This window comes from Homarus americanus, unplaced genomic scaffold (genome assembly GCF_018991925.1).
Source record: "Homarus americanus isolate GMGI-L3 unplaced genomic scaffold, GMGI_Hamer_2.0 scaffold6317, whole genome shotgun sequence".
NCBI classification, from domain to species: domain Eukaryota; kingdom Metazoa; phylum Arthropoda; class Malacostraca; order Decapoda; family Nephropidae; genus Homarus; species Homarus americanus.
The window spans coordinates 6,080,020-6,152,108 of NW_024730668.1; the positions used below are offsets into that span (position 1 = coordinate 6,080,020).

Sequence of the window (72,089 nt, forward strand, 5' to 3'; positions counted from 1 at the left end):
TTATGCTGGAAAACGATGTCGCTGTATGCTGCCAGCCTTCCATAGGTTGCGCGCTAGCCAAACACGAGGGTTCGAACTTTCACGCTCTGGTAAACTGTACCACCGGACTCGCCACAGGGCACGAAGTGCCCACGATCACTTGTTATTCAAGATGAGTTGCAAACTGCTGTTAAAAAAACGAAAATCTCCAGGTCCAGTCGAAGATGGTGTGATTTAATAAATTTTCAACTGCTTAGTTGGTATGGAAAATAGTCCATTTTTAGATTTATTCAATATGAGCTATAAAGAGGGTAGATTACCAACAGAATGAAAGGAAGCTATACTGTAGTCATTCTTATCCCTAGGTGGATACAGGCCAGTGTCATTAACATCTTGTTTTTCCAAGATGATGGAGAGAGTATTATTAAACAGGCTTCTATATATGGTGGGGGATAATTTAACTTGTAATGTATTTGTTTTTTGGAGGGAAGGGAAAGGTACTTCAGACTGTGTTAAAAAATGTTTATCAAATGATGCAGACAGTTTTTGTGGATTTACAAGGAGCATTTGATAAAGCTCACAGTGAATGAACAGGCTGCACTAGAGGTATCAGGAAAGATGTTAAACTGGATAGGTGACTACTTTGCATGGAAGGAGAACCTGTGTATGGTATCAGGGATGTTTGTCTGAGGAAAGAGCACTTGTTCTAGGCACCCGCCAAGGGGGAGTATTGAATCCAATGTAGCCTCACACAAATATCCTAAAGGAGTTGTAACCATCATTTATGCAGATGACATCTTATTTCAAGGAAGCTCTATCAAAAATTTGCATATCGCTTTAGATATTTTTAGTATTCTTTCTCAAAAGATGGGCCTAGTTATCAATGGAGAAAAAACACGTGTGAATGTAAAGGAAGACGAACTGAATCTCTTTTTCGAAATTGGGAAAATATTAAGAAAGTGCCCAAATATATATATTTAGGATTGTACATTGCTTTACTAGAGAGTAAAGAGGCAGAAATATATCATGTCCTCACTCAATGTAGAGCAAGATTACAGCCCTTGAAGGGTCTAGCAGCTAGACCCTTCAAGGGCTGTGATATGTTACAAGACTCTGAGCAATGATGGAATGCGGCCCTCACGCTTGGAACGCCACTTGAGGACAACACATCCTGCTCTAGCTGACAAGCCCAAGGCATTCTTTGAAACAAAAAGACACTCCTTGAAGCAAGTTAAGTTGGACGGCAGTGGGGCATTTCGGCAACAAACTTCAAAGGTTGTTGAGGCTTCCTATGAGATCGCCATGTTGATTGCAAAGAGCAAGAAGAGCCATAACATCGGAGAGTTTCTCATAAAACCAAGCATACTCCGTGCAGCAGAACTCGTTCTGGGGAAAGATAGTGCAAACAAGCTTTCCCAAATTTCACTATCAAACGATACAGTCAAGGGAAGGATCGATGATTTATCTCAAGACATCAAAGATCAAATTCTCGACCAAGTAAGAGATTCTCCTGTTTTTGCCATCCAGTGTGACGAAACGAATGACATCGCTCAGTGTTCTCAGCTACTGATGTATACTCGTTTCGCGTCAGGCAACAGTGTAAAAGAGGAAATGCTGTTCTGTCACCCCATGGAAAGTTGTACAACAGCAGCAGCTATTTTTCATTATGCATCAAACTTCTTTCAGGAAAACCAACTTTCGCGGGACTCGCTGGTAGGAGTGTGCACTGATGGAGCTCCAGCTATGCTTGGTCTGCAGTCTGGAATCATTACAAAGGTGAAAGAAAAAATCCGTCTCTTGTAGGTACACACTGCACACTTCATCGTGAATCCTTAGTATCCAGAACTTTACCTGTTGAAATGAGGGATATCCTGAACGTGGCTATCAAGGTAGTCAACTTTATCAAAGCTGGAGCCTTTAACAGTCGTCTCTTCAAACTGCTGTGTAAGGATATGGAATCTGAACATGAAACCTTGCTTTTTCACACGAACGTACGATGGCTATCAAAGGGGAACATGCTTGGAATGCTTTATGAACTACGAGAAGAAGTAGCAATATTTCTTGATTCGAAGCAGAAGGCAGATCTCCATGACAAGCTCCAGTCTGAAGGCTTTTAGCTATCTCTAGCTTACCTGGTGGACATCTTCGAAGCGTTGAATGCTCTCATCCTTAAACTACAAGGGAAAAACATCAACATCATCATGCACCAGAAACAGGCTGAACGTTGAAGGGGATTTGCGTTGTGCACTCTCTGGCATTCAACCACGCATTCAAGATCTAATAGCTAAGAAGCAGTGTCAAGTATCTCACTAATTTAAACTCAATAAAAAGACTAAAACAAAATATTTTTCATTTTTCTTTAAAATCTGGGAGGGAATTTTATTCATAGATGCAAGGGGGGCGTGGAGGGAATGACCAATTCCTAGAAGGGGCGTGGTAGTAAAAAGGTTAAGAACCACTGCTCTAGTCTAGCTTGTTGTGGTAAAGGAGCTGGGGTACCCATACTGAGAATGATGTATATTTCTACCATAAGATCACTTATAGACTATGCAGCACCTGTAGGCTCTTGTTCTGGTGAAGGTGAAGGAAGCCTACGGAAGCTTGAGATCAAGCAAAATGAAGCAATGAGAAAAATTTTAAGATGTCAAAAGAATGAAATAAATGAGATAATGAAAATATAACTAGGGTTGCAGAGCATTTCACAGAGGGTCAATGAAATTAATACAGTTGCAGCAGTTCGATTAATGAGAGGGAATAGTGGGGGTAAATTTGTACAAGATATAAATGATGGCTTAATAAATAAAAGGACCATCTGGAGGCAAAAGAAGAGAGGATACTTTAATGGATTAGTAAATATTATTAATAAATGTAATCTGACAAACTGGTGTACAGCTGTTGAGAAAAGTTGTAAGGATCCACCCTGGGAAGAACGAGAGGTAGAGTTAGACATAGTGCCTCTCACAATGAAGAAATCATTACATGAACCAGGACAGTTGAGGGTTTTATATGGGAATTAGATTAATAATTTGCCTAAATAAAACACCTTGATTGTATATTGTGACGCTTCAGTTGTCAAGTGGCAGGTTATGATGTGGGATCCTTAGAAGACAGCAGAACAAGGTACTGAGGACACCAAAATTGGACTCCGGCTGAGCAGTTTTATATCGTCAACACAAGTTGAGTTATATACAATGTTAGAAGGATTGGAAGGTATTGTAAACAGGAATAAAGATGCATATTTTTTTGTTGATAGTAAGGCAGCTTTGAATTCTTTGAGCAGCGGGAGTCTAGTCTTTGAACACATTATTGGTTCATGTAGAAAATTAGTAAATACAATAAGGAAAAAAGGCCATAGTGTTCGATTTGTATGAGTCCTTTCACATGTGGGCATTGGTCTTACTTAAGCAGTAGATATAATAGCAAAAAGAACCACGGAAACGGCCTAGATCGACATAATATGTATTTAAACTTTGAAACAATTAAGGAGCAAATTGCGGAAAATACAATCAATAGAAACTAATTTAATTTAAAAAGGAATGAAATATATGAGAAAAATGAAACATTGAAACATTACCATCATGTTCTCATGAACACAAATTTTACATTTGGGTAAGATAGGAGCAGGGGACATTATTTATATGGGCATTTCTATATACATTAAGCAATTGGCATTCCAGTATATAATGTGGCAGGGTATGGGATCTGGATGTTCTACAAACTCTACATTCTTTATCCTGTTCACTTCTCTCAGCTCCAAGTTCCCAGTAATATTTATATCGTAATCTTAACCTCATATACACTGAATCTTTCCACCAAGCAAATAGAGTGGATGTTTAAAAATAGGAAAATAGATGAAATATGAAAGAAATATAGAAATTTTGCATCTATAATATAACTATGTACTATAATTGATTATATGAGATAAACCTGTATTAGGGATTTATGTGAGTCCTGAGAGGGACATTCCTGGACTGGGTGGGGATGACTTATGTCACTTCATCCCTTTGAGATTTTATTTTTTATTTTTTTATCTCAATAAACGTATCAATCAATCAATGAGGAGTAGAAGTGGAGATATGGAGAAAAAAACGTATACGTATATCTCTTATTGCCGGGTTACAGAATGTTCACCCTCCTTTTATTGCACTTTAGATGTTACTTTCACAAAATCAAAAGAGTAATTTTAGGTAGTTTCATGCTCTTAATTACACATGAAATTGTGTTTGCTTTTACTTCACGTTCTTTTTTCAATATTTTGATAATTTTACGTTATAGTTTAGTTAATAAGACTCTCTAGAATAAATTTTATACAAACGTGATAGAAATAACATACGGTGACATTTGTTAATATTCGCTCGTAACTTATTTCAATATTTTCACATAAATTACATTAGAATATCATACACAATTTCCATTTTCACAAATTGTGAAATACTTCCAAATGCTTAACATTATTTTAACAAGATACAATATAAAAAAATGTATCAAACACTTCACAATGAAAATATATATTCAATTTAATACTTTTTAAGAGAATACCAGAAAAATATTTTCAGGTAGGCGTATACCGTGAAGCTTAAGATAACTTCACAGCTCTGTCAACAGTACAGTATAATGGTGAGGTAAGTAAAATGATTTAAGCTTAGGGGAGAAGACGTAATGGAATGTATGTGGAAGACGTTTATGGTCGTGTTGTAAAGGGAAGGAAGAACGGATATGAGAATTGAAGGGGGAAAATATGTCATCTCGTAGGTAACGTATTTATGGGATGGTTTGGGCTAATAGTGTAAGAAGCAATGCAGAAATACCAGCAGGTGAGGTACAGGGAGGTTTTTAGTAAATACTGAAATTTTATCGATCAATTATTTACAGAAGGATAAAACTCCCACAGGATAAAATATTCCACAATTACTTTTCGCAGTGCGCAAAAACCCCAAGCACAAATCTATACAATGGACAAAATCCCACTCTCAGGGTACGTTACAGTATTAAGGTCTACAAAATCCCACGAGCTTAGTTATCTTCTCCTAACCCAGTCTATTAAGATGATTTTAGTAAGGTAAGTTTACCTTATGTTACGTTGAGTTATATTAGGTTTAGGTTCTTAGGTTGGTTCGGCTAAATAAGGCTAGATTAAGTGGAATTTTGTCCAGTATTCAGCTTGGGTTGGTGTGGAACTACAGATTAGGAAAAATTAGCTGGTAATTTGTACAGGCAATCCTCGTGGAACGGCAGATTGGATTAGATTAACGAGGATTATGTACCAAAAATTCTAGTGGGTGAGCAGATTAGGCCCGATTAATCTGGATTTTGTAAGAAAGTTCATATGACCCAGATTAAGTCATTTTAACCAGGATTCTGTATTTACATCTTCGTAAATCGGCATGTTAAGTTAGATTACAATTCTTGTAGCTCGGCAGATTAGCTCATATTAACAAGGATTTAATACCACAATCCTCTTGAGTCAGCATATTACGTCTCATTAGTAAGGATTTTGTACCATAATCTTCCTGAGTCAGCAGTTAGGTGCGATTACCCTGGATTTTTGTACCATAATCCGTGTGGATCAGAGCAAGTCATCACACACGGGACCTCGTAATTAGTTTAGGCAGTAAAGTTGTTTAGGGTCTCTGTAGCCATTAGGCTGATCGACCCTATGGCCGCTTTGGGACCCCTGGCTAATTTATAACTGGTGTGTTACTTGTTACCCGTGGTCTACTTTGAGTGACTTAGACCTTATATGTTACTTTTTTATGTTGTTAAGTAACTTATACCTGATGTGTTACTTATTGTTTCTGATCTTATACATAAATGATATAACTGGTGTGTGTGTTACCTATTGTCTATGATTTTAAGCAACTAAGAGCAGTTGTTTATCATTCACCCTTATCTGGACTTTATCCTATGAGCTTTCAATTAAAAAAAATAAACTGAGTCTTGGGTGAATTTGAACCTGTTCTCAGCAGATACGTGTTTAACATAGGTGCAATCGGTACAATACTGCGGGACCCCAAAATCCTGTAATGCAAAAATCATCGAAATGGGAGCATTTGAGTGCTTTGCTCTTGTCTTATATTCAGTGCAATGAAAATAAAAGCTACTGAAGGTCCAAACATAAAGGACGTATACACCGAGGTATATATATATATATATATATATATATATATATATATATATATATATATATATATATATATATATATATATATATATATATATATATATATATATATATATGCTGATAACCACAAGGAAAGAAGAAAACACGACGTTCCCAAGCGCTTTCGTGTAATTCACATCTTCAGGGGTGAGTACAGACTAGAGAGAGTAATACAAATCAAGGTGTATATATACAGAGGAGGGTGAGACCAGGTCCACAATGGTCAGGTATTAGGTAATGACCCTACATATATATATATATATATATATATATATATATATATATATATATATATATATATATATATATATATATATATATATATATATATATATATATATATTAATTTTGTATAGCGTAACTGCACCGAGTAGTCTGAAGTCTAAAACACGTCTTTAGTTATCGGAATAACTTGCTTACTGATTTAATGTATATCTATTAATGGTGAGTTTTTATCAATATTGGTGATATAAGGTTAGTTGTAAGTTATAATTTGTAACTGCTCCAAGTGTGAGCTCCAATAAGTCCAAACTTTAGAAAAGTGGAACACGTGGCTAATGTGTGATTAATGCCCGTTTAGGTGATTTGAAAAAAGACTTTGGGAAAAATACCACTCATGACATATGCTTAAAAGTTTACGCAAATGAAAAATATATAATATTTACATGAATTCATGTTCAGAAAAATTCTGGGATATTTTCCCGAATCCGCTGCCCCATGTTGACTGTTTAGCCAATCAACTTCGGTAAGGGTCTGGCTCAGTCAATCAGCGGTGAATACTAATATTCCGTGCTTCCTGGTTATTATATTTTAGTTACACCTTCCATCTTATAAAACATGGATGTGTGAAAATTATGAAATCAAAACAAAACTCGAACAAATATGTCACAATGGAAGTTTTTCTGAAACATGTCATTCTTAGAAAAACTGCAAACTGTGGTCAATGCAGTAATCTCAATGTCTTCATAAAAGAGACGCAATTAACATACAGTATGATTATTTAATGTTAGATCTGGTTTGGTTAAATTAGGTTTGGTTTGGTTTGGTTTGGTTTGGTTATGTTTAGTTAGGTTTTTTTAAGGTTAGGGTTGGTTAGGTTGAGTTATGTTTGGTATGGGTTTAGTTAGGTTAGTTTAGGTTATGTTAGGTCAGATTTGGGTAGGTTAGGCCTAATTAGGATCTAATTCATTATCATGACGAGAAACCATTACTTTCGATTATTAGTTTTTTTAGACATTTCCACAAACAAACAAAATGGATATAAATGAATATGGCACACAATTTTATATTAGAAACAAAATTACATCGAAATCACCGAAACGAACTTTAATCGTATATTTACCGAACATGTTTAGGTATATTTGAGAGTCCGTATAGTACAGGCCAGCTCCAACACCTGCCAAGAGTGTATAATAGAGAATTGATCGACCGCTTAACAAGATGACAAGTAGCGAGGACGGTAAAGTATTGTTGTTCAAACCTGGAAAGGAGATCATAATATTTGGTACTGTCACAACATTCACTTGCATATGATTATCAACGTGCATCAGTACAAATCCTTGGTTTCTTACAGGGAATCCCCAGTGTCCGGGTATTAATGTGTTTTCATTCAGAAGCTCCACAAAACAAAATGAAGCAAATCAAATTCCAGCAGTGGAAGGAGCTGTTGGTTTCTTCCCTCTCTGTGAAGGCTGCGACCGGTTTCTTTCATCAATGTTAGGAACATCTATATTTTTTTTTTAGTTTCTAGAACTCCCATTATTGGCTATGAGAACTCCGCAGCTGAGACTCCTTTGGGGGTCATAACATTGGTTCATAAAGCAATAAAGAATACTGTAAAAAAAACGTTGTGTACAGGCAGTAATTGTCTTAGTTCATCAGCGGACTTCCTCGCCTGATCGCATCCTTCAAGCGCGACAAACTTCCGCACCTAAAGTCAAACTAAACACACCAAGTTTGTATTGACATTTGGCTGGGAAATGGTAGCGGAATAGACACACGAGGACTTCACATACTGTACACCAATCCTTTTTCTCCCTTTCTTATTCAGTCTTCCTCCTCTTTTCTCTTTGGCATAATCTTTTTTTATGTCACATCTTTACTTATCGCCTGATTTTTCACATCGCCTGGTCGCTCCCACTGACTTTGAGCAGGGCAGCAACACTCGCGATCACGTCATTATTCCTCCCATGAGTGTGTCGCTCTTGTGAATTATGAACTTTTGGAATAAAACTCATCAGTTCAGGACGTTGTAAAGTTATAATCCTCTTAACATACTGCTAATTATCGAGTATGAATGAAGAGGTGTATTCAGTGAGGAGTGTGATGGCAGCAGGGTGACTGTGTAATGGTGAGTTTTCAACATTATTGGTGATATAAGGTACTAACGACTCAGACGCATTGTACGCATGTACCCTGTTTGAGTGTGGTAAGTATACGTCAATTCGTCATGTATGTATGTATGTATGTATGTATAATAATAATAATAATAATAATAATAATAATAATAATAATAATAATAATAATTATGATAATAATAATAATAATAATAATAATAATAATAATAATAATAATAATAATAATAATAATAATAATAATAATAATAATAATAATAATAATAATAATAATAATAATAATAATAATAAACGGTTTATTAATAGAGTTGCAGCCGGTGGCTGTACAGTGCATAAATCAGGCATTGTTTATTATTCTAACAATAGATGGGATGGTGCTATTCTTATATTTATCAGTGCGGGCTCTTATGGGCTGAATTTTGTTGTAGTGGCAGACTGCACGAGGTGAGCCGGGGAATGCTGGTGGCAGGAGGTGGCGATGACGAAGATGGTGCAGTAGTCCACTGCCAAACCTTGCTAGTGCTTGGTGGTGGAGGTCACTGAGGGATGGCATTTCCAGGGTGGAGAGAGCGTTGTTGTAGCCGGAGTAGTCTGTGCCGAGCATGATTCTGCAGGCCCTTTTCTGTACTTTCTCTAGCTGGCGTTGTTGGGTAGAGTTGAGAGAAGACGACCAGGCTGATGATGCATACGTTAATTTGGGGAGAATAAAGGCGTTGTAGATAGTCCTCAGCTCTGGTGTGGGTGCCCCAAGTGACCCGAGTCGTCGTAGCATGTAGAGTCGGTACGAGGCTGCCTTGATTGTGTTGTTTACATGTGCCTTCCAGTCCAGTTTGTGGTCTATAGTTACACCCAGGAGTTTGGCAGACTGCACTAACTGGAAAGGATAGGCACCCACTGTAACTGCTGGAGCTTGCACTGGAGTGGTGGCGGTATTGAAGTGCATGACTACTGTTTTGGTGTGATTGATGGTTACCTTGTTCTCCTTAGTCCATGCCTGTAGCCTGTCCAGGGTGCCTTGTAGCGATGAGTAATCCGGTGAGGTGTTGTCCACTGTAACCCCCACAGTGCAGTCATCCACGTACTTCCACCTGTGAGGAGTGTCCGACAGAGCGTCGTTGATCAGGATTAGGAAGCACAGTGGTCCCATCTTGGTCCCTTGGGGAACATTCTCCAAACGTTTTTATGGCTGTTTTAGCCAACCCTCTTAAAACTTGCATCTCCGGAAACAGCTTTTAAATTTTTAGTTATTCATCCCAGTGTCTGTGATTCCGTGGCCATCTTACCTTCAGCTTTATCCATTAACATCTGTATCATTATTTCCTAGCATCTAAATTCAGTTAAACAATCAAGGTAAGTACAAAAGTCATTAGTAATTTACAAAATAAAGATAACTAGTTAATCCTTACTAGTATATGATCTTAAGAACTTTAGTTGTTGAAGAGCAGTAATATGATTCAAGGTTAATTACATATTGGAACAATAATATAAAATGCTTTCAAACAATAATAACAAACTATTGTAAGAAGCACATGTATACGTATTTACGCATACGTTACGCTTCTAACGTGCTCTTATTACCACCTCATCTGTAACACATTGTATCTGAACCGTGAATCACTGTATCTGAACCGTGAATCACTGTATCTGAACCGTGAATCATTTTATCTGAACCGCGAATCACTGAACATGAAATGAGAATCACTGAAACTGACCTGTGAATCATTTTAGCTGAACAGTAAATCATTATACCTGAACTGTGAATCACTGTATATTAAGTATGAATCACTGAACCTGAACTGTGAATAATTGAACCTGAACTGTAAATCACTGTTTCTGAAGGTGTCGTTATATTTCTCAGTAGAAATAAAAAAAATTACAGCTCCTTCTAAATGAAAGCGGGGATACATCGTTTTTCCAGAAGTTTGTGGATATCCTGATTATCATGCATTAGACAGTTGAGCATATTCGTGAAAATATTAATTATTACATAAGATTTTGTACATTACCCGAAGCAGCAGAAATTCAATCATCTCGCCGAGTTTGAGTATCCTACTTGTTTCAAAAGTTATATCTCTTTATATTTAAGGAGTAGATGTCTCACTTATAACATGTAGAAACACTGATATTATCTTAACTGTTGACGCAAGATAATTCAAAGTGACATCACAGCCTAACTTATTGCGTTTCACTGAATACTATACGTAAAAAAAAAAAAAAAAAAAAAAAAAAAAAAAATATATATATATATATATATATATATATATATATATATATATATATATATATATATATATATATATATATATATATATATATATATATATATATATATGCAAGTAAATCACTGTATGTGATTCTATATACAGTGAAAGAAAATATTTGCCAGCGTTACCACGAAAGCGCTTTGGGAACGTGTTTCTTTCCTTGTATAATAGCATATATATATATATATATATATATATATATATATATATATATATATATATATATATATATATATATATATATATATATATATATATATATTTGTAACCGGTCGGAATTTACTGGACTTTAATTTCTCACTTGACTTGGGGTTTATTAAAAATTAATAGATGGTAATGGCAGTGGAAGCGCCCCTTTGAGAAAAATCCCGAACCAGCACAAGAACACTTAAATCTACTAAACAAAATGAATTGTCCGTGACCCGTGGAAGGATAGCGTCTGTGACTGGGATGAATGAGACACACTGTAAAATTTAGACACTTATATTCCCTCCAACACTACAAACACAATCAAATAATGGTACACCAATATGCGCACCTCTTAACTTAAACTTAAAACACTACTCTGGGGAATAAAAGTTATACATGATATAGAAATTATTAGAAACACAGGCAACAATAAATTTGAAGTATTAAGAAATGTTGCTTGCACCCATGAAACAGGCCTTAAGGGCTTTCACAAAATAATATCAGTCACTTAGGAAATGGTATTAAAAAATAAGAAATTAACTACTCTACAATGAATAGGCCTTAAGGGCTTTCAACAAAACAATATCAGTCACTGAGGAAATGGTAATAAAAAATAAGAAATTAAATACTCTACAATGAATAGGCCTTAAGGGCTTTCAACAAAATAATAGCACCCCAACAGATGCACACTTCCTAACCTAACTTAACCACTACTCTGGGGAACAAGGTTATACCTGAGATCAGAATTATGAAGAACAATTAGATGCATTAAAAGAATCAAATCACAGCATCACTCTGGTTCCACTTAATGGCACAAACATTCAAAAACAATACTATCAAAATTATTTAGGACTATTAAACTACACACGTCAAGATAATATCAGTCTGAGGAATGGTGTTAACTACACCCATAATAAGGAAGATAAAATGTTCCTCTAGGTATCTCCTAGAGCCCTAGACTCACGGTCTCAGTGTGTGACCATTAATATACTCAGATAGCCTCAGTGTACTCCCAGTGCGTCCATGGGCAGGAAGAGAGTGAGCCAATCAGACCTTGTGCAGTTGAGAGGAGCTTTAGCTTCCCGTTAGCAAGAGGGTTTCACTAAGCGGCTCGGGACATGTGGTGTTGTGAGCCGACGTCAGCTGGGCACCCAGACGGCTAGATTCCCTCAAGAGATCTTTTGGTATCCCGCTAAACACTGACAGGCCTACTCTGATCGGTCCAATGGCGACAATCGCCACCCTCAATCATCAACGGCAGTCTCAAACGGCAGTCAATCTCTCGCAGTCAAACTCCGGTCAACTCCGGTCAACTCCAGTCAACTCCAGTCAAGTGGGTTCTGACGGAAACCCTGAAATGAACTCACTATTAGCTCTAGTTTACTTTACCACTGCCCTATCTAACCCTGTCTGAGATCGCATGAGACTTACTTGTTATACGGCAATAGCGCAACACAGGTGACTAGGCCACGTGACTATTTCTGTGACAGACGCGCAGGGACGTCTTGTTTTGTATGAATCCTCCCCGCGACTGAGAACCAGCCAGCGTCGCGTCCTCTCAAGGCGTTAGCTTAGGCCTACGTGACATATTTTCCGCCTAACTAATAACTCCTTGGGACACCCGTAACATTATTCAGACTGATAAACGATCTATAATAATTTCAAATTCAATAATAGTCCCTTACTTCATGAATCGCATCATTATTAATTCGGTAAATTACATTTAATATCATATAGGCCTAGTTCCGCAATCTCTCGCTATGAGCAGGCAGCGCTCTCTCCCCTCAGATGACCTTGAACGCTCAGTATCGCTAATGGCGGGGCATTTGAAATTACTCTGAAATTTCTGAATATTATATATATATATATATATATATATATATATATATATATATATATATATATATATATATATATATATATATATATATATATATATATATATATATATATATATATATATACGCACACACACTTTATACATGTAATTCAGTTGAGAATTTAACTTTCGGGAGAGGTGTCATGGCCCTCTTAGAGGTCGCCTGAATCTGCAAGGCGTGATCATTGTTCAGATCACTTTTGGGTTCAGATTTCACCTCCGAGTCAGAGACCTGAAAGACGGCGAAATAAGAACAGAAGTTAGAGAGGAATTGAAGGGTGGCGTTGCGGTACTGTTGGCTCATGGTCACATACACTATGGGGTCGACGCAGAACTGGAGCCAGAAGATTAAGTGAAGGAGGACCCAGACGCTAGGAAACTTGTTGTGGAGGTGAAAAGATATGGATGATTATGTGCGGCAAACTACAGGATAACAGCACGACAAAGATGACGAAGATGGTGCGGGTGACATGATCGTCCCACTGGCGAAGGACATTGTCTTCAGCAATCTCAGTAACACTCTTGCATCGACGTCGGCCCAGCCTCGCCTCTCTTGAATGGCGCACCTGCCCACATCAAAAATATTAATTTAGAAAGAAAAAATCTCGAGGAATGTTACAATACTCTCTCAGTCTAAAAAGTTGTTTTAGGTCTAGAAACTTTATATTAATAACGGTACAAAGACCCTGGCCACTGAAACACTGAAAACGACAAAAACTGAAAACCTCGAAAATGTTCAGTATATTTCAAAGATTTTAACTTGGACAGTTAGGTAAATAAAACAAAAATATTTGTAAATAGATCATGATGACAGTTCATAAAATATTCTTAGCCATTTCTTTTAATCGCATCGTGTGGTTTACGGTTTTGTATTTTGGTTGTATGAGAATTCAGGTTTTGAAAACTTTGTTATGCGTTTGTGGAAGGGATTAAATAAACACTTAATTGAGAGAGAGAGAGAGAGAGAGAGAGAGAGAGAGAGAGAGAGAGAGAGAGAGAGAGTTTACCTTAATGTACATGTGGACGTAACAGACACTAGTAAAGATGGTGGGGAGTATGAAGGTGAAGAACACGTGTGTGGCTTTCTTCAGTCTGCTCCCGGAATTATCCTTTATCGACACCATCAGTTCCTCATTATCAAACTCCAATTGGCCAAATACCTGTATGTTTAAGCAAATACATTTATCCTGTTCGAAAATATACAGACTTTAGTTGAGAATAGATGCAGAAATAGTCATGGAGCCTTGACACGTTGAAGATGAAAGGTTCATAAGCCATCAATATTATTAGCCTTAAGGGTTAAAGGATAATACATGAAAGGATTAAACTATCGTTCTAAAAGGGTTAAATCATTTCTTCAAAACGTTAAAACATCATTCCAATAAGGTTAACTCATTATCTTCAAAGGGTTAAAACATCATTCCCATCGGGTTAAACCATCATCCTCAAAGGGTTACCATAAATGTAAAATAATAATAATAATAATAATAATAAGTTGAAGTGTGAAGAGAAAATGAGTCTCATAGGAATGACGGCGTGTTATGGGCAGCGTACATACAGAACATTAAAATAGAAAGACTGGTACAGTGAGAAAATGAAATAACATCCATGGTTTTGACGAATACATCGCAAAACGGATGAACCATTCGACACACGCAGGTTACATTATTCTTCGGCCAAAGCTGGGAAGATAATTCATTCTCTCACAGAACTTCCCACCACAATAAAAAAATCGACCACTTCCCTCATAACTCACCTCCTCAAAAGCACAGGAGTGAGTATGATATATTTGAAACCCTCCCTTTGTAGGCGAGTGAGCCCTACACGGTGAAAGTGTGCCACTTAAAGAAAAAAAAAAAAAAAAAAAAAAAAAAAATATATATATATATATATATATATATATATATATATATATATATATATATATATATATATATATATATATATATATATATATATATATATATATATATATATATATATATATACAATAAAGACCTCACCAGCCAGGATTCGAACACTCCACCTCTGCGTGTGACAAGGTATCGATACCAACGCGCTACAATGACAACAAAATTCCCAGACTTTGTTATATTTCACAAACAGAGCTCTGTTTGTTCATTTGCCATGGTCGCAACGCCACGAGAGAGATGCTCGGTCGTAACGCTATGAGAGAGATGCTCGGTCACAAAGCTACGAAAGAGATGCGTGGTCACAAAGCTACGAGAGAGATGCACGGTCGCAACGCTACGAGAGAGATGCTCGGTCAAACGCTACGAGAGAGGTGCGTGGTCGCAATGCCACGAGAGAGATGCTCAGTCGCAACGCTACGAGAGAGATTCATGGTCGCAACACAACGAGAGACATGCTCGGTCACAACGCTATGAGAGAGATGCATGGTCACAACGCTACGAGAGAGGTGCGCGGTCGCAACGCTACAAGAGAGATTCATGGTCGCAACGCCACGAGAGAGATGCTCGGTCGCAACGCTACGAGAGAGATTTATGGTCGCAATACAATGAGACACATGCTCGGTCACAACGCTATGAGAGAGGTGCTCGGTCACAACGCTACGAGAGAGATGCGTGGTCGCAACGCTACGAGAGAGATTCTTGGTCGCAACACCACGAGAGAGATGCTCGGTCGAAACGCTACGAGAGAGATGCATGGTGACAACGCCCAGAGAGAGATGCACGGTCACTACGCCACGAGAGAGATGCTCAATCGCAACGCTACGAGAGAGATGCTTGGTCACAACGCTACAAAAGAGATGACTGGTAACAACGCCACGAGAGAGATGCTCAATCACAACGCTACGAGAGAGATGCATGGTCACAACGCTACGAGAGAGACGCCTAGTCACAACGCTAAGAGAAAGATACCTGGTCACAAAGCCACGAGAGAGATGCACGGTCATAACGTGACGAGAGAGATGCATAGGTCACAACGCTACGAGAGAGATGAATGGTCGTAACGCAACGAGAGAGATGCTCGGTCACAATTCTACGAGAGAGATGCACGGTCAAAAGGCTGCGAGAGAGATGCACAGTCGCAATGCAACGAGAGAGATGCACGGTCACAACTCTACGAGAGAGATGCACGGTCACAACGCTACGAGAGAGATGCAGGGTCACAACGCCTAGAGAGAGATGCTCGGACAAAAGGCTACGAAAGAGATGTGAAGCGGTAAATAACGCCAATAGAGATATGCACGGTCGCAATGCTAGCGAGACAGATGCACGGGTCACAAATGCCTAGAGAGAGATGCTCGGACAAAGGCTGCGTAAGAGAGATGCACGGGTCACAACTCCACCAGAGAGATGCAGGTCGCAACGCAATTTGGGACGCATGAACAACACTCAAAGAGATGCTTCGGTCTAATGTTACGAGAGATGCCGTCACAACGCTACGAGAGAGAAGTCGGGTCATAATGCCATTGAGAGATGCTTTGGGACAACGCTACGAGGGAGGTGCATGGTCACAATGCCACCGAGAGATACCGCCTACCACGCTTACAAGAGAGCGCGGTCACAACGCTACGAGAGTAGATGTTTTAATACTGCCATGAGGGAGATGCATATCACAAACGCCACGAGAGAGATGCATGGTCACAACGCTATGAGAGAGATGCATGGTCACAACGTTACGAGATAGATTCACGGTCACAACGCTATGAGAGAGATGCTCGATCACAATGCTACGAGAGAGATGCTCGGTCGCAACACTACGAGAGAGATGCGCGGTCATAATGCCACGAGAGAGATGCATGGTCACATTGCCACTGGAGAGATGCACGATCACTACGCCACGAGAGAGATGCACGAACACAACGCCACGAGAGAGATGCACGGTCACAACGCTACCAAAGAGATGCATGGTAACAACGTTACTAGAGAGATGCACGGTCACAACGCCACGAGAAAGATGTATGGTTGCAACGCTGCGAGAGAGATGTTCGGTCACAATACCACAAGAGAGATGCAAGATGATATGATTGGTCTAACGCGATGAGAGAGATGCTGGTCATAAATGCCGAGAGAGATGCATATCACAATGCCACTGGAGATGCAATGGATCACTACGGTACGAGAGAGATGTAAGTAGCTCAAATCTTACCAGAGAGATGCTCGGACACAACGCTACGAGGGAGATGCATGGTCACAACGCCACCAGAGAGATGCATGGTCACAACGCTACGAGAGAGACCCCTGGTCACAACGCTACGAGAGAGATGCTCGATCACAACGCTACGACACAGATGCTCGGTCGCAACGCTACGAGAGAGATGCATGGTCATAATGCCACGAGAGAGATGCATGGTCACAATGCCACTGGAGAGATGCACGGTCACTACGCTACGAGAGAGATGCTCGATCACAACGCTACGACACAGATGCTCGGTCGCAACGCTACGAGAGAGATGCTCGATCACAACGCTACGACACAGATGCTCGGTCGCAACGCTACGAGAGAGATGCATGGTCATGATGCCACGAGAGAGATGCATGGTCACAACGCCACAAGAGAGATGCACGGTCACAACGCCACGAGAGAGATGCACGGTCACTACGCCACGAGAGAGATGCTCAATCGCAACGCTACGAGAGAGATGCTTGGTCACAACACTACAAGAGAGATGATTGGTCACAACACCACGAGAGAGACGCTCAATCGCAACGCTACGACAGAGATTCATGGTCACAACGCTACGAGAGAGACACCTGGTCACAACGCTACGAAAGAGATGCGTGGTCACAACGCTACGAGAGAGATGCTTGGTCACAACGCTACGAGAGAGATGCACGGTCGCAATGCTACGAGAGAGATGCTCGGTCACAATGCCACGAGAGAGATGCATGGTCACAATGCCACGGGAGAGATGCACGGTCACTACGCTACGAGAGAGATGCATGCTCACAAAGTCAAGAGTGAGATGCTCAGACGCAACGCTACGAGAGAGATGCATGGTCACAACGCCACGAGAGAGATGCACGGTCACAACGCCACGAGAGAGATGCACAGTCGCAACGCTACGAGAGAGATGCATGGTAACAACGCTACGAGAGAGATGCTCGGTTGCAACGCTAAGAGAGAGATGCTCGGTCACAACTCTATAAGAGAGATGCACTCTCAAAACGCTACGAGAGAGATGCACAGTCGCAATGCTACGAGAGAGAGCGCACGGTCACAACGCTACGGTAGAGATGCTCGGTCACAATAGTACGAGAGAGATGCTCGGTCACAACTCTACAAGAGAGATGCTCGGTCACAACTCTACAAGAGAGATGCACTGTCAAAACGCTACGAGAGAGATGCACAGTCTTAATGCTACGAGAGAGATGCACGGTCACAACTCTACGAGAGAGATGCACGGTCACAACGCTACGAGAGAGACGGAGGGTCACAACGCCAAGAGAGAGATGCTCGGACAAAAGGCTACGAGAGAGATGCATGGTAACAACGCTACGACAGAGATGCTCGGTCGCAACGCTACCAAAGAGATGCATGGTAACAACGCTACGAGAAAGATGCTCGGTTGCAACGCTAAGAGAGAGCTTCTCGGTCACAACTCCACAAGAGAGATGCACTCTCAAAACGCTACGAGAGAGATGCACAGTCGCAATGCTACGAGAGAGATGCACGGTCACAACGCTACGGTAGAGATGCTCGGTCACAATAGTACGAGAGAGATGCTCGGTCACAACTCTACAAGAGAGATGCTCGGTCACAACTCTACAAGAGAGATGCACTGTCAAAACGCTACGAGAGAGATGCACAGTGTTAATGCTACGAGAGAGATGCACGGTCACAACTCTACGAGAGAGATGCACCGTCACAACGCTACGAGAGAGATGAGAGGGTCACAACGCCAATAGAGAGATGCTCGGACAAAAGGCTACGAGAGAGATGCATGGTAACAACGCTACGACAGAGATGCTCGGTCGCAACGCTACCAAAGAGATGCATGGTAACAACGCTACCAGAAAGATGCAAGGTCGCAATGCTACGAGAGAGATGCACGGTCACAACGCTACGAGAGAGATGCAGGGTCACAACGCCAAGAGAGAGATGCTCGGACAAAAGGCTACGAGAGAGATGCATGGTAACAACGCTACGACAGAGATGCTCGGTCGCAACGCTATGAGAGAGATTCACGGTCGCAACACAATGGGAGAGATGCTATGTCACAACCCTATGAGAGAGATGAATGGTCGCAACGCCACGAGAGAGATGCTCGGACGCAATGCTACGAGAGAGCTGCATCACAACGCCACGAGAGAGATGCTCGGTCACAACGCTACCAAAGAGATGGATGGTAACAACGCTACCATAGAGATGCACAGTCGCAATGGTACGAGAGAGATGCTCGGTCGCAACGCTACGAGAGAGATGCTCGGTCACAACGCTACGAGAGAGATGCTTGGTCACAACGCTACGAGGTAGATGCTCGGTCATAATGCCAATAGAGAGATACATGGTCACAATGCCACTGGAGAGATGCACGGTCACTACGCTACGAGAGAGATGCATGGTCACATCGCCATGAGAGAGATACACGGACACAACGCTACGAGGGAGATGCATGCTCACAACACCACGAGACAGATGCATGGTCACAACGCCACGAGAGAGATGCATGGTCACAACGCCACGAGAGAGATGCACGGTCACAACGCTACGAGAGAGATGCATGGTAACAACGCTACGAGAGAGATGCTCGGTCGCAACGCTACGAGAGAGATGCTCGGTAACAATACTACAAGAGAGATACTCGATCACAATACTATGAGAGAGATGCTCGGTCACAAATCTACGAGAGAGATGCACGGTCACAACGCTACCAAAGAGATGCATGGTAACAACGCTACCAGAGAGATGCACGGTCGCAATGCTACGAGAGAGATGCACGGTCACAACGCTACAAGAGAGATGCCTAGTCGTAACACCACGAGAGAGATGCTCGATCACTACGCCACGAGAGAGATACTCGGTCGCAACGCTACGAGAGAGATGCTCGGTCACAACGCTACGAGAGAGAGGCTTGGTCACAACGCTACGAGATAGATTCACGGTCAAAATGCCACGAGAGAGATACTCGGTCGCAACGCTACGAGAGAGATGCTCGGTCACAACGCTACGAGAGAGAGCTTGGTCACAACGCTACGAGATAGATTCACGGTCAAAATGCCACGAGAGAGATGCTCGGTCACAACGCTACGAGAGACATGCTCGGTCACAACGCTATGAGAGAGATTCACTGTCACTACGCCACGAGAGAGATGCATGGTAAAAACGCTATCAGAGAGATGCACGGTCGCAATGCTATGAGACAGATGCACGGTCACAAAGCCACGAGAGACATGATTGGACACAACGCCACGAGAGAGATGCTCGGTCACAATGCTACGAGAAAGATGAATGGTAGTAACGCGGCGAGAGAGATGCACGGTCACAACGCCACGAGTGACATGCAAGGTCACAAAGCTACGAGAGAGATGCATGGCAACAACGCTACGAGAGAGATGCCCGGTCGCAATGCTACGAGAGAGATTCTCGGTCACAACTCTACGAGAGAGATGCACGGTCAAAACGCTACGAGAGAGATGCAGATACGCAATGCAACGAGAGAGATGCACGGTCACAATGCTACGAGAGAGAGATGCAGGGTCACAACGCCTAGAGAGAGATGCTCGGACAAAAGGCTATGAGAGAGATGCATGGTAACAATGCTACGAGAGAGATGCTCGGTCACAATGCTACGAGAGAGAGATGCACGGTCACAACGCCACAAGAGAGATGATCGGTCACAACGCTATGAGAGAGATGCTTGGTCACAACGCAACGAGAGAGATGCTTGGTCACAACGGTACGAGATAGATTCACGGTCGCAACGCTACGAGATAGATGCTCGGATGCAATGCTACGAAAGAGCTGCACCAAAACGCCACGAGAGAGATGCTCGGTCACAACGCTACCAAAGAGATGCATGGTAACAACGCTACCAGAGAGATACACAGTCGCAATGGTACGAGAGAGATGCACGGTCACCACGCTACAAGAGAGATGCTCAGTCATAACACCACGAGAGAGATGCTCGGTCACTACGCCACGAGAGAGATGCTCGGTCGCAACGCTACGAGAGAGATGCTCGGTCACAACGCTGCGAGAGAGATGCTTGGTCACAACGCTACGAGGTAGATACTCGGTCATAATGCCAATAGAGAGATACATGGTCACAATGCCACTGGAGAGATGCACGGTCACTACGCTACGAGAGAGATGCATGGTCACATCGCCATGAGAGAGATGCTCGGACACAACGCTACGAGGAAGATGCATGCTCACAACGCCACGAGACAGATGCATGGTCACAACGCCACGAGAGAGATGCACGGTCACAACGCTACCAAAGAGTTGCACGGTCACAACGCTACCAAAGAGTTGCACGGTAACAACGCTACCAGAGAGATGCACGGCCGCAATGCTACGAGAGAGATGCACGGTCACAACGCTACAAGAGAGATGCCTAGTCGTAACGCCACGAGAGAGATGCACGGTCACAACGCTACGAGAGAGATGCTCGGTCACAATACTACGAGAGAGATGCTCGGTCGCAACACTACGAGAGAGATGCTCGGTCACAATACTACGAGAGAGATGCTCGGTCACAAATCTACGAGAGAGATGCATGAAGTAACAACGCTGCAGAGAGAGATGCTCGGTCGCAATACTCTGAGATGCTCGGTCATATGCAGAGAGATGCTCGGTCGCAACACTGCAAGAGAGATGCATGGTAACAACGCTGCGAGAGAAGTGCTCGGTCGCAACGCTACGAGAGAGATGCTCGGTCACAACACTACGAGAGAGATGCTCGGTCACAAATCTACGAGAGAGATGCTCGGTCACAAATCTACGAGAGAGATGCACGGTCACAACGCTACCAAAGAGATGCATGGTAACAACGCTACCAGAGAGATGCACGGTCGCAATGCTACGAGAGAGATGCACGGCCACAACGCTACAAGAGAGATGCCTAGTCGTAACGCCACGAGAGAGATGCACGGTCACAACGCTACGAGAGAGATGCATGGTAACAACGCTACCAGAGAGATGCACGGTCGCAATGCTACGAGAGAGATGCACGGCCACAACGCTACAAGAGAGATGCCTAGTCGTAACACCACGAGAGAGATGCTCGGTCACTACGCCACGAGAGAGATGCTCGGTCGCAACGCTACGAGAGAGATGCTCGGTCACAACGCTACGAGAGAGAGGCTTGGTCACAACGCTACGAGATAGATTCACGGTCACAATGCCACGAGAGAGATGCTCAGTCGCAACGCTACGAGAGAGATTCACGGTCGCAACGCAACGAGAGACATGCTCGGTCTCAACGCTATGAGAGAGATTCACGGTCACTACGCCACGAGAGAGATGCATGGTAAAAACGCTATCAGAGAGATGCACGGTCGCAATGCTATGAGACAGATGCACGGTCACAACGCCACGAGAGAGATGATCGGACACAACGCCACGAGAGAGATGCTCGGTCACAATGCTACGAGAAAGATGAATGGTCGTAACGCGACGAGAGAGATGCACGGTCACAACGCAACGAGAGAGATGCACGGTCACAACGCTACGAGAGAGATGCATGGCAACAACGCTACGAGAGAGATGCCCGGTCGCAATGCTATGAGAGAGATTCTCGGTCACAACTCTACGAGAGAGATGCACGGTCAAAACGCTACGAGAGAGATGCAGAGTCGCAATGCAACGAGAGAGATGCACGGTCACAATGCTACGAGAGAGAGATGCAGGGTCACAACGCCTAGAGAGAGATGCTCGGACAAAAGGCTACGAGAGAGATGCATGGTAACACCGCTACGAGAGAGATGCTCGGTCACAATGCTACGAGAGAGAGATGCACGGTCACAACGCCACGAGAGAGATGCTTGGTCGCAACGCTACGAGAGAGATGCTCGGTCGCAACGCTACGAGAGAGATTCTCGGTCGCAACGCAATGGGAGAGATGCTCGGTCACAACCCTATGAGAGAGATGCATGGTCGCAACGCTACGAGAGAGATGCTCGGTCATAATGCCACGAGAGAGATGCATGGTCACAATACCAATGGAGAGATGCATGGTCACTTCGCTACTAGAGAGATGCATGGTCACAACGCCACGAGAGAGATGCTCGGACACAACGCTAGGAGAGAGATGCTCGGTCACAATATCAGGTTAGAGATGCTCGGTCGCAACGTTACAAGAGAGATTCAAGGTCGCAACGCAACGAGAGAGATTCACGGTCGCAACGCAACGAGAGAGATGCTCAGTCACAACGCTATGAGAGTGATGCATGGTCTTAACACCACGAGAGAGATGCTCGGTCGCAACGCTACGAGAGAGATGCATGGTCGCAACGCAATGAGATAGATGAACAGTCACAACGCTATGAGAGAGATACCTGGTCACACCGCCACGAGAGAGATGCACTGGTCACAATGCTACGAGAGAGATGCTCAGTCGCAACGCTGCGAGAGAGATTCACGGTCACAACGCTACGAGAGAGATGCTCGGTTGCAACGTTACAAGAGAAAGTCACGATCGCAACGATACGAACGAGATTCACAGTCACAATGCTAGGGGAGAGATGCTTGGTCGCAACACTACGAGAGAGATTCACAGTTACATAGCTATGAGAGACATTCACGGTCGCAACGCAACGGGAGAGATGCATGGTCTCAACGCTACGAGAGAGATGCCTGGTCGCAAAGCCACGAGAGAGATTCACTGGCGCAATGCTACGGGGAGATGCTCGGTCACAACGCAATGAGAGAGATTCTCGGTCGCAACGCTACGAGAGAGATGCTCGGTCACAACACTACGAGAGAGATTCACAGTCGCAACGCTACGAGAGAGATGCTCGGACGCAACGTGACGAGAGAGATGCTTGGTCATAACACTACGAGAGAGATTCACGGTCGCAACACTACGACAGAGATGCTCGATTGCTACACTACGAGAGAGATGCTCGGTCGCAATGCTGCGAGAGAGATTCTCGGTCGCAACGCAACGAGAAGGATGCCTGGTCGAAAAGCTACAAGAGAGATGCACGGTCACAATGCTACTAGAGAGATACCTGGTCGAAACGCTGCAAGAGAGATGCCTGGTCGCAACACTATGAGAGAGATGCCTGGACGAAACGTTAAAAGAGAGATGCATAGTCGCAACGCCATGAGAGAGATGCATGGTCGCAATGCTACGAGAGAGATGAATGGTCGCAACGCTACGAGAGAGATTCACGGTCGCAACACTACGAGAGAGATTCACGGTCGCAACACTACGAGAGAGATTCACGGTCGCAACGCTGCGAGAGAGATGCCTGTTCGCATCGCTATGAGAGAGATGCTTAGTCACAACGCTACGAGAGAGATGCCTGGTCGCAACGCTATGAGAAAGATGCTCAGTCACAATGCTACGAGAGAGATGCAATGTTACCAAGCTACAAGAGAGATGCTCGGTCACAATGCTACAAGTGAAATGCAGGGTCAGAACCTCACTTAGGAGGTTGGGCGGTCACAACGTCATGAAAGAAGTTTGTGTTCCTATCGCTTCGAAATTGGTGTGCGGTCACAACGCTGCAAAAGAGGTGACCGGTCACAATACTACGAAAGAGACGACCGTTCGTAACAATACCCCCCCCCCCAAAAAAAAAGTCATACTCTTATTATCATACCAGATCACAAACGTGATATGGTATGATAATAATTATATGGGGACTAACTACACGTATGACTGACCCAGATTAACAGCACACTCACTGAGGCCAATTCAAAATTTTACCGTTCAGAAATAATTACTCTGCATAATGAAGTTGGAATTTCTAAATACAGTAAAATTCTAGGTCAGTTCATTACCATAGTGATGAAAGATGGTGTTAGAATAGTGATGATGGATGGTGTTATATGTAGTGATGATGGATGGTGTTATATGTAGTGAAGATGGATGGTGTTAAGTATAGTGATGGTGGATGGTGTTATATGTAGTGATGATGGATGGTGTTATATGTAGTGATGATGGATGGTGTTATATGTAGTGATGATGGATGGTGTTAAGTATAGATATGCTGGATGGTGTTATATGTAGTGATGATGGATGGTGTTATATATAGCGATGATGGATGGTGTTAAGAATAGTGATGATGGATGGTGTTATATGTAGTGATGATGGATGGTGTTAAGTATAGTGATGATGGATGGCGTTAAGTATGGTGATGATGGACGGTGTTAAGTATAGTGATTTTAGATGGTGTTAAGTATAGTGATGATAGATGGTGTTACACAGTATTTAGTGGTGCCATTCAGTTAACTAATGTGGACGACCCTGCCGCCTTGTGGGTTGTATATCATGGGTTGTGGGTTGTATATAATGGGTTCTAGCATTTGGTCATGGGTTGTGTTGGGGTAGACTTAAGACTGTTGGTTAAGTTAGGTTAGGTTAGGTTAGGTTAGGTGAAGCAATAACCACCGTTTGAACCTTCTCCTCCTCTTCCCCCCCCTCCCTCCCATTGCTTCCCGGGCTAAGTACATGCGCCTTGCCTTCCCCGAGAACGCAACCAATTTGATGAAGATTAATTGGTTGACTGCTCTGAATAAGGATTATGGCACGGCTAAGCTGAATGTTGTCATGCCAGGTAACACCCCTCGTTTTGTCTATGTAGGCCGAGAGAAGACGGATGCTATCCAACGCTTCATTGATCGAAAGGTCGGCTCAATACAGCTTATTAAGCGAGATGAACCTGTTCGACCCCCAAAAAAGAAGGAATACCTTGTCACCCAATTCCCCAAGGGTATTCCCCCCAAGAGAGCTCTGTCACTTCAGGGTGTCCACAGAGCAAGAAGACTTTATAAGGATGGTGCACAACTTAGTAGGATCATCATTGTTTGGAAAAGGAAGGAACCACCTCCTGAGGAGTACCGCTATTTTGGCAGCACGTACAGTACCCCTAGTAACATCAGTCGGTGGACTCCTCCCCCTGTGGTGTGCTACAACTGCTTCGGGGTCAATCATGTGGCGAAATACTGTCACAAGCCAGCCACCTGCGGCTTCTGCGCAGGAATGCATAGCACAAGCAGCTGCCCCATCAAGGAAGGTGCCTCTCAGGAGGGGACAGAGCAGGACTCCCCACTTGAGTGGCAGTGTGCCAGATGCAGGAAGAAGGGTGTTACTGCCTGGCATCCAGGTTGCCTTGGGAACCCGCCTCCACTCACAATAGCGGTCACACTCAGTGACGCCAACGCCAACACTACCGGGTCGCCTCCAACGCCTGAAATCAACAGCTACACCTTCCCACCCAGGAGGCACTGTTTCAGGTGCAGGGAGGAGGGTGTGACTGACTGGCACTCAGGTTGTCCTGGGAGGCCGCCTCCACCCACAAAAGCGGTCCCACTCAGTGATGCCAACAGCAACACTGCGGGGTCGCCTCCGGCACCTGAAATCAACAGCAACACCTCCCCACCCAGGGGGCAGTGCCCCAGGTCCAGGGAGGAGGGTGTGACGGCCTTGCACCTCAGTTGTCCTGGGAGGTCGCTTCCATCCGCAATAGCAGTCTCACTCAGTGATGCCAATGCGGCCGGATCGCCTCCACCACCTAAAGTCAACAGGCACAGTGACTCTCCTTCGTTAGCCAATGCAGGTCAGGTTAAATCCTGCCAAGTAAGTGTACCAGTGAACAATGACAGTGATAGTGTTAGTGGAGCTTCTGAAGGAGCTAGTGCCTCCTCTCATAATGATGCCAACTTGAGGGTGAGTAGCCAGAGCGAGACCGATAGTGATGGAAGCATGGATGAGGAGAATGAGCCCCAGACTGCCAGCGTGGTCTCTATAATAGTCCCAGGTCTGAAGACTGTCCATGACCCTGTTCGTTTTCCATTGTTTACGGGGGAGGAACTCGCGGGAGTGTTGAAGGAACCCGCGTATAGAAATCCTACTGGAATAAAGGCTGTGAAAAACATTATCAGGATATCCAGAGGTACAGAACTTGGAATGGTCAGCTTATTGGTCAGGTTGATCTATGAAGCCAGCGTGCGACTCTCTACGCTAAATTCAAGGTGGGAAAAGTAACACGAACGCTTAGGTTCATTTCATGGAACATTCGGAGTGTTAATCGCAGAATTAATGATCTACAATGGTTTGTTAAAGTTTTTAACATTGATGTAATTGGTTTACAAGAACCTTACACGTCCAGCACCCAGAAGAAAGTTGCACCCAGGATAGCTGGGTTTACAGCATATAATAGTGGAGCAGGAAGTGGCCTGCTCACTTATGTAAAGAATGGTCTGGTCTGTAAATGGATTAAAACTCACAATGATGAAAGTATTCACTATCAACTATTTACAGTAAAGACAGAAAACAGTCAATTTTCGCTGTATAACTTCTATATTCGGTGTAATGAACTGCGAGCGGACGTGTTACCAAAGCCATCAGGTCACAATGCTATGCTGTGTATGGGTGACTTTAACTCTCGTCACACTGTCCTCGGTGATGTCCAGTGTAACTCTAATGGGAGGGTGTTCGTGAATTACATCAATAATCATAATATCACTGTATGCGACACAGACAAAGTGACACATCTGATGGGGGGCAGACTTGATTATGTGATTGGGTATAACCTAGTAGACAGTAATGTCAAGGCTAAGGTCATCTCAGACCACCTAGTCAGTGATCATTATGCAATACTTACTGAGTACACTGTTGCTGATGTCAAGTGTGATCCCATCCTAAGCTCAGAATTAACATCCCAGGTAATCTTAAACTGCACTTCAAGGCCTACATCCACAGATGGTATGCTGAATATACACCTGGGTCAGTGGATGAATTTTGCTGTGTTCTTGTAAATGTCATTACCACATATTATACCACCTGGGTTAAGTCAAGGAGGAAGGGGGGGCAGAACTAAACCACCTCTGTGGACACATGACCCCATCCTCAACCAAAGAAGGAGAGAATGTAAAACAGCTTGCCAACACTTATAAGCAAAATATAACTAGTGATAACCTCTTGGCATTCCTCAAAGCTAACAGAGAATTTTGTGAACTCAAAGGTCAGGTGATATACACCTATTGGGAACAAGTCTTACAGGGGATTAATAGAACAACCACTCTAGCAGAAGTGTGGAACAAAATTAGAGCCATTACCAAGCCACCCAACCTAGTCCAGCTTCATCACAGCCCTGTAGAATATGCTGACATGCTATTAGACCAATGGTCTAGTGTGTCACAAATCACTTCCCTGCCTCCTGACATACAACAATATCTTAACAACACACACATTAAAAGGGGTTTCAATATTGAAATAGCCTGTTCCTCACCAGACCTTACCGACCAGTTTCCTATAACGCACCACGAACTAACAACAGCACTAATGAAAGGTGAGTCATCCTCCCCTAGTGAGGATGGCATAAACTACAACACCCTGAAATTGTTGAATGAGATCCCTAACCATCCACTGCTTGACCTGTATCAAATGAGCCTCAAACAGGGTATTCTGCCTAAGACATGGACTCATGGAAACATAGTTCCAATCCCTAAAGCTACTTCCCCAAACTTCAGGCCAATTTCACTCACATCCTGTATGTGTTAAATCCTTGAAAGAGTTGTTCTAAGCCATCTCATGTTTCAAGTCAAAGACAAACTCGCCCATAATCTGTACGGGTTCATTCCCGGGTGTAGCACACAGACATGCTTTGCAGAATATCTTGTTAATTCAAAAGATAAGACACAAACAGCCTCCATAGACCTTAAATCAGCCTTTGATGTAGCTAATAGAGACATTATACTTGAGCAACTAGCTAATTTTGGTATCCATAGGGAACCTCCTGACATGGATAAAGGGTTATCTGTCCAACAGGTATGCCAGTGTTCTGTTTAGGGGAGTTATAAGTACCAGAATGAGATCATTTGAGCTTGGCACGCCTCAGGGAGGAGTGTTAAGTCCTATGCTCTTTAATATACTGATGCACAAGCTTATTGCTGACATTCCAGTTCAGCTAAACGAAGCCGCAATATGCTATTCTGATGATATCTGCATTATGACACAAACCAAACTGAGGCTCCAAGCCTTGCTGGATGTATTTGCTCGGAGAACTGTTGAATGTGGTCTCATAATATCTATTGACAAGACGAGGGTCCTCAATCATCGTCCTGCTCACCATCTGCCTCTTGACTATAACATTAACAGCATGCCCTTGGAACTATGTGGCTCTTATAAATATTTTGGAATTTGTGTGAATGATGCAAACTTTGTCAGCAACCTTCGTGACAAACTAATGCAGAGCATTAAACCCCTCAGAACCCTTGTTGGCAAGGGCTATGGAATTAACATCACCTATGCTCGTACTTTCTATCTTCACTTCATTCGTTCTGTAGTTGACTATCATGCTCTCCATCTTGTGACTATTCCGCCTAAACAACTCAACAGCCTCGAGGTAGTGCAAAATGAAGCCATGCTCATCATCCTAGGTTGCCCAAAATCAACCAGAATTGTAAACATGAGGAAAGAGCTCGGACTGCCCTCCCTATCTGAGAGGATAGCTCTACTTAATACCATGTTTTGTGTCAAAGTTTTGAAGAACAATGGTTCTCAAACTACAGCTCAAATTGAGTTGATGTTCTATCTAAGTAATCCCGACCATCTCGCCAACCTTCCACAAAAGACTCTCTTTGGGGCGTGGCTTCATAAAAGTGTTGCAGATCTCTTGAAACTGAATGTCCCAATCACCCCAGACGAATCTATTAATGCCATTCCTCCTTGGCTGGATATATCAGTTCCTATTAATTACACTCCTGTTGGTAGTAAGCAAATGTTAAACACCGATGTGGTGAGATGTGTCACACTAGAAACTAGTAACAGACACATAGAGAGTATTAAATCAAGTGAATGTTATGCTTTTACTGATGGTTCTGTGCAGACAAACACAGGTAGAACAGGCTGTGCAATTGTAATTTATAAAGAAAAAGAGATGATAGTGTCAAACAAACAAAGGCTGAACAACTGGGCCAGCACAACACAAACTGAACTAACTGGAATCTACTTAGCCACAGACTACCTCAAAGAAAATGGAGGTGGGGTGATATTCCGTGACTCTCAAAGTGCTTTGAAACCAATGAACAGCCCGTCAGGCTCTATGTCTAAAGTTGTATTTGATATTAAAAGGAATGTGATAATTGCCAATTAGAACAACTTTCGTATCGAATTTGTGTGGATTCCGTCCCATGTTGGAATTAGGTATCATGACCGTGCTGATAGACTGGCCAATGAGGCATGTAAGAAAGAAAATGTTGACCCTGACCTTGGCCTGTCCAATGCTGTAATGAAAAACATTCACGTCAGAATCATGAACTCTGATCTAGAAGGAGTGAGAAATGTAGAAAGACCTGACAGTTGTAGCATTAGTAAATATGAGAAATTTTGTGACAAGAGGTACCGGTATGGCCAGCAAAAGGACAGAACCAAACAATGTGATGTAGTCGTGGCCAGAATTAGGCTAGGATACAGACAAATCTGGCAAGTTAGTAACGCTGTACCCATACCGGAACACTCAGCATGTAAACTTTGTGATAAACCTTTAAAGCATACAATTGAACACTATATTATTGAATGTGACACTGTCAAAGACTTCAGGCCATCTGACTTATTGTATATTGAACTATGTAATTACTTCATTGAATCAGGTGTGCTTGAGGACATTCTTGCTGTTTATCCCAAATTTGCTAGCCCACACTGATTAGTCTTCAATTAGAATATGACTCCAATGTATGTGATCCACTGACCTATATATACTGCTAATGAATATGATGTATTTCCTTCTTTGTGTACGAACCTCTGTCCTGCATGGCAGTGAACAGTGGCATTACCCACATGAATCTGACCTATATACTGTATAGTGTCAATGAATATGATGCAGTCTTTGTGTACGAACCTCTGTCCTGTATGGCAGTGAAGAGTGACATTACCCACATGAATCTGACCGACGTATATGTATGTATGTGTGTATATGTGTATGTATGTGTGTATATGTGCATATGTGCATATATATGTACATGTATATGTGTATGTATATGTGTATATGTATGTATATGTGTATGTGTGTGTGTCCATATATGTATATGTACTGTCAATGAATATGATGCATCTGTTTGTGTACGAACCTCTGTCCTGCATGGCAGTGAACAGTGACATTACCCATATGAATCTGACCTCTATACATTTATAGCTGTTAATGAATATGATGTATTTCTTTGTGCATGAACCTCTGTCCTGCGTGGCAGTGAGAAGTGATACCACCCTCAGTGTCAAGACCTGACTGAATTACTCAGAATAGGCAAACTGTACTACAAGCTCTGCCAATAAATTTGTTAAACTAAAAACTCTTGTATCTCCGAACCACCTCCTCTTCCTCATCCTCCTCCTCCTCATCCTCTTCCTCTTCTTTCTCCTCTACACACCTCCTCCTCCTTCTCCTCCACCACCTCTTCCTCCTCCTTCACCTCTTTCCTCTTCCCCTTCCTTCACCTCTTCCTCCTCTGCCAACGTATTATAGCTAATTTTATCCTTATATATATACTACACTTTCACTACAACACCCGTACTACACGTTCACTACAACACCAGTACTACACGGTCACTAAACCACCTGTACTACACGTTCACTACAACTTTTAAACTGCCTCTCAATCACGCTCACAATAAGAATGAAAGTGTGCAACATCAAAAAAGGATCGGCAAAGGCAAAACTATTAGAAAAATGCAGCCTCATAGTCTGGGATGAATACACTATGTCTCACAAGTTAGCGTTTGAAGAATTGGACAGGACCTTGCAAGAAATACGAGAAAATAACCAGCTCATGGGTGGCATTACAATGGTCATTGCTCGAGACTTTCGCCAGACCCTACCTGTCATTCCTTGAAGAACTCCAGCTGATGAAATGAATGCGTGCCTCAAGGCATCATACCTTTGGAGTAGTGTTCAGACACTCACCCTATCCACAAACATGAGAGTACATCTACAAGGAGATCAGGATGCTGATCAGTTTGCAAACCTTCTACTACAGATTGGGAATGGAACTTTCCCTGTTGATTCAGAAGGACAAATAATCATTCCTCAAGGATGTGGAAATGTTGTAAAGTTTTCAACTGAGCTCACTAACATGGTCTACCCAAACATTTTCCACAACTACAAGGATCACAAGTGGCTGCGTGAACGCGCAATTCTGGCACCAAAGAATGAAACAGTGGCTGAAATCAACATGACTCTACTCAGGCAGCTTCCAGGCAGTGAGACCTCATTCAAGTCTGTTGATACAGTAATCGACCAGTACCAAGCAGTCCAGTACCCTGCAGAATTCCTTAATTCTTTGGAGCCCTCACCACCTCACTCTCAAGATTGGAACTCCTATAATGCTCTTAAGAAATCTTGAACCACCAATGCTCTGCAATGGCACAAGACTGGTGGTGAAGAACATGATGCCACATGTACTGAAAGGTACAATACTGACAGGAAAAGCTAAAGGAGAGGACGTGTTTATACCAAGAATACTTCTTATCACCACTGACCTGCCATTTGAGTTCAAGCGAGTTCACTTCCCGGTTAAAGTGAGCTTTGCCGTGGCCTAGCAGAAACGCTCATTCGCTAGACCACGATAGGACGCCACCCTCAGGGAGGCTCCACATTGTCTCACTGTTCAGTCCCCAAAACTTCTTCTTCCATCAATAGTTCATTAACGGTGTATGTAGGTTCCACCATGTTTTTCACTACAACGGTACAGCAAAGTATATTTTTTTTAGCATTAAACTGTTATTATTTTATTGTCTAATCATCACTACATATAACACCACCCATCATCACTACATATAACATCATCCATCATCACTACATATAACACCATCCATCATCGCTACATATAACACCACCCATCATCACTACATATAACATCATCCATCATCACTAAATATAACACCACCCATCATCACTACATATAACAACATCCATCATCACTACATATAACATTATCCATCATCACTACAAATATCACCATCCATCATCACTAAATATAACACCACCCATCATCACTACATATAACAACATCCATCATCACTACATATAACATTATCCATCATCACTACAAATATCACCATCCATCATCACTACATATAACACCATCCATCATCACTACAAATATCACCATCCATCATCACTACATATAACATTATCCATCATCACTACAAATATCACCATCCATCATCACTACATATAACACCATCCATCATCACTACAGATCGGTAAAGTAATTTCCGAGATTCTCGTGCGGACACACAAACAAATAAACAAACAGACAAACAGTCTTCTTTGTTATACTTTATATATATATATATATATATATATATATATATATATATATATATATATATATATATATATATATATATATATATATATATATATATATATATATATATAAAATATTTGTTTGTGTTCAATTGATATAATAATTGAGTATTGTTTCTGAGTAGTAATGACGGTAACACATAATTGGTGATAATTGATATGTAGCGATGATGGATGGTCCTATAGTGATGATGATGATATGTGATGATGATGATGAAGTTTTAATGCTAAAATATGCTTTGCTTGTGCCGTTGTAGTGAAAAGTGGCGTCTACGTGACCTAGCAGATGAGCCGCTTTCGTGTAATTCACATGTGTGTATGCACTACAGTGATATATATATATATATATATATATATATATATATATATATATATATATATATATATATATATATATATATATATATATATATATATATATATATATATATATATATATATGTATATATATATATATAATAATTTAACTAGTTTCTGATTAATGTTTGACTGAGAAAAAGTGTTTACAGGTTGCCAAAGTAGGAAGACAATTGTGGCTAAAACCAGTTCACAGTACCAACCGGAAACATGAGTGGGAGTAACGAAAAAGTTTGTGCGTTCATTGAATTTACTGTGACACACTAGACTATTTGAAACTCATTATGGTGTTATCGTATTATAGTTCGCCAGCCAGCCAGCCAGCCTGCCACCGTCAAATATCTAGCCGAGAGCTTTATTTCCATCGTCCACCACATGGTCAACTAAAAGCTCTTGACGCCTGGAATTATGAGACCATTTCCCTCAGTGAATGCTACTATGTCAATGAAGAAAATGAACCAAACCTAAGTTAATGTACGTTAGGAAGTAGTTATTAGTAAATTATAATTATCGATGCATTATAATTATAATTATAAATGCATATAATTTATTAAACAAAAACAAATGTTACTCCTCCCAATAAGCTTTTTCTTAATAACTCAAAAAAAAAAACATGACACCATCTAGAAAACAATATTTTATTAGTTCATATTCTCCAGGCAATGTTTTGTTGTTACTTACTCCGAAGGTAAGAGGGAGCCAGAGTAGGGTGGAGTAGACCCATAGTATGATCAAGTAGTGCATCACCTTCCTTTGTTGCATCACTCGCTTGTACAACATTGGGTACACGACAGCCAGCATTCTGCACCAGGATTTGACCAATTTCACTATACTTCACATTTCAACTTAATAATATGACATGAAAAAAAATTCTTAATTTTTATCCAATAATTCACATTTTAATTAATAATATGTCTTCAGTAATATATTTCTTGATATTTATAGATCAAATCACATTCCAAATTAATAAAATTTACATATTCCGTGTACCTTACAGATACGATTATCTTAGCTATGAGACAAATTTCTTACCTGTTGAAGGCGAGTGCGCAGATGGTGTGTATGTGCACTTGACTTAGTATGAGGCCTAGTGTAAAAAATGTCAAGCACACTCCCTTTGAGAATGTAACATCGCCGTACTGTTGAGCTTGCAGACACCCGACTCCATACATAGGCATCCCGAAGGCACACACGGGTAACAGGCAGACAAGAAGGTTGACCATGAACGCTGTGGAAGGACTCTGACGGAGTTTCTTGCTCATCAGGAGAGCCAAGGACCCGAGAGATATTCCTAATAGGTTTGAAAGAAAATAAATTAGTGAGTGGTAACTCAGTCGAGGTAATGTTCTAATGAGCAGTTTAATTGTTGTAATATATACCGTGTCTTTTGAGACATAGAATAACCAGTAATATATGATTATTGATGAAGGAAGCTCGACCAAACATTAAATGGAACAAGTTAAGATCTAAGAATGTATACTATTAAGCCTTTAACAAACAGGAATAATATTTCACCTTAGTCAATCTTATGAACAAATCACGTAATATTGTCTCCCTCGATGGCCAAGAAAATGTGCTAAGTTGTCACTCCCTCCAAGTTAGCTTATTATTAGGTTAAGTTAAGTAATGTTTCTCGCGAATCATTCAATTCTCCGCCATCACGAGAAACAACTTGACGAAATTGTCAGTATGATTAGCCTCTATCATGATATTTTTCTATCATATTTCGGTAATGAAATTATATCATTCTCCAGTTGTAATTATTGTATCTTAGCCTTCAACGTGCATTATAACATCGTTTTATATTCCATAGTAAAACAAAAATCAATATGATCTTAAATGAACTTCAATTGAACAAAAACAGGTTTATAGAGACCAAAGTCCCACAAGACATTAGTATACTGGAAATGTCTCACTACACAGAAAAATACACAAACAAATACCATTTTTTAAATCTCTCTTATTACAACAAGGTCGATTAATGTAGCCTGAAAAGATTCGTATTACAATGTTGAAAGATGCTGATTTATCAAGTAGTGAAGAAAGCCTACCAAATCTTACGTTCGGTAAAGGTTGTATAATACGCCTCACGTTTATCTTTCTCGTATCCTGTGGGATTTCTAAGGAGTGACATAACTCCTCGTATCTACTTTATGCTAAGAGTGGTGTGAGTTCTGATGACTTACACGTCAGCAGTTTTTTCTCTCCTTACCTCGAGAGAGAGAGTAACAGTTTTCTTTCTACCCTTCTAATGAGTCGTGTCTTCTTTTGTGTATTAATGTGAACTTAATTACTATATAATCAATGCTTTTGAAATTAACTGGATGCCGGGATGAATGATTTTCAAGAATCTGTTGCTCTGTTATCAATGGCGGAACTGAAGAAGTGGATGTAGGTGGTGGTGGGTACGAAGGGGCCATGAATCTAATGCTTTGTTCACTCATATGAGAGATAATAATCATTGCATTGGCCGGGCTAAGGCCTCCTCTATCTTACAGTACTTTGTAATTCTGTAAACATAAATTTAAGTAATGGCATATACAAATTGGAAAATGTTGTGATTAAAATATTTGTAGCCAGGTGAAAGTGTTGGGTCACTACTTAATGGGAAAGACATGCTGACACTAGGGATTTGATCTCACCCTCCTTTATTGTACAGTATACAATATATATTAGCCTTGTCAGTAACTACTTATTAGTCTGTATTCACCCCTGAAGATGTGAATAACACGAAATTGTTTGAGAACTTCACGTTTTCTTCTTTTTTTCATTTGGTTATCAGCATACACATGGATCACGAGCACCTACAGTGATTTATTTACACACACACACACACACTCATATATATATATATATATATATATATATATATATATATATATATATATATATATATATATATATATATATATATATATATATGTGTGTGTGTAATATTCAGAAATTTCAGTGTAATTTCAAACGCCGCGCCATTGGTGACGCTGAGTTCAAGGTCGTCTGAGGGAAGACCGCGCTCCCTCACGTAGCCAGAGGTTGTGGAACTAGGCCTATATGATATTAAATGTAATTTACCGAGTTAATAGGGACGCGAATCATGAAATTAAATATCAGTTATTAAATTGAAAATAATTATAGATCGTTTCCCAGTCTGAAAATGTTGCGTACGTCCTAATTAAGCTGTTAACCGTCTGGTAAATAAGTCACTCCTGGAAAGCGTGAACCAGTGAGGAAGCGTGGCTGGGCAGCTGTGAGAGAGGTCAAGGACCACCTCTGTGCTGTACCCAGGAGAGACTGATGGCGTGACCTGGTTCCTTCGTTTATTTAACATCAGTATTAACAAGTAAGTTTTATTCAATCTCAGATAAAGCTTGATAGGGGGTAGGAACAAACGGTGATGTGAGACAATAGCTAACAGCCCGGGTTTTTCAGGGTTCTGCAGACCCCACGCGGTATGATAACGTCCACTGGCGGTATGAGACACGAGTGGTGAAGCGAGCTGTATGACCGTCCACTGACCTGGGTTTGAGCCACCTGTTGAGTATGGTGAGAGTTGGAGTGAACCCAGCTGTCTAGGTGCCCAACTAACGACGTGACGATCGTTTGGGGTCATCAACTCTCCTCTACCTCGGCTCACAATACCACATATCTTCAAGCAGCTTAGTGAAAACCTTTTACTAACGGGAAGCTAAAGCTTCTCTCAACTGTACAAGGTCTGAGTGGCTCACTCCCTTCCGTTTCATGGATGTACTGGGGTAAAGTGAAGCCAGCTGAGTGATACAGGGTCACACACTGGGACCAAGAGTCCAGTGGAACTTAGAGGTACATTTCCAAGGTTGAGAAAGGCTGGTTTGGGCCTTAAACTACGGGTGCCTGTTGGTTGTGCCTTAAAAAACTACTGAGTGCAGGTGGAATCTATGTGTTAGGTTAGGAAGCATGGTTCACGGGTATTGGTGGACTCAGTAACTTCTAAATAATAGTGATAATATTTTTGTGTGTACTTAATACTATTTTTTCAGTTACTAATGTATGCTGTGTGCATCACATTCAAAATTGAAAGAGAAATAAATGGATCCCTTCCATTCCTTGATATGCTTATCATGAGAAATGGCCAAAACTATAAATTTAAGGTATATAGAAAGCCCACACAGGTAGACAGTTTCATTCACTTTTTATCGAATCACCTTGAGTCTACCAAAATGTCAGTTTTTTCTGCTATGTTCTTAAGGCTTTTGTTAAACCACCAATGTATGTAATAAGTCATTTATGTCCAATGTATATTTTCAGCCTTCGGGCTGCAGAACTTTTTCAATAAACCGTCAATTATTATTATTATTATTATTATTAAGATGTCTGCGTATTTGTGACTCTGAATTTATTAACGATGAATTGAAACACATTCGTTCCATTGCACAGAAACTCGGGTACCCTTCTGTGTTTGTTGATCGTTGTTTTAAAAGGGCTAAAAAATCCTTTCATTCCTCTCAAACCAGACAAGTTCCTACACTTAAGAATATTTTGACTCTGCCCTATCGTAATGAATTTGTCCCGTTAGTTCGGTCCCTCAAGCTTCTAAATATTAATGTTGTTTTCAAGTATGACTCTACCATTACCAATATGTTAATAAGGAATAGCCCAAGTTTGAATGTAAATGGAAGTGTTTATTGTATTCCATGTAGCAAATGTAATTGTAATTATGTAGGACAAACAGGAAAAACACTGCAGCTCAGAATCAAACAACATAAGTATAATATCAGAACAGCATCTGAAAGCAGTGCCTTGTTCGTTCATGTTAGGAATAATAATCACCCCATTGCTTGGGAAAAAAGCTTAGAAGTATTTAAATCATCTTGTGTCACAGAAAGACTTCTGGTTGAAGCTAGTTTGATTAAGGAATTAAAATCAATAAACCTTAGTGATGGTCAGTTCAAAACTGATAATATGTTACATAAATTTATTTGTCAGTGGCCCAAGGTTAAAAATGCTTTGAAAACCTTTGATCTAGATGTATGATAGTTATTTTGTGGGTCCCTTATTTTTGACCTGACCTGACTAGTCACGTCACCCCCTTCTCTTAAGCTCCTCTACGTGTGTGTTGGTGTGGGGATTAGTGGATGACATCATTATGACCTGACCTCATGTTTTTAAGGTCACCCTGTATATTTAAGCCTCTCTCTGTCCATGTAGTCCAGTTGCCTCTGAAGATGTCTTGAATAAAGACGAAAGCTAAGGTGCTCCGTTGTTCCCATTTTCCCGTGTGATTTTATCAAGATTTATCTTATCCACGTTTTCATTTTAGTTTACATGAAATATATATATATATATATATATATATATATATATATATATATATATATATATATATATATATATATATATATATATATATATATATATATATATATATATATATATATATATATATATATATATATATATATATATATATATATGTTACAAGAAAGAAGAAAACACGAAGTTCCCAAGCTCTTTCGTGTAACATCTTCGGGGTTTTGAAGCTCTTGGTTACTTCGTGTTACCCTATCACATGCACCTACAGTGATTTACTTGCATATATATATATATATATATATATATATATATATATATATATATATATATATATATATATATATATATATATATATATATATATATATATATATATATATATATATATATATATATATATATATATACATATATTTCAAAGCAGCGCACGCACTGATTGGCTGAAATTTTAGATGTGCCGGGAATATACAATCAGTTGAAGACTTGAAATGAATTCCTGTGGTTATCGCCGTGTATTGGTAAGTCTGCTGCTCCTCTTGCGTGACAGTGTTACTATAATCGCATTTCACGATAATTCCATATCTATATCGTCCCTTTGTATGTAATGTTATCTTGGTTTGTGTGTAGCATATAAATTGTTCTTTAATATGTATAAATACTTAATGGGTTACAGTATTCCATTCGATGAATAATATAATGCAAAATGACTAGTTGGTGCATGTGGTAAAGTTTACACACTCGCATCTCAAAACACAAATCATTAGTTACAAATTATCATATTTCATTGTTACCGATATTAATGGTAAAAATAGAACTGCATTGCCCTTGCAGTGAAGGGCGATAATCGCAACTCGCGTTTCCTTTGAGGTTTCGGCGTTAAAGTTCTTGTCTTTTATCCTGTGTGGGTGCTTGTGGCCGAATCATATGGCCGCAACTACCAAGTTATGCTCCAATAAATTATTAAATAAATATAACCTCGACTGATGCAGTATTCATATTATATAACCCTAGACCGGCAAATAATGTTTCAAGTACATTATGTTTATTTTCATACCTATGCATTCCGTTTTATTTCCCTTAAACTATTGTAGTTAACATAAATAAAATTTATGATTTGATACCAATTTATTATACTTTAAGGTAAGGGAGAAATTTAAACATAGCATATATTCACAATTTATTTAGTCAACCCTTTTACTTACTAATGGTTTCTCCCATAAATAACAGGGAAAGTCTATGAAATTGCAATTCATCTCGAGGTTCACACTCAGTCCTCCTACCGAGTTGCACAAATGCATCGATATTTATTCATCACTAAAGCAATATGTTGCACATGAATGCTTAGAATTAATAAAACTATTTGTGGCATTATTTAACAAACTTTTATCACAGAATATTGTACAAGTTTATGAGGTACCAACCTATCCGATACCTCAATGCTTCCGGTGTTATTGCTCATTTTTTATTCCAACAGACCATAGGGTATAGATGCATTGACTGTAGATCTATAACGTTCGTGATATTTATGAACAGAGTACGATTTGCTCTTAAGGCTTACCAAGCATACCGACAATGACACTTCACAAGACTTACCAACTGTACCAATGATGGCGATGATGAAGACGCAGGCACTTGTGAAGCCCAGCAGGTGACTACCGTATATATCTTTTGCTGATGACTGAGGTGTGGCTGCAGCTGTCGTTGTTGAGAACGTTGTCTCTTCCATCTTATTTCCTATAAAACAACATCAATTCTGAAGTTTGTGTTTATCTGTGGGTCTCTCACATATCAGACACCTCACCTTTCTGACAGTCACCATGCAAAGTCCCAACATTATGATAGCAAAAAAGACAAAATTCTGCAACTCAAATTTCAACAGCCCGATAGGTTAGGTTAAGTTACGTTTGAGGTTCAAGGCGAGTGAGAGAAGAGAACGCTCGCCTCCTCTCCTGAAGGTCATTGGTTTGTGTCGGGGACATCCCAGTCTACCCAAAAGTGAATGGATACCTGCTCCCTGAGACAGGGGGCAGGCAGGGACATTTTTCTGGGACACCTTAAATATAATGTGTTAATGAATGGTAATATAAAATCTCACTGATATTGTCGAATTAATGGAAATTGAGTTAAGCAGCGGCCGAGTCCTAACGAGCACCTAACAAGGATATATAGGACATATTCCTACACATACAGGAATATGTCCTATATGTCCTTGTTAGGTGCTCGTTAGGGAACAGTGTGAATACAATCCACTATATACTAAGCCGGTGACGCGACCATTGGAACAGGAAGCATACTACAGTATAACGTATGGACTCGGCCGCTGTTTAACTCAATTTCCATTAATTCGACAATATCAGTGAAATTTTAATTACTATTCATTAACACATTATTTGTAGACTACCCCTAAGAAAATCAAAGTGAATGTTCACTTTCTAAAACATTTCAGTGACAGCAAACAAAATTTATACAAATATTGGAACACACGAAAACACTGAATATTCATGTACAGTATATCTTATTAACATTAAAGCACAACATTGTTTATTTTCGCAGAACAGGAAATTTTATATAATATTAAACAAGACAAAATTTATCGATACCTCCTAATTCATTCGCACTAAAAATTAAATTATCAAAGCAGAAACTAAAACAACTTTATAAACTAACGCAATAAATTATCATTTTTTGGTTTAAAATATTATGCATGAGAACCCTTAAAAAATGACCGTGGTCACCACGGTCAGAAGTGCACCACGGGTAATGAGACTACGTGACATACATCACTAGACACTTGCTCATAGTTTAATTACCGTGGGTGTAATAATTATATGTAATTTACGTAGTTCACATTTAAATAACCATTACTGTCTTTTAGAAAGGGGCTGCTACAATTATATTAGCACTCTCCCTGCACTGGATGTCACCAGTTCCAGTCCTGCATCATGAACCTTTTTATTTTTGGGGGGAACTGGCTACTTAACCGGGGATTCCCGGCAAGGCAGACCGGAGGCTGCATAGCCGGGATGTTAATTTAGGTTGGAAAGTCATATATCCTGATATGTGAGAATCGCTAGGTTTGGTTCCTTAGGTTCTTTTGGTTTTACTTTTGGGTTAGGTTAGGTTTGTTAAAAATTATTCTTCCATCATTTTCTTCAATGGAAAATGTTCCTATTATTACTTGTTAACCCTCACACTTTTGTCTTTTAAATATTACCGGGTACATGTTAATATTTTCGATAATAGGTAGGTTAGGTTAGGTTAATGATTGAGAAACACGAAAATGTTATCTTATTTTGGGGGAGTGGCTACTTAGCCGTGACTTCCTGGCTGGACAGGCTGAAGGCTACATAGCCAAGTTGTTAAGATAGGTGGAAAAAGTCAGGACAAGCTTTTCCGGAGTAAGATTTGTGAACTCTTAGAACAATTTTGCAGAGTGTTATGATGGCACCAAGACCAGACTTGGTATGTAACAGAGACGTGACCAAGTGGGAGTCGTTAGGTTTGGATGCTTAGGTTGTATTGGTTGTTCTTTTTTGGTTAGGTTAGGCTTGGTAAAAATTTATTTCTCCACAATTTGGGAGATGTTCTTAAGGAACGGAAAAGTTTAATTCTATTGAAAACGTTCCTAATGTTGCCCATTAATCTGCACATCTCTTTTAAAGTAATACCAAGAAATTTGTAAAAGTTTTCTGTTATAGTTAGATTAGGTTAGGTTGGGTTAGGTTAGGATGGTAATTGTAAACCATGAGAATAGCCAATATGGGCCAGCTGCTGACTATACTCATATATACCTAAGAAACCAAACATATTGCTTTTATTATTACATATAAATAATTAATCGATGACATCGAAGTTTGTCTGCTTCATTTTCATAACTTACAAATTTTGCAACAAGACGATATGCCAATTTATATAAGGTCTACTTGTTTCAAAGTCTCTTTAAGTTATAAAGTTTCTAATTTGTACAGACAGGCATTTCAGTCCACTGAACAGAGTGAAGGCAGAAGGGTGAGTACAAAGGCATTGAAGAAATGTCGAATCCCTCTGTTGTAAAAGTTGCAAACTATAAAAATAAGCGAAGCAAACTTCGATATCTTAGATTAATTGCTTATATGTAATAATATAATCACCATATAGTAAAAGACAAAAACAAAACATTATAAAGAATAGCGGTCCGTGCGGCACTCAGACACAACGTGACGCGAGACTTGGAGAGTGTCATCCAGTGCAGGCTGCAGGGAGAGTAATAATATTATCTCGATTGGGGTTTGAGTTGACAGGGAATGAATTGACCAATATTTCAGTTGACAGGAGTTGAGTTGATCAGGGGTTGAATTGACCGACCACCCAACAAGAATGTTATATTTTATTTTGAGAGTTTCATTTATGTAGTTTCGTGATTATATTTTTCTTACGGATAGCTAGAAATAATACGATACTGAAAACTTCTAAGTTCATTAAATATTTACTATACTGTGTATGTAATTATATAAATATACAATAAAAACAAGAATAGTTTTATCATAATTTAATCTAGGAATTTCTGAGCGGCTAGGTTAAGATATGGTAGGTAAATTATCATAAGTTAAAGTTTCAGTAAGGCAAGTATAATTATTGTGCTGAGTTGTAAGAATGTCACATGTACATTTTTTAAATTGTTTAATATGTACTTGGATATAATTTTGTGTTGAAAGTGAGACTCGGTTAATGGTGGATAAAAGACTTTGGCCGATTATAGCATCATAATATGCAGGGGCAGTATGTATCTATGTCTTAAATTCACTGAAATTAACCCCATTATTACATCCCCCTATATATTGTACATTTCTACGCACTGACAGATTCGAATATTAGAATGTAAATTATTAATATACAACAGTTAAAATAATAGACTTATTAGGATTTGGAAAGATCGTCTGCTTTGTGTTTGTGAAATTTGGGAAAGTGATTTATTGTAATGCACTCTTTCCATGGTGTCTTAATACATACCAATTATAGTAGAGTCAAGGGAAGTGATGATTAGATGTTAAATAGTTTCATGCTCTTATATACTTATATAAACATGAGCCGCCAGGGGTGTCAACTCGCCTTGCTGCAGGTCATCAGTAAAGTCAAAAAGTTTCATTAACAAACTATTTAGAATGATCACACTGTCGGAATTCACCAAATAGTTTCGCCTTTTGTTAACATATCTTGACCGGTAATAACAAGGGAACGAATTACACTATTCACTTCTCATGAGTTTAAGTATCTTCTTATGGTTAATAGGGTTAAATAAGTTGAGGAGAATCAAGTTAGCTTCTGTTAGCTTGGGTTAGGGTAAGTTAGATTAAGAAATAGTTAACTAACAATCAGGATCTCAAATCACACAATGACACTCTCCACGCCAACGTTCACTTGTCTAGTGCGTAGCTCATCACGGCTTGGTACACACTACTCTGTTATCAAATGTTCCATCCTGTCAAATGAGCGCGTTCAGCGGTGAGGCAACACACAAACTGATTCCCCGAGGATGCTGGGCAAGGTTACTTTAAAGAAAATTCAGGTGTGTGTGTTTGTGTGTGTGTGTGTGCTATTGCCACGAACGTTAATGTCTACAACCATAATACGAGTATAACCAAGAATAATAATTACTACTTCTAATATTACAAATATTAATTTCTACTACTACTACTAGTACTACTACTACTACTACGTAAATGGCCTCCAGCCTCCCCCAATAGCCACACCTTCGCCACCATTTATTTACCTTAATATTAAATATCCTAATACATAAGAAACTATCCTATCTGTGTTAAATTAGTTGAGCCGCAGATCCATGCGGCATTCAGTGACTGTAGCCTCATAGTCGATATCTGCAGCAGTTGTCGGAGTAGGGGCAGAAGCTCTCGTTCCCCTGAGGCAGAGCAAAGCCGACCGAAGGAGAGAGAAGGACAGTCGACATCTCATCCAGGCTGTGACATAACTTCTGGGCTGCTGCTTCTGTTCGGAGATCAGCTCCGCGAGTCTGGCGTAGAAACATCTTGCACTTGGGCCCATCCCACCAGAGGTTGTGAACACTAGAGGAGTGAAGCTGCCTTGATCCACATTTTGAATTCTCTCCCCATATGCCCTTCTCTTGTCGTTCTCGTTCCTCCTATGCGCAGCATCGAGAGCTAGGTTACGGTGACAAACGGCCATGGGATCAAAAATCCTGATGTCGAAGAAAGCTCGCTGTCCCCGCGTCCAGAATCCTCGAGCACTGACGTCCACACGGGCTTCGTTAGATGTGTTTGAAGTCCTGTGTTGGAAGATCTCGCCATCCAGTGGAAGGAGGGTCGGTTCTACCATGACGTCCCGGCAGATTTCCTTCAACATATTTGCTGTGAGATCCCTTACCTCGTCATGCCTCATGCATATGAAGCCCCCCTTCTTGCAAACCATGGCGTGATCGCCATCATAGGAATAGCCACACACGCATTGGGAGGGCAAACCATCTACTGGCCAACCGTACCTTAGAGCAATGGCATCTGTAAATTCTTGTTTGTTAAGGCTGAAACCATTTGCCCTTATCGGTAACGTAGTTAGCCAGTTCGAGGCGCCCACCTCCTGCGCTATAGCTACTTTTTTTGTCAAATTTTCTGGAACCAGCAGCAATAGTTGCTGCAACATGTCATTTTGGCAGTGCTGCCGATCTGTTGTAATGGACCTACGGATCTTATTAACTTCGCTGGTGTCCACTTCCCCTGTTGCATTCTGGGCTATTATGTGGTCAGTGAGGGCTGCCGTGAGCTTAAGTGAATTTTGATGTTCAGAGTCAGCAATCTCCTCTGGATTAGTTAGTCCCATCCCTCCCAGTCTTGGTGGAAGTGCAAGAAGTGTTCTTTCTACTAGGGTTAAGTCGTGGTGTTTCACTAGTTTGGGAATGAACTTGACACTGATTGCTTCTTCCAAAGGGTGGAGGAGGGGTCGGATCTCAGGGATGGTACGCATCAGGTAGTTCCAACGATGCTTGACTCCATGTGTGAATGCTGCAAAGGCCGCATGTGGCTCTGTGTTAGCAATCTCCGATAGAGCATGGATTTCGCTAACCCACTCATTCACCTTTCCCCCTACGTACTGGGTCTTGAAGTCCGTAGTGCCAATTACTGCGCCTAGATGTCTTTGGCCGTCCTTAGTTATTTTGACCTCACTTTCGCCGAAAACCTCCACAGCCCGATCATAATGATCTGGCTTCACGATGAGGAAGGATTTGCTGGCGTTAGGGTGGTACCCTATATGTGGACCTCGCGATGTTACCAGGTCCCACCACTTTTTGATGTCCTCCACTTTTCCTGCTCCTGTGAGGTCATCAGCATATGCCACTTGTTTGACCCCAGTTGTTTCATACTTTATTTCTTGTTGGAGCACTGATAGGCCTATTGCATACATTGCCATTGCAACAGGGTCCCCCTGTGTTGTTCCCTCGGTCGACTGTAGGATGGTATCACCTCGTAGAGCCTTGTTGTTTACTATGTAGAGGTCTGAAGGATTCCTATACGAATTGTCAACATACATCGCAAAGCTTGGACACTCGATCTTGATGTTGTGCAGTGCAGCCTTGCGGTTAAGTATGTTGAATGCATTTGAAGCATCCACCAGGAGAACGGCCTCACAATCACGCTGCTCAAATATCAATCTCATGGCGTGAATGGCCGCCTCCCCACTAGCCTGGTGGCCAGCACACACTTGTAGGTTCCCTGCTGCTACCCTGACATCATCCTTTACCACCTCCATTATGCACTTTCCGATGATCCGCCTCAGCACTTCCCCCACCCCTATACTACTACTACTACTAAAACGAATTTTAATGTATAATATAATAATAATATTAATAATAATAATAATACTAATAACAATAATAATAATAATAATAATAATAATAATAATAATAATAATAATAATAATAATAATATATCTATATAAAAGAAAGAAGTATGTCTGTTTGTTTGTGTGTGTGTTTGTTTGTGCGTGTGTGTGTGTGTCCGCAAGTCAATTAGTATTTATCATCTCTCATTTATTTTACCCAACCCATGTGGTCCTACATCTGGTGCTACTTTCCCTCTTCAACTTTTACTTTAAAATCACCCGTTATAATCAGACACTCATTAAACTTCAAGATGTCTTTTTCTTCTAAGACTTTATCCTCACTATTATTTGTTGGTGTAAAAAAATGTGTTATTACCAAGTCCAAGTCCATTAAACTTGACTGACAAAATTCTATTCGACACTGCCCAATATCCCTTTACACTACTGCTCAAGTTCTAGTTTACAAGAATACCAACACCCCTCTCATGCTATCAAACAGGGAGGTATTAACTCCTGGGAAGATATTGGAAGCATAATGTTAGTCTAATGGTAGACCCTGCTGCCACATGGCATCACACAAATTGTGACCAAGTCCCAGGTTGCTGATCTGAATTTCTGTCTCATTTACACACGATTGCAGGGTCTGAATTGTTACTCTTGCTTTGACAACACAACATACATATATCATTTCTTAACCTTGATCTTTTTTTTCTTTTTTGAGGGTGGTATTTTATTATTATTATCATTATTATTGTTATTATGTTTTATTTTGGCTTTTTTATTATTTTTTTATTAAATTTTATTATTATTATTATTATTATTATTATTATTATTATTATTATTATTATTATTATTATTATTATTATTATTATTTTCGCTCCCCAGGCCCTGATGTTGGCCATTAACCTATGCCTGGGTTGGCCCACTTTAAAATGCTGGTTTTCCGGCATCTTTGTGGTGTAGATGAGGGGGCAAGCGGGTGCCCTGAGGGACGCTGTCCGTGACCCCGTCTCAATCAGTTGGCGGCCACTGACCCAGACGGACGTCTCAAAATACGTGCTCCGCCGAGGAAAGCGACCACTTGGCTTCGTCCCTTCATGCGCGTTCAACCTTGGTGTAAGTAAGTCCTCATTCGATCTCAGGCAGTGTTAAGATAGGGCGGAGAAGAATTTAACACTAGTTAACAAAGCACTCCTTTTGCAGGGTCAAGAGACCCCAATTGGTTAGTGGTGATGGTGGTTTGAAAGATATAGCTGGCAACGCACGGGCAGAGACAACCCGACCAGCAAGTGAACGGGTGTTTCTGACGACAAACTACTGTGGCTTGGTCGACCTGGCCCACCCGAATCTCCCCACCTAGGTTCATACAACACCACAGGAACCACCCCCACATCTCGTCAGTCATCCAGGGAAAAATCTTATCAACGGGAAATAGAACCCTCCCACAGCTGGGGCAGGGTTCACCTGGTTGTACTCTGGGCTGGCCTAACTAGGCTGGACCGACGGTTGCTCTCTTCCTGTCTATGAAGTAGTGGGAGTAAGCCAACTGAGTGCAGACTGGGTGAATTGAGGGTCACACTCTGGGACCTGGAATTCTAGTGGTTACGTAGAGACATTCATCTCCCACTATTGGGTGCATGTGGGTGTTAAGTGAGCTCAGAAGATACTTCATTGTTTCCTATGTACCTTAAATATGGCATATAAACTTGAAATTCCATTTATTATTTCTCTCATTGAAAAGCAGCAACTCATATCACTCAAGATTAATACTTTCTACCTTATTCTTTTAATTATTTTTCCGACAGCAGTAATTTTTGCTTTTACTTGATTCCCTTTACAGGCTAATGAATTTACTTCTACTCTATTACTATTTTCGACAACTAATTCTACTTTTACTCGATTACAAATTTTTATTAAAAAAGACCACCATTATCCCATTGTCATTTAGAATACGGGGGTGATTTATTAATGAATAGGCGGAGTATTCGAGTAGCCTATGTGCAGCAGTCACAGGAGGAAGAACACTACTGGTTCCTCTATGAATATTTCTTGATTAATGACTAGGTGTATTTATTAATCTTGAATACGCACTTAAAGAACCTACCTAATTTTAGAAATGCAGAAATATAATATAACATTAACACACACACACACACACACACACACACACAACTGGCTGGCTGGCTGGCCCCTCTTAGGCCACTACACCACAAGTTGGTATCAAGTTCTGCCTCAGTTGTGCCCAGAGTCGCCAGCTGCCGTGGCCCAACACTCAGCTGCCAGGAAGCAACATGCGCCATATTAACTTTAACGGACTAAACTTCCTCAAGTTTGCTAGATCCAAAAGTTCTCCCTAGCGATGATTGCCATAATTTTATAAGAATGTAACGTCAAAAGCTACATGAACTAAATTAGTTACTTAACACTGTGGTAATTAATAATGTCATGTTTTTTCTTCAAGGTAGTGCAAGTTAAAATAGACGAGGCAAGACTAACACTAAGTTAGTATAACATAAGTGACCCCTATACAAACATAAATAACACCTCTACAATTCCTGTCGCACGATACTTGATTTTGTATACAGGATGCGTCATATTGGGCTCTCTCATAAATTAATTGTATGCCGGAGTAGAGACTTAAAATTTGAAAAACAAGAGAGATAGACATATAGAAAAAAGAGAGAAAAAGAGAGAGCGAAAATCAGAGAGATAGACATGGTGGACATGAAAGGAAGAAATACAAAGAGAGAAAATAAAATAAAAACAGAGAATGAATTGTTTTTACCAATAATGCTTCAAATGGTCAACTTAAAAAACTCTAAATTGACCAAAAGACGAAAAAAATAACTCAACATACTCATATCTGAAGGAATACTTGTAGAATGCCAATTAACCCTAAACTTATTTCCCTCTTGTGTTGATTGAAAGATATTTATCAAGTACATAATTGAATCATTGTGTATCACGTTCTTAATGATGTCATGTGGCTTTATGGTATCAAGGGAGGTAATTTAGTAAAAACACGCGTATCAGCCTTCCTTATCAACGAGTTGAATAGTTCTTTTGTTTTTATTAATGGACTAATTTACCTCACCGCTGAGAATAAACTGTCTTTCCGAATTCGTTGACCCGAACAGAAATACCTGTAATATTAACCTTTATTCATGTTTTCCTGCCAACCTTTTTTTTCTCTCAGTTTATTTATGCTTTTTCCATATTTTTGGCATGAAATTTTCTTGTTATAAAAAATATCCGCCTTTTTCCTTTCATTTTTTTCCTGTCATTCTATCCCACCTTTCTTTCTCACTATATAGTTTTCCCATACATCTTCCCATCAATTATTCCCATTAAATATTCTCTTCAAATTTTCTCATAAAATTTTCCGTGATTTACTCTCAACAATATTTATAGACATTTATTCCCACCGGGTTTTCCCATCATCAATTCTCATCAATTGTTATCGCAATTTCCCCATAAATTTTTCCAATCGTATATATCCATAATTTTCCCTTCATTTATTCGCGTAATTCCTCCCCATCATATATTCCCCAAGAATTGTCCCGACTTTCCCGCATAAAACCAAAATATCTACGAATAGCCGAAGGATCTACGTTAGCGTGTAGGCTGTAGTCGCACCGTCACAATATAAGCCCGAGAAATTGATCGTGAGAGAGAGAGAGAGAGAGAGAGAGAGAGAGAGAGAGAGAGAGAGAGAGAGAGAGATTTTCTTATTACCTGCTATACATAGTGCGTGTAACCGTTGACTGATGAAGGACTGTATCTCGTGTTCTGCCCCCATTACTTACGCCTGTCACACGGGGCCAATTCAAGTCTCAACAAACCTTGTCATTCTGCTTGTATAAGTCCATTCCACTATACCGCGTAACAAGTTAATCTTTCCAGGTGCTCTCCTCCGTGGTATTAACTGCATGTGTTGACTTATTATTCTTGTTAAAGTAAGAAACATAATTATAATTCTTGAAATAGAGAAATTCAGGTGAGTGGGAGGGGGAGGACAAGAGAGGAGAATGAGAGACGATGTGTGTGTGTGTGTGTGTGTGTGTGTGTGTGTGTGTTTGTGTGTGTGGGTGGGTGGGTGGGTGGGTGGGTGGGTGAGAGAGAGGGTGTTAGTATGGCGGAGTGTGGAGGTGAGAGGGGTGTTAGTATGGTGGAGTGTGTGGGTGAGAAGGGCTATTTGCAAAGATACTAACTTGCCACCCATCATCACTGACCTGCCACCCAGGAACTGCCATCCACTACCCCTGACCTGCCAACCATCACCCCTGGCCTGCTATCCACCCAACCTCGACCCACCATCCACCATCTCTGCCCTGCTACCCTCTATCTCAAGCCTGCCACCCACCACCCCTGGTCTGCCACCCACCCACTCCTGGCCTGCCACCCACCACCCCTAACCTGCCACCCACCCACCCAACCCGACCTGCAACCCATCACCTCTGTCCCCCTACCCTATACCCCAAACCTGCCACCCTATACCCAACTCTGCCACCCCTTACCCCGAGTCTACCACATATACCCTACCACACACCAACCCCTGACGTGTCACCCACCACCCACCCAGCTCTCCCGGCCTACCATCCACCACTCCTGGCCTGCCACCCGTTACCCTTGGCCTGCCACCCACAACTCTTGACCTGCAAACACCACCCTTGGTCTGGTACCCACCACCCCTGGCCTGCCACCCACAACTCTCGACCTGCCAAACACCACCCTTGGCCTGTCGCCTGCCACCCACAACTCTCGACCTGCCACCCACCACCTCTGGCCTGCCACCCATAACCCTTGACCTGCCAAACACTACCCTTAGCCTGCCAAACACCACCCTTGGCCTGCCATATTGCAATGCAGCCTCAGTCTGACTCCGTAGCGCGTGCATGGCACACGCTAGTCACTACTTGTATTTCTCCTATCCGTTAATAAATGGACTTCTGTGTTACTCGGTGTTTCCCTACCCATCACTGCCTTCTTCAGGGAACACTTGGAACCTTCATGGCGCAGTGAGTAGGATTTGTGGACTTAAAAGTGCAGAAACAATGCCGACTGCCGGCGATGTGCGCGTGGACTCTTAGTGTGTTGTGTTGCATTGTGTTTCGCCGCGACGTGCAGTGTTGCACCGTCACAGTGCGTTTTAGTGGCAGTGATAGTGTCAGTGTATTAGTGTGTCTAGAGCTGAGAGTTGAGCATTGGCCTGTTTTTTGTGGTACCCACGGAGCACGCAGGCGTACACCCTTCTCGTGTGACATCCGGGGAGACACTAACGTTCTTGCCTCCGCGGCGGTTCCAGCCACCGGCATTAAGGCCACCACGATCTGCTCTCTCAGACACACACACACACACACACACGCATGCACGCACGCACTCACAGACAGAACAGTGGACTCTATGCGTTATTTCTGCGCTGTTTACGTATATATATGTGGTTCGAGCTGATGAGGCGCCACTTTATATACTAAACAGCGCAGTTCAAGCATACTAAGATGGGCGCTAAGAAGGGACATCGTCAAGATGGGAGACACGACTCCCCAACTTCTACGCCCACCGCCTCTCATCCTCCACCTCCAGCGACGGACATTGCCACAATTCTGAGGTGGGTGGACGACAGGGACGAGAGACACAGAGAGATGGAATTTCAGAGGGAGGAGATACAAAGAGAAGAGGAAAAGGCGCGCTTTGATGCGATATTGGCGGCCCTGGCGCTAACCCACCCTCCCTCACTCGCAGGTAGCGCGCATCAAGGCGCCAACACCCTCCCTCCTCCACCACACCAGCCTCCTCCAGGCACTCTTGCTACTCCAACAGCTCCCAAGGCATATGTTCAACCCCCACCCGCCCTCTCACCAGACGTCACGTTTCAGCTTTTTCGTGAGTGGAGGCGGCGGTGGACAGATTACTCCACGATGGTGGACCTTGATAGCATGCCTCCAAACAAACAGCTCATCCGACTTTTTTGTACGTTTGAAGAGTTTGTCGGAGGAGATCGACGTCTGCAAGGCGCACAGCCGGGAATGTGAGGAAGTCTGGATCAAGCACGGGATCTTGACAGGTGTCAGGCAAGAAGAGTTGGTGCAGCGACTCAACCCCCTGGACGCTTCCTCCACACTCCAGGTAGTAGTGACTGAATGTCGGTCATACGAGGCCACCAAGTCCGCCACCTATGCCTTACAGGCCCCACCTGCGGTGAGAGCTATCTCACAGTACAAGAAGGGTAAGAAGGCGGCCAACAACGTGAAGGCTGCCGCACGTTCTTCCACGCCTCCGCCTAGTGCTTCCTGTGGCAGCTATGGAAAGCAGCATGGCCCCAAGACATGCCCAGCTGCCGATGCACTGTGTCGTGGATGTGATCGTAAGGGCCACTGGTCTAACACAGACAGGTGCCCTGCACGAGGCCACAAGTATCAGATGTGCGGTCACTATGGACACTACGACAGGTGCTGCCGCCAGCCCAAGCCCAAAAGCCCGAGACGAGGAGGAAAGCAGCGCACTTCCCTCGGGGTGGTTCGCACGCAGCCCCCTTCAGATGGCCCACGCAGCCCCAAGCAGCAGCTGAGTCACATCAGGAGGGTGGAATCGACCACACGCCCCAGGGCTACCCCTTCCCCTACCATCCGCGTCGCCGTCACACACGGTGATGTGTCGGGTCACATCAAGGTAATACCGGACACCGGCGCTGATACTACGGTGATAGGCCTGAAACACCTCCAGAAACTGGGCCTCACCAAACGCGACCTGGGACCACCACCGCAGCTGCAGTACTACAATGCAGACGGTTCCCAGATGCCGGACGCTGTGGGCTCCTTTCAAGTGGAGATTACCTACGGCGACAGGTCGTGTCACGGATGGTTGGACGTGCAGCCTACTCTCGCTACACCCTTGTTGTCGTGGGAGCACTGCAAGGAGTTTGGCGTGGTGCCCAGAGACTTTCCCGAGCAGATCCCAGCTGCTCGGTACACCTCCAGCAGGGTCCGTGAGTCAACGAACAACGCGCCTGGCTCTGCTGCACAGAGCTGCCCAGAAACCGCGTCCACTCCCGCCCCGCCTCCACCCAAGTCACGGCTGCTTCCTCTTCACAGCGATACGTCTCCTTCAGCCAAAAGGGCCTACTTCCTGAAGGAGTACTCGGAAGTGCTGGTGACGAAGGAGGCCCTACGGACCGCGCCACTGAAGGCTATGGCGGGTCCGCCTATGAGGATACACCTGCGGGAAGATGCACAGCCGTTTGCCATACACACTTCCCGGTTGATCCCTCTCACCTTCAGGGATTCAGTCAAGAAGGAACTGGATTCCATGGTGGCCCAGGGTGTCATCGTACCCGTTGGTGACAACCCGTCCCCTTGGTGCCATCCTCTAGTTGCTGTGGCTAAGACCAACGGTGGAGTACGGATTACTACCGACCTGTCTAAGCTTAACAGCCAGGTGTCCCGTCCCGCCCACCCTTCACCCACTTCTTTTGCAGCTATACGGAGTGTGGACCCGAAGGTACGGTACTTTTCGACAATGGACGCCCTCTGTGGTTACTGGCAGATTCCACTGAAGAAGGAGGATCAGCCACTGACTACTTTCATCACGCCTTACGGACGCTCCCGCTACTGCCGTGGCCCTATGGGATTCGCTGCTACGGGGGACGCCTTCTGTCTCCGTGGTGACATGGCACTTCAAGGCGTGACCAACTGCGTGAAGGTAGTGGATGACGTCCTCCTCTACGATGAGGACTACCTGACGTATCTTCGCCGCATCGATGAGGTTGTGACCAGGTGTAGGACGCACGGCATCACTCTGAATGCCGAGAAGTTCGTCTTGGCCGCACCTGCAGTGTCTTTCTGCGGCTACCGACTCTCAAGGGATGGCATTGCTGTGGACCCGGAGAAAGTTCGCGCCATAGCGGACTTTGCCAAACCTGCCAACCTTACGGATCTCAGGTCTTTCATGGGCCTGGTGAACCAGCTGGCAGAATATTCTCCTGACGTCTCTGCCGCTGCCGGGCCTCTCCGCCCTTGATGAGCCCCAAGAGGACTTTCACGTGGACCCCTGACCACGACCTCGCCTTTCATAAGGTGAAGGAGGCCCTGTCAAGTCCACCTATCCTCGCTACTTTCGACCCAGCGCTCCCCACCGTCCTCCAGACAGACGCCTTGCGCCTGTATGGGGTTGGTTACGCCCTTCTCCAGGATCACGATGGAGGAAAATACCGGCTCATACAGTGTGGCTCCCGCTTCCTCACCGATGCTGAGTCTCGCTATGCTACCATCGAGCTGGAGCTGCTGGCAGTGGTATGGGCCTTATCGAAGTGCAAGTTTTACTTGATTGGCCTACAGCACTTCGACCTCATCGCAGACCACAGGCCCTTGGTCCCAATTCTTAACCACTATTCGCTGGACGCCATCGAGAATCCCCGCCTCCAGCGCCTGAAGAAGAAGATTTTGGCCATCGTCTTCACCGCGGCTTGGCACTCAGGTAAGGAGTTGTGCATCCTGAATGCCCTCTCCCACTCCCCAGTCAGCCGCCCGACACCTGAAGACGAGATACACAGCACCGAGGCCGGTTTCTCCGTCAGCAACATCGTCACTTTGCAGGCCGTACAGTCCATCGCCAGCACCCAGGCCTCAGTGTCGCCACCCGACAGCGATCTGGCCCTTGAGGAACTACTGACCGCGACACGCGACGACCCATCCTACACTCAGCTCTTGGAGAGTGTGAGGATTGGGTTCCCTCGCGACCGTTTTGACCTCCATAACGCCCTACGCCCGTATTGGAAGGTACGTGAGGACCTCTACGCAGATGGGGACCTCGTCCTGTACGGTGCCCGTGTGGTCGTCCCTGCAGCTCTCCGTCGTCGAGTTCTGGCCCGCTTACACGACAGCCATTGTGGAGCAGAGGACACCAAGTGCCGCGAAAGGCAGGCTGTGTACTGGCCCGGCATTGACGCAGATATCGTCAATACGGTCCGTGCCTGTGAGCCGTGCCAGATCATGCAGCCCAGTCAACAGCAGGAGCCCCTCTTGTGCGACGACGAACCCACCAGGCCCTTCGAGTCCGTGTCGGCTGATTTCTTCAGCACAGCTGGGAAACATTTCCTTGTTGTCGCCGACGGACTCTCTGGCTGGCCTATGGTGGTAATCTGTGGCTCGGACACGACGCCCGCGGCCACCATTTGCCACTTCCGGCACTTCTTTCGTGACCTGGGCGTCCCCGTATGTCTGCGGACGGACGGTGGGCCAAAGTTCACCAGCCGGGACTTCACAGGATTCCTGGAGCGTTGGGGAGTCCGCCACATCGTGTCAATACCCCACTACCCATAGTCAAACGGCCACGCTGAGGCTGCGGTCAAGACAGTCAAGCACCTCATCCTCAAGGTGGCCCCTTCAAGCAACATAGACTGTGAGGCGTTTGACAAAGGACTCCTGGAGTTACGCAATACTCCCACCCACACAGGACGCTCCCCTGCCCAGATCCTGTATGGTCACCCTCTCCGCTCTTGCGTTCCTACACACGCCAAGGCCTTTGCGAAGGAGTGGCAGACCAGAACCGAGAGCTGTGACCGCCGTGCCGCTACACGTGCCCAGGACGCCCAGGCTCGGTATGACGACCGTGCCCGCCCTCTTCAGCCGCTGGAGATTGGTGCCCTTGTCCGCGTCCAGGACCCGACGACGACACGTTGGGACAAGGTGGGCATAGTGATGGGCGTCGGCCGGTCACGGGACTACAAGGTCAGGATGCCGAGCGGCCGCGTCTGGTGGAGGAACCGCCGCTTCCTCCGGCCAGTCCCACCCCCTGCTGCTGGCCCCCTGACCGGGGACGAGTCCCCTACACCTCACGAGGATCCGCCCCACAGTGCACCTCGATGCTCGGAGCGACTTAGGACTAAGAAGTCCGCTCAAGACAAAGACTATGAGCGTGAGGGGGGAGGGAGATGTAGGTTATGTATCTAAGCTACTGTGCCGAGTAGCAACGTTGTACATAAGCTACTCTGCCGAGTAGCATCTATGTATGTAATTACGTGGCAACACTGCACGTGTTATGTGGCAACATTGCTCCGAGGCTGCCATATGGCAATGCAGCCTCAGTCTGCCTCCGTAGCGCGTGCATGGCACACGCTAGTCACTACTTGCATTTCTCCTATCCGTTAATAAATGGACTTCAGTGTTACCCGGTGTTTCCCTACCCATTACTGCCTTCTTCAGGGAACACTTGGAACCTTCACCCACCACCATTGGCCTGCCGCCCACAACTCTTGATCTGCCAAACACTACCCGTGGCCTGCCACCCACCAATCATAGTATGCTCTGTGAATATTCACAGTTTTCCCCTCAGCGTGTGTGCGGTCAGAGCTGTGTACGTGGACCACCTGTGATCATTTTATGGTTATGGTGGTACACACTGGGTTTTGATGAGCAGGATTCTCACAGTGTGCTACTGAATATTAGTTGTTCTTCCTAACACAGTCACTTGAAGGATTACCTTAAATGATAGGACAACAACTGCAACTCTGTTGCCTGTATAACAAGTGAAGTAACGTGTGGGTTGAGCGCTGTGTGGTGTGTGTAGGTGCCCGCGAGGCAGGCCTACCCTTGTGGTCACTCCCGGCCAGGAGGTGAGGGTTTGTATAAACAAACTCCCGTCCTCATATGGTGCCAGGTTAAATAGCTCTTTTGAAACTGAAATTCACTTTGATGCCGCATCTAACCAGTGAAACAGAGATACCATTGAGCAGGTACAACAAGACAGTGTAGTGTAATAAAAGTGTTTATAAACTGAGAATTCTCCTGCTACCTTGGTCCCTCTGTCATCACACTCCCTCCCCTCCCGGGAGGCCCGCTCAAGGAGGTCTCCCTTCACACCGCTGATACGTTGTAGACGTCAGTTTGCCTTGTCCTGTGAGAGGGCTACGCCTCCCAACCACCGTTGACTTCCTAGAGTTCCAAGCAGTCCTCAGCCCTCTGACGCAGGCATATAGTTCGAGTCCTGTAACTCCACCATGTCTGAGTTAACACGAGATCTAGTTACTCTCTATAGCCCTCTTGGGGCACTGAGTGATCCAGGTAACTATGGTGTTAACTTTGACACCAATGAAGAGGATGACTTTCAACTAGTTCAGTCCAAGAACAAGCGGAAGGCCGCAAAAGCAGAAAAACTTAAGAGACCAACTTCCCTGTAGATACACCACCTGAAGTCAAGTATCGATGGCTGGACGATGCGAAAGATAGACACCCAGACGCTGAGTTTCAGTTCAGAGTCAATAAACAAGATCATGTTCTGATTCGAGTCCGTGGTGCCTATCGGACTCTGAAGGTAGCAATTGTCAACATTTGGGACATGAGGCCCGATTAAGCCCCTCTACCAATCCGTGGTGTGGTCTCTTCTCAAGACAACATGCAACACAGGCTTGCAGAGATACAGTTGCTCAAGGGGGGAGCCATTCAACAGAAGTGTATTAACTGCAAAACAAATGGAGTTCCTGTATGACACCCTGGCTGTCCTAGAGCTCCTACACCCCTTCAGCACCTTGATCCGCCCCCCAGGCAGGTCTCAATAAACACCACTGCTGCTTGGGTACTCCCTACGATAATGAGAACAACGTCGGTGTGGCGCTGTATGACAACATCAGAAGGGGAAAACTGCAACACCTCGGGCCAGATTTCCCGACATTGATCAGACGTGCCAGTGCCACAACACCCGACATAATCCTCTCTAACAACGAGGCCGTCCTGAACAGGCACGTTACCACCGGACCAACCAGTACCAGGGATCACCTGCCAGTCGTCGTGACGCTCTCATCCAATCCTATTATGATCCCCGCCAACATCAGGTCAAACCTCAAACGGGCAGAAACCCGGAAGAAGCCAGCCCCAATGACATCGACGACGCGGTCGAACAATGGTATAAGGATGTGAAGACGGAGATGGACAACAACATCCCGACCACCAGTTACAGGACCATTCCCCATCCTCACACTAGTCACCAGCTGAGGCAGCTCAGTGCCCAGTACGCTCACGTGAGACAGCTAGCCAGTATCCGCGGGTGGACGCAGGAGCTGAGAGACCGGTACCGAAAGCTACAGACGGACATCCAGCACGAGAGCAAATGTCTACATGAACAAAACTGGGCCGCCTTGGTGTGGGAGGCAACCAACAATTACCGCGATTCTGCTGCCTTCTGGAAAGGGATCAAGCGACTGATGGGTGCCACCTCTAGCACGGTCCCTTACCTGCTCGACCAAAACAACGTAAAAATATTCGAGGAAGAAAACCAAGAACAACTACATCGGCGATATTTACGAAAGATCTTTACCATTAGTGAACAGGAGAACGAGGGCTTCGACAGGGAGTTTGAGGAGGACATTTCAGGTCGGTTGCAGGACCATCAGCACCTGCTCCAGCCGCTCCCACGGGCTGACTTCACTAGACTGGTTGACGGAAGCTACCTGACGGAGCGCATAGTTCCTGAAGATGTGTCAGCCGTCATAAAAGGGTTTAAAAACAAATCACCTGGTCAAAGTCACATTAACAAGAAGATCCTGGCTCAACTCCCCGACAACATGATAGAGAGGCTTGCTCATATATGCAACGCCTGCCTCGCCTCTGGATACTTTCCTAAGATGTTCAAAATTGCCGTTATTCGCCTCATACCAAAAGCAGGGAAGCCTCCAAACAAAGTCGAAAACTTTCGACCAATATCGCTGCTAGAGGTACCTGCCAAGATCTTCGAAAAAATAGTCAACAAGCGATTGCGGATGTATCTGGAAGACGAAGACGTGCATAATCCCCGCCAGTTCGGTTTCCGCCAGTACAAAGGCACATCCACCGCCATAGCTCAGGCCTACGAGCAGATCGCCAATGCCATGACTGGCCGCCTGCAGTGCAATACAGTACTGAGGGACGTCAGCAAAGCGTTTGACAAAGTTCGGCACGCAGGGCTGCAGTATAAGATCATACAACTGGGGCTACCCGAAAATCTGACGCGCCTACTGTGTAACTTCATTATGGACCGCAGAGCCAAAATCAAGATGCAAGAACATTTTGGAGAAGAATTCTCACTATCGAGCGGCGTGCCTCAGGGCTCTTGTCTCTCACCAACCCTTTACACACTCTACACGGCTGACCTGCCACCCCCAATAGTCGGCAGCGAGTACGTCATGTATGCCGACGATGTAACACAGATCGTCACCTGCCCAGGAAGGTCCACAGCAAGGATGGCGTAACTCACTGCTCAGGCAATAGAGGAGATCTCGGAGTATGAAAATAAATGGAAAATAAAAACAAACAAAACGAAATTTGAGGTCATACCCAAAGCCAAATTCAAACCGGCCCCATTGATGATCGACGACGAAGAGATTGAGTACTCTAAACAAGGCAGGTTGCTCGGCCTCATCATTTCTCGGACGGGCATCATTCCCCCGTGAAGGACAGACTAAATAAAGCCAAAGTCGCCGCAGCCAAATTAAAACGTTTTAAATTGATGCCTGAGAAGATACAAGTTCACCTGTACAAGGCGCTGGTGAGGCCTGTGTTGGAATACCCATCTATACCACTCGTCACACTCGGGAAGACTAGACTACAACAACTACAGAGCTTCCAAAACAAGTGTTTGAGGTCAGCCAGTGGCCAAGCGCCACCCTACCAGGAGACAGTGGAAACCATCCACCTAAGAAATAAAACAGAGGCCCTCAACTTCAGGTTCCATCGCCTAGGGAAGAAGGTTTGGGACAAGCTCCTGGACGACCCTCACAGCCCAGACCACCTACGCGGGGAAGACATCAACGGAGGGAGACCCCACGCCTGGTGGCCCCGGAGTCTGCCCGCACTTCAACAACCCAACCCGCGACCCATCTATGTCCGCCACAGTGATCCACCTTAGATTAAAACTTAGATGATATAAATTCACATATAACAAGTCACAATCAAGTGAGTCCATAACATAATACAGTATAAGATGTTAATAAACTTGTAATTGTGAAATCAATCTAGTCATTGTCTACTAAAATAACCATTGTGCAACCTCATTCTAAATCCTAGGTTAGCTTAGTTAGCCAACAAACTCTGTAATATGTAAAACAAGGGGTGTCGTCCCCCTCTGTTTAACTCATTAAACTTCTTTTCCAACCTTTCCCCCCACGACTATATGTTGTGACTTCTCCATCCCTCATGTCTGGCTGTGCCTTGAGCCCCAGCATGCCTTCCATCCTTTCCCCACCTTAACCTAATAAAAATAAAAAAAAAAACCTCCCTACGGCCAACCCCTGGCCCACCCTCGCCACCAAAACCCCAGGATCATCACCAGCAGTCAACGAAAGATCAGCATGGGGCAACACAGACGTACTGACACAACAGGTAGCTGCCAACACGCACAAAGTGAAGAGATCATTTATTTGAAATTTGAAATTAAAGAACTCAAAACTCAATATGCAGCCCAAACTGATATGTTAAACAGCCTCTGTGATGCACTACAGAAAAAAAACACAATCACAGTGCAGCAGCTATGGAAAGATTAAAATCAAACTGAAGATATTCAAATGTCAGTACCAGATGTGAAAACTCAAGACCCACCAGGAACTAGTGTCAACACAGAAGAAAACAGTGATACTGGTAACAGTTCTACTGATGCCTCTATGGACATGGTCAGTGAAGATGAACAAACACAAACAGCAAATGGTGGTAATGTCGAGTGTAACCAAAGTTTGGTGATGCCTGCCACTCAAATGCAACAACTGGTGAGCAGTACATACTTCAGAAATTTTTCAAAAAGGTTAAAAGGCCTACTGCCTGCCGAAGGGACAGGCAGCATGGACATGGAAAAAAAAGTGCCTTCTTCTTTCCAAATAGTGTACACAATGGCCAGTGTTAATATCATGCAAAGATATAGAGCGGTGAAGGTGATGAGTTGGAACACCTCATCCCTTAGAAAACGATACCCTGACCTACACCACATAGTTGTGACTGAGGACATCGATATTGTGTGTCTGCAGGAGTGTCTCACACCTAATGGTAAGCCCCCGCCCAGTCTGCCCAATTATGTGTATTATGATCCTAGTTCTACTCACACATGTTAGATGTATGTTAAGAAGTCACTACCGCATGTACCTCTTGTATCCAAAAAGACGACCAACTTTCGGTACCATGGGATCACTATCCACCTGGGCAACTCCACACTCAACGTGCTAAACGCCTATGCTCCCTCAGATCAGCTTCAATACACCGATCTCCCAGACTTTTTACACACAGAGCCCACTGTCCTGATTGGTAACCTGAATACTAAACACAAGAAATTAGGTGACCCCACCACTAACACCAATGGCGGGAGACTAATCTCACTTCTCGGCACATAGGAAGATGTTCAAATTATAGGTAATAATGAACCAACACACATCTATGGCGGGGCTCTAGACATGTGTGTTGGTTTTAATCTATCATACACAACTCAAAGCTCTGATGGTGTCACTGATCATATGTCTGACCACAACCCAATCCAAGTTAGTATACATGCAGCCAATGACACCCCCACTGGCGGTAAACTCAACAGACGTAGACTCACAGTCAAGCAAGAACATGAAAGCCAGTTCATAGTTTTCATCCAAAACTGGTACAAGGATTACAAGCCTGACAACTTCCAAAGTCTCCATGATGATCTGATAGATAGGACTTATCCATATTTCACCAACAATGCCTCGACCAAAAATTGGATAAAACGTGGTCAGCATCATGGGAACAAGCAACAGCAGTGCTATGATGACCCCGAAATTAAAAAAACAAAACTCAGGCGAAAGTCAGGAGGGTGGGTAAGGGTTACAAACAAATTAGAACACCTCAAATGCTAATATTGTCTCAAGCCTCCCTTGCTGTCGACAGGAAATGTGTAAACGAAGTCAGACAAAATGCATGAGAGACATATGTCAACAGCCTGAACCAACACACATCCATTAGCAGAGCCTGGAAAGACACAAACACAATCAGAGGTAAAAGCAGTAGACATGTCTCCCACCCAAACCCTCTGGAAAAGTCGAATGAACTAATAACAAAGTGGGTTCTTGTCTCTAGCTATGACATGTTACCAACTAGGACTCGAGAACTCATTGAGGCAAATTCTGTAGAGAGAAGTAATCTTATTAACTTTGAGTGTGCTGTTCCTTATACTGAGTAGGAGCTTGACGCCCCTAGAAAGGATGGAGTCACCTACAACATCGTCAGACTACTAAGGCATGTGCCGGGTAATCTATTATTGGCAAGGTACAATATGAGTCATCCCGAGGGCCAACTACCCACATCATGGACCAGCAGTATTGTTGTATCAATACCGTAACCAGGAAATCCTGATGCTTTTCGTCCCATGTCACTAACCAGCTGCCTGTGTAAAACCTTTGAGAGGATGTTTCTTGGCAGACTCTTATATATAATCAGAGAACACATGTCTCCTAACATAAATATCTTCACCCATGGTAAAGGTGTACATAACTGCATCACCACATTCCTAAGTGTGCATGGGGATGAAAGGCACAGATACACCACATTTCGTGACCTAAAAGCTGCATCTGATATTCCCAATAGGCAACTGATATTGTACGAACTAGCCAAAATGGATTTAGGAGGTAGGCTGTTACACTGAATAAGTGGTTACCTAACCAACAGAAGGGCTGCTGCACTGTTTCAGGTTTACAAAAGTGAAGTTAAAGATATGCAACTTCGCACCCCTCAAGGTGGAGTCTTAGTCCCACTTTGTTCAATGTTCTTATGAATACATTATTTAATTCAATACCAGATAACCCGAGCAATATCACAATCAGGTATGCTGATGATATTCTTATACATACTAAAACTCATCGTGAAATGCAAACCACCCTGAACCATGCAGTAGCTAAAGTAACTATCTGTGCATACTTTGTGGGAAACAATATGAGAACGTGGACGATCAATTTTGTTATATGAGGGCTGTCACTAGTCACACGTAGAATTTCGGAGCATATCGACCCCCACCTACACAGATAGTTGTTTTAGCTACTGTACAGTTGCATCCTGTGAGAACCTCGGTCTTATTGTCTCCACTGAGAAAACTAAGGTGTTCAACAAAGAAGCTGGTAGCCCAAAACGTGGCCCTTAAGTTCAAGAGAGGTAACAACACTATTGATTATGTTTCTTCTTTTAAATATCTTGGTGTCTCCGTCCTTTGTATCTTAACTGTCATCCAATAGGTAACCCGCCAATGTACTGACAGACTGAAACCTCTTAAAAGTGTAGCGGGTTACAGCCCAAATTATGGTGCTAATATTAGAATTGTTAAGACAATGTACCTAGGCTATGTAAGATCTCTGATAGATTTCCACGCATCAGCCCTGGTCCTTCGTGACAGGAAAGGCATTGACAAGCTCGAAAAAATGCAAAATAAATCCTTCAGAATTATCCTAGTCCTGGATGTCCCATGAGCACTAAAGTAGTTAATATGAGGAAAGAACTAGGTATACCTACTCTCACAGATAGAATAATTGAAGTCAACCTGGTGAAAGCCCTGAGGCTTTTGCGTAGTGATCCTGATAACATTTTCCTTAAAATTGCTAGAATGTATGAACCATGAGACTGGTTCATACATATGAAGATGTTTGGGCTAGAGTCACTAGACCATATGTACAAAGTTGAGACACAACAGCACTTCCTATCACCTTGGCGGATAGTTCCCTTCGATATCACAATACCGACACATCCGCCTAAAATATTAATTATACAAAGTATTTATCTCCAACACACTGTCAAAGCGAGAGCTCTTGAACACATACACACTCTACAGACTGATGATAATATCGCACAGACCATCTACACTGATGCATCTCTTAACACCGCCTGTGGGAGGGCAGGAAGTGCTATCGTTGTGACTGAGCCTAACGGTAATACAATTGAAAAGGGAATTAGAATTATCAACTGGGCATCCACTCTACAAACTGAATTAGTTGCCATACTCACAGCTATCAAAGTCATTGAAACCACTGTAAATGACAGTCTCATCATCACTGATTGCCTAACCTCACTACTTGCACTTGACACCCTCAACTCAAGTTGTCACGCGCTGTCTCTGAAGCCAGACACAAATATGCGTACCTTGTTGACCGGGGTGTTAAGATCAAACTATTTTGGATCCCCTCTCACTTCGGCCTCAAAGAACATGACTGAGTTGATGCCCTCGCCAAACTCGTGTCGAACAAAGACACTGTTGAATACAAACTGGGTCTGTCAAAAATAACCCTTAAAACTGTAATTAGGAAGGAACTTATTAATGAATTTGACGCATGCAGACAAGTGCAAACAGGCACTAGTTGATCCATAGTTTATTTCGACGAGATGCATCAAATGAAATATGTATGGAGCAAGTAACACTATCACTAGATTACAAGATGTTGTAACCGCTAGACTAAGGTTAGGATATAAGTACCACTGGCAGTATGTTCCTCAAGCAGTTGTGAACAAGACTAAATGTAAAGTGTGTGGTCAAACATATGGCCACATACTTGAACACTACGTCCTCGACTGTCTGAAGATAGAACCTTTTAGGAACAGGTCCAAGCACACTGTGTGTGAAGGCAAAACACTTCATCTCTATTGGTAAGATAGCCGACATATTAAGATTGTATCCACTTTTTTCTCACCTCGTAGCTATATCAGTTCTCATGTATAGAACCAAACACACAATGTGCTTGAATACCTCTCACGCAAATGTGAATAACAAAGTGTGCGGCCAGACATACTGCCTTACACTCCTGTACTCACGCAGTTGCGAATAAGTTATCCTTTATGTATAGAACCAAGCAAAGAATTTATTTGAAATACTTATAACATTCAATACCATAATATCCTGACCACGGGGGTTAGTTATTCTGACCCTTTGTAAACTCTACTCTTTAATCATTTTGCGCTACCGTTCACAGGATGAGTAAGGGGTGCACAATAAGCTAGCTGCTGTAAGTGGCAAAATTAAATAAAAAAAAATGAATATCCAAATGACAAACTGGGGGACACCCGATAAAGCCTTAAGACGAATGATCTCTCTCTCTCTCTCTCTATCTCTCTCCTTTCACCCTCTATCCCCTCTCTCTCTCTATCTCCCTATCTCCATTTTTATATGCCCCCCCCCCTGTCTCTCTTGCTGTACCTCCTCTCTTTCTTTCCCTCTACTTCTGTCTGTGTGTTAGTCCGTCTATCGGTGTTTTTATCTGTCTGTCTGTTTCGCTTTACTCCATCTTTTTACCTGTCTGTTTAGCTCTCTATCTCTCCGCCTCTTTCTTCTCTGTCTCTCTCTCTCAGTCTGCTCACCTGGCAACTTGTACCTTATGGGGTAATTACTTAGCTAATGGTTTATTCATCTGCATTGTTAGAAATCCCAGGACAACGGGGAGGTTTATATTTTGACCCAAGAGAAATTCATGTTTTGACCCAAGAAAAGGTTATGTTTTGACCCCTGAGAAGTTTATATTTTGACCCCAGAAAAGTTCATGTTTTGACCCCAGAGACGTTCATGTTTTGACCACAGATAAGTTTATATTTTGACCCGAGAGAGGTTCGTGTTTTGACCCCGGAGAAGTTTATGTTTTGAGCCCAGGAAAATTTATATTTTGACCCCAGAAAAGTTCATGTCTTAAGCCCAGAGAAATTCATGTTTTGGCCCCAGAGAAGTTCATGTCTTGACCTCAGAAAAGTTCATGTTTTGACCCCGGAGAAGTTTATGTTTTGACCCCGGAGAAGTTTATGTTTTTACCCCAGAGAGGTTTATGTTTTGACCCCAGAGAAGTTTATGTTTTGACCCCACAGAGGTTCATGTTTTGGCCCCAGAGAAATTCATGTTTTGTCCCCAGGAAAGTTAATGTTTTGAGCCCAGAGAAGTTTATGTTTTGACCCCGGAGAAGTTTATGTTTTTACCCCAGAGAAGTTTATGTTTTGACCCCAGAGAAGTTTATGTTTTGACACCACAGAGGTTCATGTTTTGACCCCAGAGAAGTTCATGTTTTGTCCCCAGAAAAGTTAATGTTTTGAGCCCAGAGAAGTTTATGTTTTGTCCTTTGTTAAGTTCATAATATAACTCCAGTGAAGTTTATATTTTAACCCTAGATAAAAAAAATATAATCTAATTACCAAAAAAAATTATTTTCGCCCAAGATAAATAATTTTTTTTTACCCCATAGAATTTCTGGTTGGGACCCAGATAAGTAAGATTTTTATCTCCAGAAAAAATTTGATTCACCCCAGAGAAATTTGCCGCTAACCACATAAAGCCAAATCATATATTAACCCCAGAGAAACTATGGCCCTGACTATATTACATAAAACCAGCCAACGTTTTAATCCCCCAGAGACCCTATGAATTTACCCCCCTGAGAAGTTATGCTCAGATCATAAGAAAAATTACTGTTTTTTGACGGCGGTAATCCTCGCTTGGGGAAGAGAGGAGCTATTCTTGAAGTGTAATTACGAGGATAATCTATGTAGGGCCCGTAGCAGCAGTTAGTGGTGGTCGACTCAGAATAGCAAGGGGCTTCATCTTTAGTTTAATTTGGGATGGGTCGGGCATAGGACCTTTGAGAGAGAAAGTGGTTGTCGTTTCAGAGTAGCAAGAAGCTCAAGCTGTACAGTAGGTTAATTTGAGAGACAGAGAGAGAGAGTGACTTAATATTAGATTTTAATAACGTTGTCAGAAACTTATTATTAATTTTTAATCACATTTCCTTTTAGTGTTGATATTTCTATTACTTCTTTCATTTATAATTATCTCTTTTATTATGAAGATACGCGTCTCTGTCTATCTCGTTCTATGATTGTTTAACGATCTTTTACTTACCATAACGACAACATTGGTGAAAAAACAAAACATTGGTTATGTTTAACTTAGAAGAAAAGATGTCTCTCGCGGTGGAAATAGCATGGAACTGTTCACAACCTAAATAAAGGGGCATCAGGTAGACCTGAGGTCCTTGGTCTACCTGATTTAGGTTGTGACAGTTCCGTGCTATTTCCACCGCTAGAGACATCTTTTCTTTTAAGTTAAACATAACCAATGTTTTGTTTTTTTCACCAATGTTGCTTGCATGTGTACTAGGAGCCCACAGGTCACGTGTTAAGATTTTTCAGGGTAATTTGCGTAACTCATGCTCTTATCTCATCTCTTCCACAAACTTTTTTTTTTCATAAAGAAAAACTATGAACCGGATTTTTAACTTTATTTATTCGTATGCCTAGTTATTTCTGTATACATATATTCTTTTGTATTTCTTTCAAATCAAATATTCCTTCACCTTTGAATCTTAGTCTCATATTTTGTTTAATGGTGTTAGAATAGTGTAGTTTACTCACCTGTTACGCGCTTGAAGACATTTGTTGTTGAACACAGTAATAAAATTATGAAAAAAATATTATTATATTAGGGTATAAAGAAAAAGAAAACTAAATTGATTATCAAAATAACAAATAATAAACAAGGAGATTACTTACACCTTTTGAGTTCTGAAATTCCACTGTGGATGCCCAAACATACATAGTTACTTAAATAAAGAATCAAGTGGCCACACCTTCTCGCCTGACCCACACTATGACGTGAACAGATATGACGCTCTTTCTCGCGATCACTACAAAGCCGTCATTACACATCAGGCTGAGATATTACCGTCATTTGTTCAGGAAATCTTTGTTTGGGAACGTCGGTGAGGAAACATTAGTCTTCTGTGGAGTTACGCTGTGGTATTAGAACTATGAGAACAGAGCTTCATAATATAGACTAGCGGAATCGCCGCCCTCCGGGCGGTTCTTTCGCTAGGCTAAGGTAGGACGCCACCCTCCGGAAGGCGTCCACATTGTCTCACTGTAGTGCATTAAGGTAGACCACATTTTTTGTTTTGCCATTAGGACCAACTATGTACAGATTTTTGCCAGTTCCCACTCTGGAGCATCCAGAGCATCCAACATGAGAGAAGCAAGGAAACACCAGGTTTAGGCCAACCATCTTTAGGGATTGTCCCTGGCTTTTGTAGATGGTCATGGCAAAGCTCACTTTAACCGGGAACTGAAGTCGCTTGAACTCAAATGGCAGGTCATTGGTGATGAGAGGTATCCTCGGTATAAAAACGTTTTCTTCTTTAGCTTTTCCTGTCAGTATTGTAGCTTCCAGTACATGTAGCATCATGTTCTTCACCACCAGTCTTGTGCCATTGCAGAGGATTGGTGGTTCAAAATTTATTAAGAGCATTATAGGAGTTCCAATCTTGAGAGTGAGGTGGTGAGGAGGCATTCCAGTGGGCTCCAAAGAATTAAGGAATTCTGCAGGGTACTGGACTGCTTGGTCCTGGTCGATTACTGTATCAACAGATTTGAATGAGGTCTCACTGCCTGGAAGCTTTCTTTGTAGTCATGTTGATTTCAGCCACTGTTTCATTCTTTGGTGCCAGAATTGCGCGTTCACGCAGCCACTTGTGATCCTTGTAGTGGTGGATAATGTTTGGGTAGACCATGTTAGTGAGCTCAGTTGAGGACTTTACAACATTTCCACATCCTTGAGGAATGATTATTTGTCCTTCTGAATCAACAGGGAAAGTTCCATTCCCAATCTATAGTAGAAGGTTTGCAAATCGTCCAGCATCCTGATCTTGTAGATGTACTCTCATGTTTGTGGATAGGGTGAGTGTTTTAACACTTCTCCAAAGGTATGATGCCTTGAGGCACGCATTCAGTTCATCAGCTGGAGTGCTTCAAGGAATGACAGGTAGGGTCTGGCGAAAGTCTCCAGCAATGACCATTGTAATGCAACCCATGAGATGGTCATTTTCTCGTATGTCTTGCAAGGTCTTGTCCAATGCATTTTTCTAAGAGTTTTGCCTTTGCCGATCCTTTTTTGATGTTGCACACTGGATTCTCATTGTGAGCGAGGTTGAGAGGCAGTTTAAAGGTTGAGTGTGCAGTACGTCCTCCTTCTATAAGTGTTGCAGCAATGCCTGAGGATGCCACAGCAAGAGCAATTTTCCCTTGATGACGTACTTTGCCCAACAGAAGGTTGATCAGGAATGTTTTTTCTGTTCCGCCAGGTGCATCGAGAAAGATCATACTTCCCTGCTCCGCTTGTATCGCTTGCAAGATCTGTTCATAAGCATTCGCTTGATCAGGCATCAGGTGAGGCTCATTTTCTTCAAGAAAATTCACCAGAACTTCAACTGAGTAGTCTGTCTCTCTGAGCAACTCCCTGTTTGCAATTACTGTTCAGTCCCCAAAACTTCTTCTTCCATCAATTGTTCATTAACGGTGTATGTAAGTTCCACTACAGCGGTACAGCAAAGTATATTTTTTTAGCATTAAAATGTTATTAATTTATTGTCTAATCATCACTACATACACTACCAGCCATCATCACTACATAAAACATCATCCATCATCACTACATATAACACCACCCATCATCTCTACATATAACACCATCCATCATCACTACATATAACACCAACCATCATCACTACATATAACACCATCCATCATCACTACATATAACACCATCCATCATCACTACATATAACACCTTCCATCATCACTACAGATCGGTAAAGTAGTTTCCGAGATTCTCGTGCGGACACACAAACAAACAAACACACAGACATACTTCTTTGTTTTATACATATAATAGACATAGGTAGATGTGGATAGGTAGATAGATATAAGTATTGATAGACAGATTGCGAGGAGACAATATCAAGAACATTATGGAAACGAAATCCAAGATAAACGAACTTGAAAATTAAAAGCTGTAAAAAGACACAAATTATATGAGAAGTGATGAGTGGCAAAGATCAAATATACAATATAAAGAAAAGGCAATTCAGTCATATCTTTTTAGGAGGTCATGGAATTTAAGGTTGACGACACACAAATGAAAATTAATATATTCTAAATGTGGTTATATTATATTATTATTTACCTGGCTTCAAAAATTTTTGTTTATGTTTAGGCTATAATGTATTACTGCACTTCATCAGCTATAAAGTACTCCATAGTGTAACTAGAGTCATCAACTTACTGATCACCATTGTTTGTATACTTGTACTCTCTTCGTTCATTGTTTTATATACCTACACTGTCTTGGTTCATTGTGTAAATGTACGAAATTTGTGTACATGCTGAATCAATGTGAGCTTATGACGATGTTACTGGATATCAATCTACTCATATATACTGTGTCTATCTAGTTATCTATATATCTGTGTAAAATATTTAACTATTATTTAAGAAGGCTTTGGATTATCAAGTGTTATTTTGATTGATATTTTTCATTGGTTCTCTTGATGAAGAACATTCACTCACGGTATACATTTATTAAACAAGTAAATTGAAGAAAGACACCAAGCCAGTGTAAGTCAGTGAAATCTTAGGTATGCAATATCCAAGTCTCATTTTACTGCGTCACAGAGGCACCCCCGCTCGACTCCCTGCCATCTTAACCTCAAAAACACCGCAAGGATACCGCTTATCTATCCCCCCCCCAACAACAACCTCCTCCTCTTCATGCCCCCCAAGTTCCCAACACTCTCCTTCACCTTCCACCGCCCTACAGTACTGAAAATTCCCAACACTGGTCATCGTGTTACAGCTTAGTAGTTGACTACAGACTTACAACATGATTTTTTCTTTGGCCTGAGCGTGTGTGCGCAGGATATTAGTATCAGTGAACGCGCAATTAGCTACAATTAGAACAGAGACGGATGCACAACTGTGAATAGCGGGATAATTAAGCTGATAAAACCATAATTTAGATTTTAGCATATCATTACAGTGTGATGTCAGCGTGTGGTATATATTATTATCTCTGTGTTGTTCGCCTGTATTTTTATTAGTTACGCTGTTGAGTTCATTGTTATTTAAATTTTCGCGATTAAATATCTGTTTACATAAAAAAAAATAGTGTTAACGTGTTTATCTGACGAGTCATGTGGAGAGTTGCCAAGTGAGAGAATATCATTTATTATTATTATTATTATTATTATTATTATTATTATTATTATTATTTGTTATTTGTTGTTGTTATAATAACGAAAGACTAGCTCCCTCTGTTTCTTCCCTCATATGTGTGTGTGTGTGTGTGTGTGTGTGAGGCAGTTTTATAATCCAGGACAAACTTTGATAATTCAGCTTCACTTAAAGAAAGTTAGAGTGGTGCCAAAACCTCTCTGGGGTGACAGTCTCTGAGATAATGACGCGGATGATAAAACTCTTCAGTGTTACTCCTCTTACAGCCTGCCCTTACATTCTTCTTCTTTCACCTTCGCGATTAGCGCTAGTGTTCTCCTTTCCTAGTTGTTCGTCGTTTATTCCCTTTTCTCTTCTC

At 42.5% G+C, this 72,089-nt stretch overlaps 1 protein-coding gene across 1 annotated transcript; it reads right to left on the minus strand.

The window, feature by feature from the left end:
- Positions 1 to 12,920: 12,920 nt before the first annotated feature.
- Positions 12,921 to 44,364, minus strand: LOC121867218 (protein trapped in endoderm-1-like). Its single transcript, XM_042367063.1, has 6 exons — positions 43,911 to 44,364; positions 40,515 to 40,655; positions 34,665 to 34,923; positions 34,314 to 34,434; positions 13,833 to 13,985; positions 12,921 to 13,391 (listed from the first exon to the last, which is right to left on the minus strand). The coding sequence occupies exons 2-6, from the start codon at positions 40,645 to 40,647 to the stop codon at positions 13,197 to 13,199; spliced, it is 861 nt and encodes a 286-aa protein (XP_042222997.1). The 5' UTR covers positions 40,648 to 40,655; positions 43,911 to 44,364; the 3' UTR covers positions 12,921 to 13,196.
- Positions 44,365 to 72,089: the final 27,725 nt, after the last annotated feature.

Bases quoted from the DNA above. Each gene is read 5' to 3' on its own strand.
- LOC121867218 (XM_042367063.1), bottom strand. From the start codon at position 40,647: ATGGAAGAGACAACGTTCTCAACAACGACAGCTGCAGCCACACCTCAG. The intron at 34,924-40,514 runs GTAAGTCTTGTG...CAAACCTATTAG, and splicing joins CGCCATCATTGGTACAGTTG to GAATATCTCTCGGGTCCTTG. The intron at 34,435-34,664 runs GTAAGAAATTTG...ATCCTGGTGCAG, and splicing joins TGCGCACTCGCCTTCAACAG to AATGCTGGCTGTCGTGTACC.